Source organism: Mytilus trossulus, chromosome 7, assembly GCF_036588685.1.
Source record: "Mytilus trossulus isolate FHL-02 chromosome 7, PNRI_Mtr1.1.1.hap1, whole genome shotgun sequence".
In the NCBI taxonomy this organism is placed as follows: Eukaryota; Metazoa; Mollusca; class Bivalvia; order Mytilida; family Mytilidae; genus Mytilus; species Mytilus trossulus.
In genome coordinates this window covers 18,128,402-18,198,596 of record NC_086379.1, presented here as the reverse complement: position 1 = coordinate 18,198,596, position 70,195 = coordinate 18,128,402, and the positions used below count along the sequence as shown (strand labels likewise).

Genomic DNA, 70,195 nt, shown 5'->3' with positions numbered 1-70,195 from the left:
TACATACAGCGAAAGTAGGTATTTTTGTGTATTTTATTTAAATTTTTCAGGAAACAGGTACCATACTATAGGATGCCCGTGTTGATTATGCAGTTACAGTTCTATCAAGCATCATCGACAATTTTTGTTGACATCACTCATATCATTCTTTGCTTTAAGGCTCTGAAGAAATTTTCCACCATCTTACAATTTTGATTCTGTTTTTCAGCGATATTAATTTGTGGATTTCATCGGAACAATTTTCGTTCGGATCTGTAATTAAACATAACCATGTTAGATCATGTCTTCTGCATAAATTTCTTGTAACATTTAGCTTGCAATCAAACTATTGTTTGATATTTCTTCTTTCGGTACTTAGTTGTGAGTTCGTTTAACTTTCGAACTAGTAAAAAATTTGATAGGGACAAATTTGTATACATTGGTGGAGCTATGTGTATTGTGTTTATACTTTCGGAACGATACTACCACCTCGCATCGAATTCATGCAGATTTGTAGACCTCCTGGTGCATATGGGGATATATTTTTGTATTTGTTCCTCTTTTACCAGTAATTGGAATTATCTTTTTTTATTGATAATGTCATTGACCACTGGTCTTTCAAAAATGAGTCTTTTTTGGTCAGTTTTTGGTTTTTTTTGTTTTATTTATGTAAAGTATGATACTTTGATGGGGCTTTAAGTTTGTATTTGACTAAATCATATAATCTTCTGCTCATGAAATGTTAAAAACAGAAGTGTTATGGGTAGTTCAGTTTTGTCGTGCATTTTTCATTAAAGAAATTTCAAATTTGAAGCTTTGTGACCATTTTGAAAAAATAACGTGAAAATTTGGTACTGTTTATATCTGTATATTATATTTTTTCAGCAACTTACTTATCTAAAGAAACTTTAAACCACAAAATGAAAAATACACATGCTTAATTATTTTTATTAAATTTGAGATTCTTTCCTTGACATGTTGAAAAATTCAATAAATGGTCAACTAATGAATTAAAAAATCTAGATTATAGCTTGATGAAAGATATGAAAAGAGTTGTTTGTCATACTCTAAGACCGCTAAAAAATCAAGAATCAATACATTCTGATGAATAGAAGTGGTAAAGTTATAATTTTGTATCAATTTGTATGGATATTTCTGCCTTTTTTGCAAGAGTTATCTCCCTTTTCAATGCAAATCTACATAGGAATTCTAAATGGTGATTTTTTTAGTCTTCCTCAAGTTAGATTTAATGGGACTTTTTTCTGTGTATATTTGCTGTATAATGCTAAAGATTCAAACTTAAAAATCTTCTGTTGCAATTACTTTTGGGTTAGGGTCAAATTTATGCTAGATTGACTGGACTATTATGCCATGATGATTTTTTTTATTATTGCAATTAATATGCATGATCATATGATTAAACAATTAGGACGTGATCATCCTCTGATTATTGCTCTTGTTTATCCTGATCATATGATTAAACAGATCATTTGATTATTTTTCTAACTATTTGCTTTTTAATTGAATACATATTTTTGATTATTTCCCTCATTATTCATGATTATTTGATCACATATATATGATTATTGGCCTTAATATGTGTACTAATGTAAGGTTTGATTGTAGCCCTTGATATTCATGATAGAGTAGATAATGTAAAATCACACTTTGATCATGTAAATCATTGATTATTTTTCTTATTATTCAAGATCATGTTTTTATATAGGTTGATCATTAAATAGTTAAATAGTTTGATTACTGCAATGGAATTGCAATACATATATATATAAAGCCTGTAACTAATAATCTTAACCTAAGAGCCATATAGACAAACCTTAGAACATAAACATAAGAAACAATACATATACCTTCAAAATAAGAACCATAGATTATATAGTAAGCATATATCTAAGAACCATAGAAAATACATATAGACTGTACTTAAACACAATAGACAACATAATAAGCTTATATCTAAGACATAATAAATTTAGACTGATCCTAAGAACAATAGACAAAACATATCACGCATATCCTTAATCTAAGAACAATAGATAATACATATAAACTAAACGTAAGAACCATATACTGTACATAAAGCCTTTATTTAAGGAGCATATACAATAAATATAAAATGTATGTAAGAACCATAGACAATACATATAGACTGCAACAAAGAACCACAGACAATAAATAAACACTGAACCTTAGAACCATAGACAAAAAATATATAGACAGAACCTAAGAACCAAAGCCAATACATAAAGCCTATATCTAAGAACCATAGACAATGCATGTAAACTGTACTTAAGAACCATAGACAATGCATATAGCCTATATCTAAATGCCATAGACAATACATATAGACTGAACCATATAACCATAGACAATACATACAGACTATACCTAAGAATCATAGACAATAATACATATAGCCTATATCTAAGAACCATAGACTATACATACATACTATACCTAAGAACCATAGACAATACGTACAGACTATAGAATAAGAATAAGAATAAGAGAATAAGAATACTTTATTAATCCAATTATGGACCCTTGCGGGTTTTAAATTTCATACAATGATTACAATGATTTGTTATAACAATGAAATAATAAAATGAAATACATGACAATAGAACTCTGAACAGTTATTGCATGCACATGGAATAGAAAGTAAAATGGGAGACAATCAATCAATTTCTGTAAGGATTATTCCCCTTTAAACAGATATGGTGTTTTGAGTTGCATACAAATGATATGCAGCCCCAACTGATTAGATATAAGGGTATTTTTCTCCCATGTACACACAGCAACCAATTACTAGATATTTATGTATATAATTATATTTTTTGACAATTGCAGGAATATGATAAGCACCTTAGAGTTTTACTGCAGTTTGTTTATAAGCATTTACATATTAATAGAAGAAATATGCATACACATAGAGAAATGTGCACTTAAATTCAATTTTTGAATTTAAAATATATATATATAGATAAACTAAAAGAGATTTAGCCATTAACAGAATTTGTGGATCTCAATTGAAAACTCTGGTTAAGAAAAATGCATAACTTTTTCAGTATATGTTGATCTTCAGTGGTCATTAACCATAAAAATTTTGATTTGCAGTCCAAGTTATTGAAATTTTGACAGTGTTCATGAGCTTGTGCAAACAGTGATTCTCTACATTGATTATACAATGGACAGTTAATTAAAAAATGAAACTCATCTTCAATATCATTATGAGAACAAAAATTACAAGTCCTCTGTGACCTTTCTATAGGTTTGTTCTTATGTCGCTCTTTTTCTACTCTTAATTGGTGAGCACTTATGCGAAATTTACATAAAATTTGTCTTGATTGAAAACTTTGAATATCAAGATATTTTTCCATTTGGAAATTACTTTTATGAGAAAAATATGTATCTAGCTTTCCATTAACATTATCTTTATCATTGAACCATGCTTTTAAAAATAATGTCTTTAACTTTTTCATAATAAGTTGTTTTAATCTATTAATTGAATAATCAATACAATATGTTTCTTTCAATTCAAGCTTTTGTAAAATAAATTTAACAGAGGAATACCATGTCATAGTGTTATTTTCATGCATATCTTTGTTACATAAAAACGCTTCTTTCAATAAATTTGAGTTACAATGATGTAATCTATGCAGATAGCTTATCATAGATATAACAATATTAAAATATATAGGAAATCTACCTAATTCTGATTGTACAGCAACATTTGTACTTTTATTATTTAAGCCTAGAATATGCTTACAGAACTTTAAGTTCATTTTATCAGCAACATTATTCTGGTATATTTTTTCAAGCACATTTGTAGCATCTTTTTTACAGGAAGCAGAGTTGGTTTTAAACATTCCCCATATCTCTGAGCCATACAAAATAATAGGTTTAATGGTATGGTCAAACAGATGTAAATTTGTTTTAATACTAGCATCTGAGCCAGATAAACATCTATTAAGTTTATATGAAGCTTTTAAAGATTTATTAAATAAGTCTTCTTTTGCATAATTAAATAGGCCACTTGACTGGAATATAACTCCAAGGTATTTATATTTGAAAACAGTTTCAATTAATTCATTTTTAAAATAAAATGGTTCTTTTATGTGGCGTCCACTTTTATTAAAGATTAAGACTTTAGTTTTTTTTAAGTTTACATTAAGGCACCAGGTATCACAGTATGCTTCCAATGCCTTCAAGCGCTTTTGAAGTCCATCTGCAGAATCAGAAAATACAATGACATCATCTGCATACATAAGACAGTCTATGCGACTAGTGCTGAGTTTTACACTATCAGGACAATTTAGTAAACAGTTAGGTAGATCATTTATGAATAGATTAAAAAGGGCAGGGCTTAAAACATCCCCTTGTCTAACCCCAATATAAGAGTTAAAACATGGACCTAGTTTGTTATCAACTTTTACTCTTAACTTATTAAGTGTATACATGTGTTTAATTAACTGGTAAAATTTTCCCCCAATGTCTGACTTGAGCATTTTGATAAGAATACCTGGGTGTATCACAGTATCAAAAGCTCTTTTAAAGTCAATAAAACAAGCATAAAATTTACTTCCCTTACAGTTAGTATATTTATCAATTAAGCATTTGAGGATAAACATGTGATCTGTTGTCCTTGATTTATTTCTGAAGCCAGCTTGGCAATCAGTCAAAATATTTCTCTCATCTAAATGTTTAGAAAGTCTTGTATTTAACACAACATTAAATAACTTTCCAATACAAGAATTTATAGCTATACCTCTGTAATTTTCAGGGTTATTTATATCTCCTGATTTATGTATAGGTATACAGTATCCTTCACACCATAGCTTTGGATATGTACTATGAGCAAATATTAAATTAAAAAGTTTATTAATGCAGCCTATAAGGGCTGTTTGTCCAGCTTTAAGCATGTCGTTTAGTATCAGGTCCAGACCACATGCCTTTCCAGGTTTTAAGTTGGTAATTGCTTTAAATATTTCTTGATTAGTCACTTTATAGTCTAATACATTTGACATGTTCTCTTTTTCTAAATCAACAAGCATGTTATTTAATAGGTTTATTTTTGATTTATTGGTATCAGATAGAGAATTTAAATCTTGGAAGTATTTTGTCCATGTGGAGTTATTTATAGAAGTTTCTGGGGTGTCCCTAGTTTCTTCTGTTTCCCCCTTTAGTTTATTTACAAGGTTCCAGTATTCCTTTGGATTCTTAGTTAGCAGATTATCAAGCTGTTTGACAATTTTTGATTTAAACTCCTTTCTTTTATATTTTTTTAACTTTTTGAATTCTCTATAATGTTTAAAATAGTTATTTCTAATATTAATATTATATGGATTTTCAGACATATGCTTAGCCTTAATGTTTAATTCTCTCCTTTTATTGTAAAGATCTTGATCATACCATTTTTTCTTATTAATAGTTTTCTTTTTATATTTATTAGATTTGAATTTGAGTGACATTTTTGCTGCTTTAATAATAATATTCTGCAGGTCAGTAGCAGCAGAGTTTATGTTTGATTTATCTTGATAATTGTTAGTTAGAAAAGCATTAATATCAAGTTTACAAGATGGGTGACATAGAGCATCCTGAAATTTTTCCTTTGAGCAGTCGGTCCATTTAAATTTACCTGGAAAATTTATCTAAGAACCATAGACTATACATTTAGACTCTACCTAAGAACCATATAAAATACATGTAGACTCTACCTAAGAACCATAAACAATACATATCGACAATATCTAAGAACCATTGTCAATACATATAGCCTCTATCTAAAAACCATAGACAATTCATATAGCCTATATCCATGATATCATATGTATTGTCTATGGTTCTTAGGTATAGTATGTATGTATTGTCTATGGTTCTTAGGTATAGTATGTATGTATTGTCTATGGTTCTTACATATTTTCTATTTGCACGGGTAGTAAGGTCGTCATATCGAGGAACGTTTAGTACAGTGATTTTGTCATAATTTGGATAAGTTTGACATGGTTAATTTATGTTTCTTCCTTAAACTATTGCCTCAGTTCTAGTCACACGAGCAGATAAAAAGCAAATAAGATGCTTGAATATGTATTGGAGGTCAAACGATCTATATTGGAATTGTTGTTTCTCGAAATTAACGCAGAATAAGCAAGATATCGGAATTGCTATGGTTTGGTTAAGCGATTGACATGGTTCGGTTAAGAGTCGAGAAATTCGTCATGGTTTTGGTCAAGATTGTCATGGTTTAGATCGAAATAAATATATATTTGTTCCACTTTAATACTGAAAATTTGACTGATATCGCCTGTTATTTGAACGAAATTACACTATATATTAACTGCCTGAGAAGAAAAAAATGCCTGTTTAACCAAATTTAGTGGGTGTAATCGTCAAGGCGTAAATTAAACATGTGATGTTACTTTTCGTAAGTTTTCTACAATATGAATTTAAAAGTCACTGCTCTTTCGATATAATTTTACAAAAAAAAAGACAAAGCGTTGCTTCTGTTTCACATATAGCCTGATCTTTTCTCCATATGTCCATGCTTGACTCTGCCGAGGATATCATGAGCAGCATCACTAGTCAAATAGCTAAGGGCTACTCAAAAATGGCAGCCAGTCAAAAAGTAATTCTTTTTTTTCATTTTCTTTTCTAGAAAACTATACATTTGTTGGTTTTTCTTTATTTTAAATTTTAAACCTGTTTAAGATGAATAAAAGGGGATGTGGGGTTATAGGTCCATGATACAGTAACCCAACTACAAAACTAACCAAAAGATATTAAGAGGACATCATAAGTCTTAAACCATTTACGAAACCCAATATTTACGCGTGACATGGTGAAATTTCAATAAAAGGTACTTTCAAAGTTCGAATTTAAAATATGAAAGATCACAAAATCTTTGTAATATTGTATAAATGCAACGTTTTCATTTAATATTGTATAATTGCATCATTCATTTTTTTACATATATAAAACCGTAACTTTTCTCGTTTGAATTGTTTTACATTGTCTTATCGGGCCTTTTATAGCTGACTATGTGGTATGGGCTTTGCTCATTGTTGAAGGTCGTACGGTGACCTATAGTTCTTAATGTTTGTGTCATTTTGGTCTTTTGGGGATAGTTGTCTTATCACATCTTCTTTTTGATCACGCGTATAGTATCATTAAATTTTTTCAAATATTTACTTTTTGTGTAATATAGTTTCTATACTATCCGAAAAAAACTCCTGCTATCTAATTTTAAGTATGAAGAGGTTTATCATTAAATGTGATTGAAAAAAAGATTGAAAATCAAAGAAACACGTGTTATATTGTCTGCTACATGTACATTTAAACTGTTAATTTTGACCGTGCTAGACAAGAAATCATCGTTTGTAATAGGACAGAACGCATTATAAGATGGACGAAGATGAAACAGATGGTAAGTTTGTTGATATATATCACAAGTACACTTAATTTGAACTTCTTAGAACATTCAATGATACTTTTATGCTATCTATATTTGCCGTTTATTATTTTTGCTTATTTGATTTTCAATTTACTAGGTAATGTCAAATGTAAGATGACGCAGGAAATACATAAATGAGACAGCAAACCAACAACACAAACATATGAATTCTTCAACAATAGGATAAATTAAATAGGCCAACTTTTGTATCTGCCTGTTTCTATAAAATGGGTAAATAAATTGGACAGAGACAACCAGAGATCCGAAACCATCAAACTGTTCTCAGTAAAGCGTAAAACAGTAAGGTATGGCATATGACAACTTGTCACGTCACTAGGTTCTGAACATTTTTGTGAGTCGCAACTTCGGTAAATATGTTTTTGAAATTAAATGTGTAAAACCCTTCGTTTCACAATAGTTAGCACTTATGAATGCCTGTTTGGTGTCTGTGATGAAAACTTATATTTTCATGATTTCGTAGTTTATAACTTCTTTTCAATTTGTGTAACTAAATATGTTAAACATAAAATCAACGCAGTCAAATTCAGAATTGTTTTTTTTTTTGTTTTGTTATTTATTTACATGATAAGGCTCAACATTTTACACAGATGCATTGAAATGGACTCAAACAATATATCAGAAGCAATTGCATATATTGCTCCCTTATACGGGTCATTTGAAGTTGTTGGTGATACTGATTAATTTCTAGCATTCGTAAAGTTTAAATGATATATTGTCTCATTTTCAAGATAATGACATTCTTAGAAATCATAACATGCTCTTTTATGGTACTGAAGAATCCTTGGGAACCATGTGCAAATCCATCATATGGGTTCACGATTGCACTTTTACGTTTACAGTAGATCTTCGGGGTTGGTCAAACATTGCATGGCTGTTGAAATAAATAAACGTAGTATTGTTTAATTAGTTCTTTAGGATTCAAGTTTATAATATGACTACGGCAATTAAAGATTTAAAAATTAAGAAACAAATATTGAAAAATTGTATCCTCTCAATATTGATTCATATAATGCTTTGCAATAAAACTACAGTGTAAAATATATATCGTTATTTATTGCTAGACATAATTCAAAGATGCTCACAATATTGGCAGCAGAATTCCATCCTGAAATTTAAAAGAAGCTATCTTAGAGTCTTGACTTTTTATCATTTGCTATTTGTTTGAAACTAGGTCCCACTAAATATCAGTACTTTATTTGTGTTTTTAGTGATTTTGTTACTTGATTTTCTTGCATAATTAAACCCAATCTGGTGCGTTTTACATGTGTGGCATGGTTGAGGCGAACAAGAGGTTGGGGAGCCCGCAAACATGTTTTAAATAAGGCCGTTAGTTTTCTCGTTTGAATTGTTTTACATTGTCTTATCGGGGCCTTTTATAGCTGACTATGCGGTATGGGCTTTGCTCATTGTTGAAGGCCGTACGGTTACCTATAGTTGTTAATGTTTGTGTCATTTTGGTCTTTTGTGGATAGTTGTCTCATTGCTATTTATTTTGGACAGAAACTAGGCTGATGGTTTCCTAATTGAAATTCCTATACATTGAATTTTGTCGCAGCCTTTTATATCTTGCTGAGAAATTGTTGAATGTTGAAGGCCTCTTGATGACAAATAGCTGCTAACATCTACGTCATTTGATCTCAGATGGATAGTTATATCACTGGCAATCATATTCCATCTACTTATAACATATTACTACATTGTATACGCGTTCTTATGTCCTTTTGTGTTTCAAGTGCAACGATTTTTGTTAATTTTGATAGTAACTCTTCATTATACACGACACGAATTACATAACTGAACCATGTCGAACATGAACTTAACCATGACACGAATGAACCAAACCATGGCACAGCTATTTCAGTTATTTTGAATTTATTGCAAAAGTAGGTATTTTTCAGAATAATTGACCGCAGTGTTATATCACGAACATATATGTGATGTAACAGACTGTAAGAAAATAACTTTTGTTATGCACGATAAACCAATTAGCAAGTTTTAAATTTTGACATACGCAAGCTTTGTTCTGTGTTAAATCATTAACCATATGATACAAATTGTGATTTACTAACATGTTTACCTTATACAAAGGTACCAACCAGTTCGAATTAATGACCAGAAGTTCCGTTTACAAAATATCCCAATGTTTACATTTTTGTATTGATTGTCATCAAAAAGACTTAACACCGTCATGTCAAACTTGATATGACGACCTTACTACCCGTGATTTGGATTGTATATTTGTTTGATGTGTTTGATTTGATAATGGACTATTGGTTTTGAATTTCCTCAGAGTTCGGTATTTTTGTGATTTTACTTTATTTAAATATTATTTTTTTTTGTTATACGAAATATTTTCAAAGAAATTGCAGGTTTTTTCAAATGAAACAGTGTCAGCAACTTAATGGCATTTAAGATATTAATTTTAATGCAAATAATAGTCTAAAGTAATAATATTTTAAACCTTACTATCTTTATTGTCATTATTAAGTCAACTTTCTGTTTCTACCAATTTAACAGAACGAACGTGTCCGACTAATACAACGAAGTGTGCTGATGGCATTGCCTGTTATTCACCAACAGATCGCTGTAATGGTGAGGATTTATGCAAAACTGGTGATGATGAAGATATACTAATTTGCAAAGGTTAATTCCAATATTAATCAAAATTTCGATCGTTTGTTAAATCACTACTAACTGTCAAGATACAGGTTTAGAAACTATGGTTATTTGCCTATTAACTTATAAGCCAAATATCATTTTATTGATTAGACATTTTAGCAATCTTCAAGACATAATAAGCAAATTTAAAGAAAAAAATATGTTTTGAGTTGTTAAATGTTTAGGTTTAGTTTGGTTCACTTAATGGGAACGATTAAAGATAGACATGGTTAAACAATTGCGTTCACCCATCTTACAGAAAAAATAATCGTTTACTCGACATTTTTGTTCAAAATTCACATACACAAGTCAATCTTCACATCAAGATAACAAAAGGTGTTGGAACAATTTGTTAAGGTGTTGACAGGAAAAAGGAGGTTTCCGGACCTTTTGCTCTGCGACAAATCATTGAGCGTTGGAGAGTGCAAATGATATTTTACTTTGTTTCATCTGCGAATAAAAGTAGTATAAGCAGCTGTCAGTAAATCAGTGTAATCTGTATTTGTACTACTTTTCCATTTGATGTGGAATGTATAGATACCCTGCCTTGACGTTATAGTTTGCGCAAGAGGTTTTCTGCTTTGTATCGATATGATGAGTTATGCAATTTTCAACTATTTTGTATAATTTATTCTTCTAATGTACTGTTATATTTCTACTGTTCTAGGTTAGGAGAAGGAAGGTATGGCAACGGGAAAATAGATTAAACCCACTACATTCTAGTGTTGCCTGCTCTAAGTTAGAAGCATGCATTTAATTTGCTGTCGTGTTTTGCGGTGTATCGTTATTTTTTTCGTTTATAGTTTTGTACATTTGTACATACGTTAAACCGTCATTGAGATTTGTCATATCGTTATTTTTCAGCCTACTATGGGTCTTGCGAATGAAGGCCGTACGATGATCTATAGTTTTTAACTGATATATGATTAACATGATTAAGTATATAGTGGAGTCTTGTCCAATTAGCCAAAAAAAAGAACGTTCCTATTTCTAGAATACAAATCAAATAAAAAAAATTTAAGATTTTCAGTGCCTACCAGATCATGTCAAATGTGCTGATGGTTTACAGTGTATTAAAAAGAATAACCTCTGTAATGGAAATACAAATTGTAAAGATGGGTCTGACGAAAGTAAAGACACGTGTGCAGGTCTGTATATTCCCATTCGGCTAACATTGCTCGAATACTTTAATATTAAAGTTGTTTTGTGTATTTCACGGGATAAATATGCTACCTATTAAAGCTTCTTTGGAGGAGTTAAACGTTTGGTATCTTAATTCTATGCACCATTAACTTTTTGACATAAGCTTTTCATAATACTTGTGTTTTAAACTTCTTTGAAAGACATATGTTAATTGGATTACGGATATCTCACATATTTATGCATTCTGAGTTTTGATTTAAGGAGGCTCGAGGGTATAAAAATTTCAGAAAAAAATCAAACATTTGTTTTTCATTACAAATTTTATTTATTTCCTTTTGTAGTTGTTACTTTATCATATGGTACAAAAATCATTCAAAACAATCAATTCGTGTTGGCCTCAGATGACTTTTAAAATGTATACATCATTGAAAAAGTTCCAAATTATCTCCCTTTGGTGGAAAAATGCCATTTTTTGGCTTTAAAATTGAAATATCTTTTTAAATTCATCGGTGACCTATCTTTTTCAATATAATTTCCATATAAGCTGTACTTAAACTAAATTATTGTAAAATTTGAGCGTTTTCTGTAATAAATTTCTTTTTTTATTTCGATATTACCTTTATTTCATCTATTACTTCAACAGAAAAAAACACCTTTACAAAAATGTATGCCTCTTTCGAAGGCAGATTGTGAGCGCAAATGAACGGTGACCCCACTTTTTATTTTATTTTTCTATTAACTATAAGATAAAGTTCATTTAAAGAAAAATATAGAGAAATCCTATATAAATGATTTAGACCCGCGAACCACCTTAAGCTTATATAAATTCCTTAAGTTCTCAGTATGGTATACATAACCTTAGTACACATTTTTCTGTTTCAAATGGCTAAGAAGGTGGTATTCAATTTTGATATGCAAGGTAAGACTTATTTGACTTAGTTGTGGTGAAGAAATATTTAAGGATTCTTCCTTCTACATATTTCACGATTGCAAAGAAAAATTGTAATGTACAATTTTTCATATACTAAACATATAGTTACACTAAGCGGTCCCAGGTTAGGGGAGGGTTGGGATCCCGCTAACATGTTTAACGCCAGCACATTATGTATAAATGTATCTGTCCCAAGTCAGGAGCCTGTAAATCAGTGGTTGTCGTTTGTTTATCTGTTACATATTTGTTTTTCATTCATATTTTGTACATAAATAAGACCGTTAGTTTCCTCGTTTAATTTGTTATATATTGTCATGTAGGTGCCTTCTATAGCTGACTATACGGTATAGGCTTTGCTCATTGTTGTAGGCTGTACAGTGACTTGAAGTTGTTTATTTCTGATTCATTTTGGTCTCTTGTGAAGAGTTGTCTCATTGGCAATCATACCACATCTATTTTTTATATTTTATGAATGAAACTACATCTTGGTTGATATGAAACACTAATATAGAAAATGATTCGTAGCGAAATTTAATTAGAATAAACTTTAATACAAATATCAATGTCAACGAAATTGATTCCTTTAATTTATTATTGTCATCAAAAATTCAATAATATTGGATACATTATTTGCTAAGGCTTTAAACTAGCTGTCAGTAACGGCGGGTACTCTCAGATATGTACCTAAAGGAGAGCAAAGGCTTTAAACTAGCTGTCAGTAACGGCGGGTACTCTCAGATATGTACCTAAAGGAGAGCAAAGGATAACAAAGAACCATTTGAACTCACAAGAGGATAATTAACTGGGTCATGGTTTTTTTTCTGACTGTTTATGACGTCCTTACACTAAGTCAATTGAATGTTGGGTGTGTACTGATTGATAATTTTGTCTACAACACAAGATTATTAGTTGTTATTGGCTTCAAAATAGTTGACAGTAACAACGAGTACTTTCAGATCTGTAATTCCTTTCTCAATTTTATTAGTGTCTTTTTGTTGTTGGCATACACAAAGTATTCAGTCATGTCCACTCTGTTTTGTAATTTTTATTTCTATTTGTTTCCATTCGATGAAATAATATAAAAACGAAGATGTGGTAAAACATGTTAATAGAGGAATCCCAACCCTTCCCCTAATCTGGGACAGTGGTGTAACAGTACAACATAAGAACGAATTATAAAATCAGTTGAAAAAGGCGTAACTCATTAGATCAAAAAAAATACAAATAAGCCTTTATCAACCTATTTTTTTTATAGTTTGAACTTATGATGTATTGTTACACCACTTTCGCAGGTTAGGCCAGGATTGGGCGCCCGCTAAAATGTTTAACACCGCCACTGTATGTACTTTTGCCTGTCACAAGTCAGGAGCCTGCAATTCAGTGGTTGTCATTTGTTGTGTTATATATTTGGTTTTTGTTCACTATTTTGTACACAAATTAAAGCGTTAGTTTTCTCGATTAAATTCTTTTTCATTCGTCATTGTTGAACCTTTTATAGATGACTATGTGGCATCAGCTTTGTTCAATCTTGAAGACTGTACGATGACCTATATTTTCTGAGTAATTTGGTCTATTGTTAAGATTTCAATTTGAAATCACACCACACCTTCTTTTTTATATTGACAGCGTCATGGATAACAAAGATATAAAAGACAAGGAGACAAAGGCTCAGTGTTGTAGACCGTACCTAGACCTATAATGATTTACTTTTATAAATTGTGACTTGGATGGAGAATTGTCTCATTGGCGCTCATACCATATATTCCTATATCTATAGAACATAGAAAACTAAAGACTGAGGATTATAATTTAGTTAGAAGCCTGTTAATCAGTGGTTGTCCGTTGTTTTTGCGCATAATATATTTCTAAGCCCCATATTCAGTTTGGATTTTGCTCATTGTTAAACGCCGTACGGTGACCCATACTAGCTAACGTATATGCCATTTGGTCTTTGGTGAATAGTTGTCTCATTGGCATTAAATAACATCTTCTTAATTTTTTTTAAGATTTTCAGTGCGCACCAAATCGTGTAAAATGGGCAGATGGTTTACAATGTATTAGCACGCGTAGCCTTTGTAATGGAGTTTTAAGTTGTAATGATGATTCCGACGAAAGTAAAGATACATGTGCAGGTGTGTATATTCCCATTCGAGAATCGTTGTCAGCATGATTTTATATCATTTTACATAATCTTTTTTTTTCAATTGTTCTGTGTATTTCACGGGATACAAAAGCTACCTTTAAAATTAATGCTTCTTGGATTTTTAATCTTTGTTATCTTACTTCTATGTACCTGTCTTTTTGAGATTAGCTCTTTATGATACTTGTGTTTACAGGATTGTGACGTCAAATATTCCTAACTCGATTTTAATTTACTCTGAACCGAATTGTACATTGACCTCAAAATATCCCAAAGAACGTTGATAAATCGTGACCAACATTATAATGTCCTCCACATACGTTTTGACTGTATAGTCCAAAGTTAAAGTCATTTTGGATATATATAATTTGTATATGTGTCTAAATAAGGGCTACATAATTGTCGACGAGTGAGCACCGATATAATCATGATAATAAAGATATATAGAACACTGTGTTCACAAACTTGCTTTTACTTGGATTCATTGAATTATCAGTTGAGAAGTGTAGATGATGGATTTTTTTTAATTTATTATTAAGATTTCGACTGTGGTGAAGATAGAGTCAAATGCCAGGATGGTATCCAGTGCATAAATAAGAATGATCTATGTTCTGATTGGTCAGATTGAAATGATGGATCTGATGAATCTTCTGAAGTCTGTAATGGTAAGAAAACAATTAGATTAAGGCATTGCAGCACATGGAGCTAGAATTAATCGGGGAATTAGTCCTTTTATTCAAGAAAACACACTCACTTTTAGGAACACCACTGCTCCAGGTTTTGTAGAAAGTTGAGTGCTTACAAACCTGTGTCACCCTGCCTTATTCTTTAAGTGCCAGTTGAAAGTTGAAAGTGTTTTGATATAAAATAGAATGTAAGTTTTCTCAATTGTGTTGTTTTATAATTATTATTACGTTATATAGCTGACTATACATTATGAGTTTTTGTCCTTGTTGAAGGCCGTAAAATTGCCTATAATTGCTTACTCCCACTTCCTATTACCTTATGTGATGGATAAATGTGTTATGGCACTGACACCACATCTCTCTATTTTATTCTAATCAGCTAACATCTAAACAAAGAGATCTCAATCGTACATTTACAAATATCAACATATGAATATATACAAATAGTCCTCTGTGTAATTTAAGGTACACAAAGACACATATATTTCAACAACTTCTTCATATAGGTCTAGAGAAGTTGATAATTCAAATCAAGATAAAGTTTACGCAAGTATTCTATCATAATTGATATTTTATATTAACACATATTATTACATATCTGTGATTCGATTAAGAAACGCGAAATTGTTCAGTTCCATTGTAAACTGCATTGATCAAATGTCCAACCACATAATCGTCCACCTGCCAGAATATCATATACCCCGGAGACAACCGTTGCAATATTATGTTCGACTATTTATTCAAGGATTACTGTTTCAATTCATTACTGTTGTGGTCTGTTTCCTTTAGTTTAGGTTTGGCGTTTGTCTTGTATGATTTTGAACACCATCTTTTATCAATGCTACGCGACTTTGTGAAGCATTTGATACGAGTTATATTTATAATATATAACATAATTAGAGCTATACAATTGTCGATTGAAAGCACGATATAAAACAGGTAATATCCTTTCAATTACAGACGAAAACAGTGTGCTTTTGTATGCGACTGTCATACAACTGAGATATTTAGCCTGCTATAATACCAGTTTCATTCCACCATGTTCTTCACACGAAAATGCCTGTACCAAGTCAGGAATATGACAGTTGTTATCAATTCGTTTGATGTGTTTGGGCTGTCCATTTTGCCATTTGATTCGGGACTTTCCGTTTTGAAATTTCCTCGGAATTAAGATTTTTTTTGTGATTTTACTTTTTTTAAATCTCGTTCTGTTCAGTAAATAAGTATAGACGCAGCAGCAAATTTTTCATATCATTATTAGGAGGACGAATATGATCCGAAATAATGCATCAACGGTATTCAGTGTACATACACTGTATATGGATAGTTCGTAGTATTCACAATGTCGAGATAAATTTGTCAAAACAGCTTTATTCAGATTTGTTTTTTGTAAAATGATTATTTTCCATGTTGTTTTGTTTAAAGACAAATCCCTCTATTGTTTATGCGCATATACCAGCGCAACAGTACTATGCCGTCAGCGTTTTATGACGTCGTGGTTTCCACGAACTTGAAACGTTAATGAGAGTTATTCCTCTTTGAGCCGGTGGATAGAGTGACAAACGTTTTGATAAGTAGATTTTCCGAGAAGAAAATGAAAATTGTTTTTATATAATAGACATGTTCCGGAATTGGATATATAAATTAATTATGTCAATTAAGTGTGTCTGAAACAAACAACAAAACAGCAAATGATAAAATATATGAATAAAAAGAGAGTCAAAGAAATGTCAGAATAATTTTACTTATAACGGTCATTTTGTTTGAAGATGAGGAATTTACAGAAAATAATAAAACAAAAAATATTAATGAATATTACAATTGAAAAGATATTTCTTAAAATGTGCACCGATTAACACACGTATATTTAGCGAATACGGAACGAATAAGTAACGGTATCAGTCGAGCACTGAAACGGGTCCTGTCCAAGGTCAGGAGCTTGTAATTAAGTAGTTGTCGTTTGTTTAAGTGCTACGTTTGTTTTTCATGTATTTATTTTTTGTTCATAAATTAAGCCGTTATTTTCTCGTTTGAATTGTTTTCATTTGTCATTTCTGGACCTTTTATAGGTTTATATGCATTTTTTTTGCTCATTGTTGAAGACCGTACGGTGACCTATTATAAATAGTTCATGAGTCAATTTGTCATTTGTGGAAATTTGTATTATTTGCTATCATATCTTTATCTTTCAGAAAAATTGCGCAAAAAAACGACGTATACATTTTTTTTGTATCTTCATGTTATGTCAAATCATTTGAGTATACGGATGAAACTCTGAAATCAGCTACGTATAAGAATATATTAAACTGACCATGCGCAGATTTATTTTCATATCTACATAACACATTTTGAATTGTAGATCGATTTATCTAAACGTTTAAACTTAAACAAAGATCAGGGTGGCGTTCAATATCGTAGCGGCTACATAGGGCTACGTAGATTTATGACTATTGAACATGTAGCTAGTATAGCTGCTACATAGATATTGATTGCAGCTAGCCTAGCCACTCGTTCATAAGATCAAAATCTATGTAGAACTACGTATATAAATATCCGCTACGATATGAACGGAACCTGGTTCATAAAAAAAAGAATCTTTTTAAAACTACATTTGGAAGTGGTATTTTTAAGTCCGATTTTTCGAGTCATATTTGCAATATCGGCTCCTCGATCTTTATTGTTAGGGGTCTTAGATTTCTATTGATTGTAAGTTATTATCATCAAAATAAAAAGGAACAACATTCTTAACCGCGAAATTAGAATTCATGATATCGAAAGCAAAGGTCTGTCTTGTCTTTCAGATATACTTTGACTGAACTATGAAATGATATAACAAATGTATTCACTATTTTAAGAAGAATTTCTGTTCAACACATTAGCACTATAAATAAGTTGAATAGAAATGTTGTTCATAGAAGCATAATCCGTTCGTGTGTACATTTGTTCAACACATTGTTTTCCAATCACCGCATTTATATTACGTGTCTGTGAAACTGACTGAAAACTAAGTACTATCACGTGTAAATTAATATGCATTAATAGTAGTTGAAAACAAACAAACAACATAACAGCAAATAACGAGAACTGAGTTGTCCGTAATTTGTATAGGAATAACGCCAACACCGACGGAACGGCTTTCGACGTTATATTAGAATTGGCTCAAGGTATTCCCGCCATTTAAAATTGTTTACCCTTTTGTAGAAATATCTCTTTTTCCATTCCGGTGACCCCATCGTTTTATTTCATGATTTTATCTAGAAATAAACAACGCATATTCTGTTGAATACTCATCGAAAAATTATTGGTCAATTTTTTTTATACATCATTCTTTTATAGTTATTTCACAATAAATAAAGGCGGGAAAATTATTATAGCAACTTATCGCTATTATTTTCCCCTCAGAATTGGTAATGTTATTAAAATAGTTTGTATTAACAACTTGGTTAACAGAACAAACAAGTTTTATGGGAAACAAAATTTAAAAAAAAATATTACACTGCTATTGACTAGAGGTCCCGATTTCCAAATTCCATGAAAAAGACGGCGTTCTAAATCGAAAACGAGGTCGGTGATCCCATTTTTTTATTTGCCTATTTTGAAGCTTTTACTTAATCTAAAGTAAATATAAAATATAAAGAAGATATTATTGGTAGATCTGAATAGAAGGATTTGTCTTTAAGAATTATTAAAACAGTTCCACCGTAAAAAGATAGAGCAAAGTTTTTTTCATAATTTTGACTTGTTACCACAGGGGGTTGATTAAATTTAACCGTTTCATTAACAATATTGATACGTCGAAGTTATTTTGAATTTTTTTTTACATTTAATCTATGTTTATTCTCTTTTGATTATAGATTATATGTGTCCAGATCATCACATTAAATGCAGGGATAAAATACAGTGTATTTCTCAATCAGGATTGTGCAGTCAATATTACCGTTGCAATGATGGATCTGAAGGGGACGAAGAAACGTGTAAAGGTTATTAAGGCTATGTGCATCAGTTATAAAGTCTTTAAACAATAAAACTTTGAAAGATATTTGATTGATTTTATTTTTTGTGTTTAACACAACTTTTAAGCACCGCATTTAGACCATTTCGTAAACCTCAGTTTTTCTTGGTGAATGAAGCTGGAGTACCCGGAGAAAGCCACCGACCTTCGATAGAAAACTGACAATCCTAGTTAATAAAGATTGGAGTCGGGTGTACCTGCACGAGTGGGGTTCAACTCATAACATCAGTGTTGACTGGCCAGTGAATACAGTAATAACTACTTCGACCACTCTTCAACCGAGGCCCCCTAAAGATATTCAATTTAGGTTTACTAAAGACATCTATTTTATCTATTACCTCACCAGTCAAGCTGCTAATAGCATTAAATATTCAAACATTTCACAAATGTTTATTTAAGACTCAAATCATCTGCTTGATAATACAAACAAACACAAGACGTGTACTGTGTATACATATATAGATATTTACAAGGCGTTTATAGCTTACTCATCGGTTTTGCTTTTGCTCATTGTTAAAGGTCGTACGGTGACCTTTAGCTGATAATGTTTACATCATTTGATCTATGGCGGCGATTTGTCTCTTCAAAAATCTTTTTATTTTGATTGATTAAAAAGAACGTTTAACTACATGACAAGAATGCAATACAAATAGATAAAACAAAATTCAAGACAGACGAATACATATTAAATGAATAACATAGTTGTACATTTTGACATGTTAACCACAAAATAACAAACAGTTCTTAATAAAAATGAGTTGCAATGTAACACAGCATAATATAAACATTGATAAAGACGAACTGTGTGTTTTGTTTTAAAAAGTATAGTGGCTTGATTTGTAGCAATCAAATTGAGAATGAAACATGTCAAAAAGACAACCCCTTAACCAACAAGCAGAACACATGCCATTTATTGGTCTTCAACGCAACAAGAAAAACCTACACCCAAAGGTGGTCTTCAGCTGGCACCTAAAACAAATTGTAGGCTCTGGAAAGTTTTGTTTGTTATATGTATATTGTATAGGCTCTGTCATTATGCTTTTGTTACATTTATATTGTGTAGGCGTGTAAGTGCATACACTAAATGTGCATACCACTCGTTTCGTGTTGTTTTTGTAAAATATTCAAAACACGATTGTTTGTTTTTTTAATATTTTTCATTTTCTGATATTACATGCAGGTGTGCAGGTCAAATTGTTACGACGGTTTCCGTCCACCAAAAACTTTGGGTGATCTCAGGTGTTCCGAATGTAGAACTTAATTGTGAGAACCATGCCGTTTACTATATGAGACTAACCACTTCCCGGTGTATGAGGGTACATTGTCTACCATTTGATTTTCCTATATTTATCTAGAACATTCTGAAACTAAAATCTCTGTCATATCATTATGACATTTTTGTTGTAATATAAAGGAAACGAGTACTTGAGAATACCGGCAAGATAATGAGACTGTTTGGTGACGATATAATATTTTATATAAAAAAGACAAAACATCTTTATATTTCATTGGCGCTGAGTAATCTTCAACAGTGTATTTGAATAAAATGTTAAACGAATCAACTTATTACTTTACAAACTGTTCTATTTTAGAAAATGTAATTTAAATTTTTTTGAAATTAAGTAAGTAAAATATTATCAAAGAAAGAATTTATAACTCCTTTTTTTTGTCTCTAAACCTAGATTAATCAAGAAAGTATCTACACATTATAGGACGCGTAACAGTTGATAAGTTATCAGGTATGCATTTGATACGGAGCATTAATCATGTTGATTATGAATATGATTTAGACTTCATGTATAAAAATCTATAGAGCAGAGCATTCTGATATTTTTTCTCAAATTTCTAATATGATGTTAAGCTCATTGTCCACAAAAAAGCCAAAGTACCGTGTTTATCTCTTTATTATTGCTGTGGTTTAACACAGTATACAAATGTTCTAAGATATCTGCAGCGATCCTATCAACAATTAAATTTGAATAACACATTAAAAAAAATGCACAAGGTTTTATGTATGCAGTGGTAACAGTTTGTTTAAAGGCTGTCATTTATTTTTGTAAGCTTGTCAGAATGGTAACTTTGGTACAATGAACAATGGGAAGGTACTGATAATAACATAATGATATATTCTTCTCGTTTAGAAACGTTTACAATCATTAAATAAAAGTAATTGTCTAATAAATGGATAGTTAGCCTTTCAAACTTGAGATAACAGTATTTAAAATGTCAGAAATTTAAATAAAGGTATATAATTAATTAATGATTGTTATTAATTTATAAAGAGATAAGTATGTCCAACCAAGATAATTGGCGGTTTTTAAAATGTCTGACATTACTTAAAATTCGAATTCGTTTCCCTTTAACGTCGTGATCTATATGAAAACTCGTTTCTCGTATGTAAGATTAAAAGCTTCATATCATTATGTGAGTATATAATTTTACATTTCTAACTCTTATAATTTTTCACTCCGGACGATAAGTAAATACAAATTTCGTAGAAGGAATTAAATATACATTATTCTTTACTGCCCTTAATTCAGTTTTGATAAACAGTACTTTGTAAATGTATTTATATGTAGGTGGTCGAGTGGTCTAGCGTCGGATATATTCGAAGGCGATTTGTTGCCACCATATTGCAATAGCATGAATTCGAATCCTGACCAGGGAAGAACAAAAAAAGGTGTTTCGGCAAATTGACAGTCTGTGTACACTATGTATTACAATTAGTTTGCAAAACACAGAATGGTTTTTACCTTTTCAGTGTCGATGTAGCTTGCAATATGTTTACGATACAGATTCAACAAATGCATGAATGTTCACCAAAGTGACTCCCCCCACCCCCCCCCCCCCCTAAGTCGTCATTTAGCTTTACCTGAGAACGCCAAAGCTGATCTATAAAACCTTACCATCACTACCATAAACCACAACAGATTATATTACTAGGGTTTGTCTAGGCCGACAGTTTTGCTTGAGCAAGGTTTTGTATAACAACAAGTTAAGGACAGTTTCTCCAGAGGATATTATTGATAACACATAGATTGAGTCACTAATTGTCCCTACTATCATTTACACAGTTGTAAGTAATGTATTCCTCTTCCAAAACATCAGTACTGAAAACATTTACTATCGTATTGATTCATCAAAATAATCATAACGGGCAAGATTATTATTTCAGCTTGACTAACAAATGTCATGATGAGATTCATTTGCCATATACTTATTCGAAATATATAACATTTATTCATGATTTTTTTTCTCATTTATTTGTTTGCGATGTTGTGCCCTTTTAAACTTGTTACATATTATATGTTATAGTGTACTGTTAACGAAGTAAAAACTAGAAAGAGTTTTAAACATGAAACCTCTGATGCTGGACTCTTATTCTGTGTTGGTATTACTAGCTCATGGTGTTGTGTATTACAATTATAATAATGTTAACATACTTTTTAAATATCTAACGACTTTTGAAATATTTCTATTTAATTGAAGCATTCATTGAAAAAGGTTAATTTAGAAATGTTCTGACGTCTAATCAAATGTCTAACGTTTAATTTGGAGATAAGTTTGCTTTGGTTAGCTCCCTTTAGTTTAAATAACGTATTGTATGCACGACTTTCACCTCTACAAACTTGTATAAAATGTTGCGCCATGTGAACTAATTTTATGTACACGTTTTATGAAAACTTAAATTATGTTGTGATATTAAATCATTAAACTCCTAAAATGACGTGTATATTTATAAGCATATTTTAATGTTTGCATTCGAAAATTGTAGCTCCGAGATCAGCTTCGGATTAAACATCTCGTATGTTTGCAAATAAGTATATGTAGAATAATTTGGGTTTCGTTCCATCGAGATGGAATTATAGTATAAAATAAAATATACCGCTAGATTCGGCAAAAATTCATACCATTATTTGTTTTCATTCATGTTCTAGATAATCGAAACAGTAAATGCATACACGATCCTCGTAAACATATCGATCCTTTAATTATAATTTATTTATAGTGTAGTCCTGTGGTGTTGTGTTGTCATTTTGATGTTATATTTCACATGGCTATAAAAGAGGGAGGTTTGGCATGCCACAAAACCAGGTTCAACCCACCATTATTTCCTTTAAAAATGTCCTGTACCAAGTCAGGAATATGGCCATTGTTATATTATAGTTCGTTTCTGTGTGTGTAACATTTTAACGTTGCGTCGTTTGTTTTCTCTTATTTTTTAGTGTTAATTCACATTGCGATAAGACGTGTCACGGTACTTGTCTATCCCAAATTCATGTATTTGGTTTTGATGTTATATTTGTTATTCTCGTGGGATTTTGTCTGATGCTTGGTCCGTTTCTGTGTGTGTTAAACTTTAGTGTTGTGTCGTTGTTCTCCTCTTATATCTAATGTGTGTCCCTCAGTTTTAGTTTGTTACCCCGATTTTGTTTTTTGTCCATGGATTTATGAGTTTTGAACAGCGGTATACTACTGTTCCCTTTATTTGCCAATTCACCACTGTAATTAGATCATTGAATGTTGTTTTTATTGATATTAATATTGACTTTGTTATCAGTAATTTAAACGCAAACTAGAGATTATTGTTATATACATATACACATTCATGAATCTACAATCTGTCAATACCTATATCTATGCATTGCACAAGGTCATGCTTTTCTTTGACTGTGTATGACGTCTTTACACAAAATCCATTGAATGTTGGATGTGTACTGATTGTTAATTTTAGACCATTTCGTAAACCTCAGTTTTTCTTGGTGAATGAAGCTGGAGTACCCGGAGAAAGCCACCGACCTTCGATAGAAAACTGACAATCCTAGTTAATAAAGATTGGAGTCGGGTGTACCTGCACGAGTGGGGTTCAACTCATAACATCAGTGTTGACTGGCCAGTGATTACAGTAATAACTACTTCGACCACTCTTCAACCGAGGCCCCCTAAAGATATTCAATTTAGGTTTACTAAAGACATCTATTTTATCTATTACCTCACCAGTCAAGCTGCTAATAGCATTAAATATTCAAACATTTCACAAATGTTTATTTAAGACTCAAATCATCTGCTTGATAATACAAACAAACACAAGACGTGTACTGTGTATACATATATAGATATTTACGAGGCGTTTATAGCTTACTCATCGGTTTTGCTTTTGCTCATTGTTAAAGGTCGTACGGTGACCTTTAGCTGATAATGTCTACATCATTTGATCTATGGCGGCGATTTGTCTCTTCAAAAATCTTCTTATTTTGATTGATTAAAAAGAACGTTAAACTACATGACAAGAATGCAATACAAATAGATAAAACAAAATTCAAAACAGACGAATACATATTAAATGAATAACATAGTTGTACATTTTGACATGTTAAGCACAAAATAACAAACAGTTCTTAATAAAAATGAGTTGCAATGTAACACAGCATAATATAAACATTGATAAAAACGAACTGTGTGTTTTGTTTTAAAAAGTATAGTGGCTTGATTTGTAGCAATCAAATTGAGAATGAAACATGTCAAAAAGACAACCCCTTAACCAACAAGCAGAACACATGCCATTTATTGGTCTTCAACGCAACAAGAAAAACCTACACCCAAAGGTGGTCTTCAGCTGGCACCTAAAACAAATTGTAGGCTCTGGAAAGTTTTGTTTGTTATATGTATATTGTATAGGCTCTGTCATTATGCTTTTGTTACATTTATATTGTGTAGGCGTGTAAGTGCATACACTAAATGTGCATACCACTCGTTTCGTGTTGTTTTTGTAAAATATTCAAAACACGATTGTTTGTTTTTTTAATATTTTTCATTTTCTGATATTACATGCAGGTGTGCAGGTCAAATTGTTACGACGGTTTCCGTCCACCAAAAACTTTGGGTGATCTCAGGTGTTCCGAATGTAGAACTTAATTGTGAGAACCATGCCGTTTACTATATGAGACTAACCACTTCCCGGTGTATGAGGGTACATTGTCTACCATTTGATTTTCCTATATTTATCTAGAACATTCTGAAACAAAAATCTCTGTCATATCATTATGACATTTTTGTTGTAATATAAAGGAAACGAGTACTTGAGAATACCGGCAAGATAATGAGACTGTTTGGTGACGATATAATATTTTATATAAAAAAGACAAAACATCTTTATATTTCATTGGCGCTGAGTAATCTTCAACAGTGTATTTGAATAAAATGTTAAACGAATCAACTTATTACTTTACAAACTGTTCTATTTTAGAAAATGTAATTTAAATTTTTTTGAAATTAAGTAAGTAAAATATTATCAAAGAAAGAATTTATAACTCCTTTTTTTTGTCTCTAAACCTAGATTAATCAAGAAAGTATCTACACATTATAGGACGCGTAACAGTTGATAAGTTATCAGGTATGCATTTGATACGGAGCATTAATCATGTTGATTATGAATATGATTTAGACTTCATGTATAAAAATCTATAGAGCAGAGCATTCTGATATTTTTTCTCAAATTTCTAATATGATGTTAAGCTCATTGTCCACAAAAAAGCCAAAGTACCGTGTTTATCTCTTTATTATTGCTGTGGTTTAACACAGTATACAAATGTTCTAAGATATCTGCAGCGATCCTATCAACAATTAAATTTGAATAACACATTAAAAAAAATGCACAAGGTTTTATGTATGCAGTGGTAACAGTTTGTTTAAAGGCTGTCATTTATTTTTGTAAGCTTGTCAGAATGGTAACTTTGGTACAATGAACAATGGGAAGGTACTGATAATAACATAATGATATATTCTTCTCGTTTAGAAACGTTTACAATCATTAAATAAAAGTAATTGTCTAATAAATGGATAGTTAGCCTTTCAAACTTGAGATAACAGTATTTAAAATGTCAGAAATTTAAATAAAGGTATATAATTAATTAATGATGGTTATTAATTTATAAAGAGATAAGTATGTCCAACCAAGATAATTGGCGGTTTTTAAAATGTCTGACATTACTTAAAATTCGAATTCGTTTCCCTTTAACGTCGTGATCTATATGAAAACTCGTTTCTCGTATGTAAGATTAAAAGCTTCATATCATTATGTGAGTATATAATTTTACATTTCTAACTCTTATAATTTTTCACTCCGGACGATAAGTAAATACAAATTTCGTAGAAGGAATTAAATATACATTATTCTTTACTGTCCTTAATTCAGTTTTGATAAACAGTACTTTGTAAATGTATTTATATGTAGGTGGTCGAGTGGTCTAGCGTCGGATATATTCGAAGGCGATTTGTTGCCACCATATTGCAATAGCATGAATTCGAATCCTGACCAGGGAAGAACAAAAAAAGGTGTTTCGGCAAATTGACAGTCTGTGTACACTATGTATTACAATTAGTTTGCAAAACACAGAATGGTTTTTACCTTTTCAGTGTCGATGTAGCTTGCAATATGTTTACGATACAGATTCAACAAATGCATGAATGTTCACCAAAGTGACTCCCCCCACCCCCCCCTAAGTCGTCATTTAGCTTTACCTGAGAACGCCAAAGCTGATCTATAAAACCTTACCATCACTACCATAAACCACAACAGATTATATTACTAGGGTTTGTCTAGGCCGACAGTTTTGCTTGAGCAAGGTTTTGTATAACAACAAGTTAAGGACAGTTTCTCCAGAGGATATTATTGATAACACATAGATTGAGTCACTAATTGTCCCTACTATCATTTACACAGTTGTAAGTAATGTATTCCTCTTCCAAAACATCAGTACTGAAAACATTTACTATCGTATTGATTCATCATAATAATCATAACGGGCAAGATTATTATTTCAGCTTGACTAACAAATGTCATGATGAGATTCATTTGCCATATACTTATTCGAAATATATAACATTTATTCATGATTTTTTTTCTCATTTATTTGTTTGCGATGTTGTGCCCTTTTAAACTTGTTACATATTATATGTTATAGTGTACTGTTAACGAAGTAAAAACTAGAAAGAGTTTTAAACATGAAACCTCTGATGCTGGACTCTTATTCTGTGTTGGTATTACTAGCTCATGGTGTTGTGTATTACAATTATAATAATGTTAACATACTTTTTAAATATCTAACGACTTTTGAAATATTTCTATTTAATTGAAGCATTCATTGAAAAAGGTTAATTTAGAAATGTTCTGACGTCTAATCAAATGTCTAACGTTTAATTTGGAGATAAGTTTGCTTTGGTTAGCTCCCTTTAGTTTAAATAACGTATTGTATGCACGACTTTCACCTCTACAAACTTGTATAAAATGTTGCGCCATGTGAACTAATTTTATGTACATGTACACGTTTTATGAAAACTTAAATTATGTTGTGATATTAAATCATTAAACTCCTAAAATGACGTATATATTTATAAGCATATTTTAATGTTTGCATTCGAAAATTGTAGCTCCGAGATCAGCTTCGGATTAAACATCTCGTATATTTGCAAATAAGTATATGTAGAATAATTTGGGTTTCTTTCCATCGAGATGGAATTATAGTATAAAATAAAATATACCGCTAGATTCGGCAAAAATTCATACCATTATTTGTTTTCATTCATGTTCTAGATAATCGAAACAGTAATTGCATACACGATCCTCGTAAACATATCGATCCTTTAATTATAATTTATTTATAGTGTAGTCCTGTGGTGTTGTGTTGTCATTTTGATGTTATATTTCACATGGCTATAAAAGAGGGAGGTTTGGCATGCCACAAAACCAGGTTCAACCCACCATTATTTCCTTTAAAAATGTCATGTACCAAGTCAGGAATATGGCCATTGTTATGTTATAGTTCGTTTCTGTGTGTGTAACATTTTAACGTTGCGTCGTTTGTTTTCTTTTATTTTTGAGTTTTAATTCACATTGCGATAAGACGTGTCACGGTACTTGTCTATCCCAAATTAATGTATTTGGTTTTGATGTTATATTTGTTATTCTCGTGGGATTTTGTCTGATGCTTGGTCCGTTTCTGTGTGTGTTAAACTTTAGTGTTGTGTCGTTGTTCTCCTCTTATATTTAATGTGTGTCCCTCAGCTTTAGTTTGTTACCCAGATTGTGTTTTTTGTCCATGGATTTATGAGTTTTGAACAGCGGTATACTACTGTTGCCTTTATTTGCCAATTCACCACTGTAATTAGATCATTGAATATTGTTTTTATTGATATTAATATTGACTTTGTTATCAGTAATTTAAAACGCAAACTAGAGATTATTGTTATATACATATACACATTCATGAATCTACAATCTGTCAATACCTACATCTATGCATTGCACAAGGTCATGCTTTTCTTTGACTGTGTATGACGTCTTTACACAAAATCCATTGAATGTTGGATGTGTACTGATTGTTAATTTTAGACTTAGATTTTCATTTGACAACATAATTTTGACTAATAAAGAACAGAATTTTAACGAACCGCACGTTGATTAAATAAAAAAAAATAATCAGCAGGTCTAAGAAATGTTTAATCGTGTCAAATTTGTGTCAAATTTGGTACAGAAACTAAATTATATTTGCCAAGAATATAAAAAAAAAATGTATTTTAATGGTTTGTGCAATTAAAGTGAATACTTTTAATCTCAATGTGTTTGTTATTATTTTTTTTATCATGACTGATGCTGCAAGAACTCTTTTTTTATAAAAGTAAAAGTAATAAAAAAATAGAATTTCAACTTTTGACAAAGGCGAGGCGTACATGTTTTCGTGCGAACCATGTGCTATTTCGTTTCATTAAACTTTGTAAACATGATAAATTTTGATTGCTTGATACGAGAAAGATAATCAACTCTATCTCATGGCAAATGCTCTTTTACTCTTCGCGTATACCCTTGATCTTATGTACGTTTTATTAGATACGTACGGTTGTTATGTACATGTCGTCATAGTGTTCTACTTTTTAATTAAATCCAATAGACAGTTATAACAGAACTTTCAGTATGATTAATTTTATAATACATATATAAAAGGGTGATAGAGCAGATTGTTGTCGCCTCAGTTGAAAATGTTTTCTCGGGGTAATAATCTGCTTTTTCACCTTTGCAGGTACGCGTTATAGATGCTATAGTTCTGTTATATATAGTTTCCTATAAAATTATATTTTACAGGGTAATGATGTATTCCCGATTCCTGATTTTGTTGTTAGTAACTGCAATAACAGGTAAAGTATACTTGTTTCAATGGACATCACACCTGTGTTAGTGGCTGCTTTTAAATCATTTATGTATACCAAATATTCGACTTACGTGGCAATCAATATGTAGCACAATAATTCTCGCAGTTGTTGAAAGCTAGTAGAAAGCCAAAAGCAACTACATGTGCTAAGACTTAAGTACACATCCCAAAATATAGTAAAATTTAGTGCGTTTTAAGTGATAAACATCTGGTAGGTGGATGCTGCTTCACTGTGGCACTCGTAGTGCTATTGGTTTTTTTTCCAAAAGCTAATGATAATATAAAAAAAAGATGTGGTATAATTGCCAATGAGACAACTATCCACAAAAGACCAAAATGACACAGACATTAAGAACTATAGGTCACCGTACGGCCTTCAACAGTGAGCAAGGCCCATACCGCATAATCGGCTATAAAAGGCCCTGATAAGACAATGTAAAACAATTCAAACGAGAAAACTAACCGCCTTATTTATGTAAAAAAAAATGAACGAAAAACAAACGACAACCACTGAATTACAGGCTCCTGACTTGGGACAGGTACATACGTAAATAATGTGGCGGGGTTAAACATGTTAACGGGATCCCAACCTGGGACAGTGGTATAACAGTAAAACATAAGAACAAATTATAAAAATCAGTTGAAAAAGGCTTAACTCATCAGATGGACAAAAATACAAGTGGACGTGGCCGGGTACTTATACATCCCGACACAAACAGACACAATGACCAGATCTGAGAGTACTCGCAGTTATCTGACAGTTAGTTCAAAGCCACTAACAACTTATAAAAAAAATCATGTATCTAAGACTAAACTATCAATCCGTACACATCCAACATCCAATTGATTTAGTGTAAAGACGTCATAAACAGCCAGAGAAAAACATCACATTGTGCAATGCCAAGTGACAGGTATCGACAGTATCGATACGTTTACTTTTGGTTTCAACAATTAAAACATATTCGATAGTGAAAAAAATATCTAACCAACTGAAAATGGCGTCCATAACTTTTTTAAAGTTATTATTTTAACTTTACTACACAGTACTCTTTATGTAATAGTTATTTTGTCTATTGCAAATCTATATTAGTGTACTTATGATAGAAAACGAACACTGTGGAATAGTGTATCTATTTGGAGATATATATATATACTCCATAGGATGACGTACATCGGTAAATTAAAGTATGTTAAACTACGAAATATGTTACAATTGTTGATTTTGAACAGGTGATTTGTCGTTTATTAATCCCGATGGAGAATGTCAAGAATGTTCAGACGGTTCTGGCTGTGTTTATATATGGCAATTCTGTAATGGTTATAATACTTGTAACAATGGGGAAGATGAACACGAGGATTTATGTAGAGGTACCAATTTAAAGGTTTAGCTGTAACTTGTAACTGTTAAATATCTAGATATTAATTTATTTGTTCATTGGTTATGGTTTTGTTTATTAATGCAAATTTACTTAAGTTTCAAAGCAAAGCATCCCTATTTGTTTTCTTAATTTTTAAATATATTTTGCTAAAAAGCTTGTTACTTTGTTAAGAATCCATTGAAACACTTTTACATGTACATACACTAAAATTATTATAAAAAAGCAGTCCTCAACTGTTTCACAAAGTTACTACTAAAAGCAATTATTTTATAGTGTAATGTTAATTGGTCGTTAAGGTTACAATTAAGTAGAATGTTAGTGCAGCAATGCATGATTTACGTTTGAGAAAGAGTTAGACAGATTTAGATCGTTGGCGGCAAAGTTATTAGTGGCCGGCTCGAAGATTATAGAGGTGATCGTAAGGGACTCTCTCTGCGCATGATCCGTAAGGGTAACAATTAGAGTACACCCCATATGAAGGAATAATGTATTCGACCACGGGTATATAAGAGAATGAGAAACGGCACTTGATGCTGTCGGTTGGCTGTCGATGAGCTGTCATCATTCATCAGAGCGCGCGCCTTCGTCGAATATATTAAGTGCCAGAAGAGCTTCAATATTTAGAGATAACTTTGTACTCGGTACAAAGTGAACGTTCAAGTTGATCGGAATGACAAGGCAGACTGTCCCACTCCGATGACAGGTTGCACCAGCCCGCACTATCTGCTAGTGACAGACTGTCCCACTAGGAGGACAAGTTGTTCCAATTGGCACTGTCTAGTAGTGACAGACTGTCCCATTTGGAGGACAGGCTGTACAAACCACATTGTCTAAGAGTGACATACAGCCCCATTAGGAGGACAGGCTGTATATTGTATAATACTTGTATATATTAGAGTTCATGGTTACTTTATATCGACAAAGAGTCAATGTGTATATTTTAGTTCATTGTGCATAACGTAGATAGTTAAAGTTTCAGTATTGCCGTATTGTTTGTGGACAACTTGGATCCAAGTATTAACTAGTTATCAAAGGTACCAGGACTATATTTTAAATACACCAGACGCGCGTTTCATCTTCATAAGACTCATCAGTGACGCTCAGATCAAAATAGTTATAAAGCCAAACAAGTACAAAGTTGTAGAGCATGGAGAACCAAAATTTCCAGAAAGTTGTGCTAAATTCGTCTAAGGTAATCTTTTCCTGGGATAAGAAAATTCTCAGTTTTTCGAATAAAAAAGTTTTTTAACAGGAAATTTATAAAAATAACCATATAATTGATATTCATGTCAACACAGAAGTGCTGACTACTGGGCCGGTGATACACTAGAACGGACGTTCGAGATATCAATGCCTGGTTACACGTTACAATATTATATTAACATTTCATGTAATCATTCCAACTTATATGTAGAATCTCTGGATTTAACCTGAATGTGGTTTTTATCAATATGCTGTACCTTATAAATAAGTTAGCAATATAAATACTAGCGAGCTTGAATTACAGACATTAAATATTTCTATTCAACAATACGTAAATATTTTGTCCTATGTTTGTTATCATTTGATATTCAATTATAAAAAAAAACATGCGAATTATCTTTCAGTCAGCAGCTTTAATATCATTAACGGTACCAACTATACTACACTATATGGACTTCCCGAAAAAATATAACCAGGGAATAAGGACTACACACAAAATCAAACACATTCTACAACATAACATTATGAGTTAGAAATTTACAGAAAAAAAATCTTTATGATTTAACACTTTAGATTAAATTTACGTTTAATATCATAGAAAAGTTGTTTCAACTTAAACATGTGAATGAACAAGGGAAATCCATGAAAAAACCCAATGTTAACATAATATATAAAACGCTATTCAGATAAGTGAAAGGTTTAGCTATCTATGAAACCAGGTTTTATCCATCATTTTTACTTGTACAAAATGCGTGTACCAAGTCAATAATTTGACAGTTGTTGTTCCTTCTTTTGATTTGTTTGAATATTTGAATATGTTGTTTGATTAGGGACTTTTTGTTTTGAATTTTATGCGATTTTACTTTGTATTGCTGTTATTCTTTCAATCACACGAAATGGTTAATCAGATTTTGTGTTTAATCTTTACTATATTATGGATTTATGAGTTTTGAACAGCGGTATACTACTGTTGCCTTTATTTATGTTTGAAGATAAGAGATTTAAATTTCGACAATTACCTTAATATATTTAAAGAGTTTTAACCAATTTTGAAGGTTTGCAGTAACTTTCTATTACAACCATGACCTTATGTTAATCTTGGTAATAAAGCAACATGTATTCATTAACAGTTCGCAAAATACGAGGATCCAGGCTTTTGCCGAGGTACAGTAACAGTGGACTGCTTAATGTTTTTCTTGAAAATAAGTTTTAATTTTCTGAATAATTTTAGAATTATTGATGCTGAAATTTAAATATTAAAACTATATCATTTTAGTAAAAAAAAAAATTTCGTAGAACAATATGTTCGAATTTAATTTAAGGCGTCCAAAAAAAGCAATTGTATTTGAAGCAAGGATGTTTCCATGGTGTGACAGAGTTTTAATGATTCTCGTCGTACATATCTAAAGAGTTTTATGTATGACTCGCTCCCCAATAAATATTATATCAAGAAATATTATTTATGACTGGTTTTATCTGAAACTAATGTAACACACATTGAATATTGAGTCGTGCGTTTGTACATGCAAGTTGCAGTACCGTCAGCTTGAAGCCACGCATTAAGAAATCCAAATCAAGAACGACGTATAACTTCAACATCCTTTATTACATGACCACATTTTTTTTGTTTTCTGATTGGCTAGAAGTTTTATTTTTCTGAATAATTTTAGAATTATTGATACTGAAATTTAAATGTTAAAAATATATCATTTTAGTAATAAATCATTTTTCGTTTAACAATATGTTCGAATTCAATTTAAGGCGTCCAGAAAAGCAGTTGTATTTTAACCAATGATGTTTCCATGGTGTAACAGAGGCTGACAATAACATAAAACAATCAGTTAAAGTACAACTGTGTTATCAATTTCATTGTTGTCGTGTACGTACTGATAATTGGATTTTATTTCTATTTTATGAATTTATCTAGATTATAACTGTACTGAATATGAAAGAAAATGTGCCGACGGATTACAATGCATACATGAAATCCGTTTGTGTAACGGACAGGCTGATTGTAGAGATAGATCAGATGAAGATCCAGACTTGTGTAAAGGTGACTGACTTGTTTACTCAATATACAATTTGTCTTGCGAAGTAGAATGTGCATTTTTTTTTTTTTTCATGTTTTACATCCAAGTAATGGAATTTATTCTAAAATAATTTACCTGTACAAGATTAATTTATACTTGACCGTCTTTTGATATAATTAAACAAACCAGAGATATGCATCTTGAACGTTACATTTCTGAAATTTGGTAAACTTCCAACTAAGACTCAGCACTAATTTACTTCACCGTTGCCATTGTTAATTAAATCGTACTGCATTCGTACCGTCCAAACAAAAGTAAGGAATTATTTGTTTATAGTATTATTGAAACAAAAACCATACATGATACACATTTTTGCGACGATTACCAAAAAAATATATTTCATTTTATAGTTGATTGCCTTAAGATCGAGCGAAATCGGGTATAAGTACTATTTATAAGCTAAATATCTTTTATCTCCTAAATAGGTTTCTTTTGAAAACATATGCATATGGTATTCACCAGTCAGACATGTTGAGTGTCTCAATTTACAAATGAGGATGTATCCATAACGATATTTGGATTTACATGTGCGTTGCCTGGCCGTTATAAATGTGACATCATCAAAAATTAGCGATCCTTCGCGAAAATATTAGCTTTTCGATAATGCTGCTGTCGGACGATCAAAACTAATAGTTAAAAATGCATCAATGTTAAGTAAATTAAGTGACGTTTTAAAGTGTTAAATGTAATAAACATAAGCTTTTGACTTGAATAAATATCAATAATATATTACAGCTAGGAAATGTGAAAGTGGCTATGTTAAATGTGCTGATGGCATAGAATGCATTTATGAATCAAATTTATGTGACAGAAACAAAGATTGCAAGGATTCATCTGACGAGGATGAAGATATGTGTCAAGGTAATATGCACAATATACATTTTGAATTGATGAGAGTATTACCTTTCTGTTTAAAAGACTGAAATTGGATTTATTACTGTATGGGGTTTTTTATAAAAAAAATAAAACATCATATAGCGTGGGTAGTTTAAAATCCTTTTTTAAATGTTATCGCCATTGCATTATTCGGAGCCGATCGCAAACATAATTTGTATTTAAAGAGAGACTTTGGTTATACATCAATAAATTTGCAATCGAACGGTACAAATAACTTTGCTTGGAATACAGACAATAACAACGTGGAATATATAAATCGATTAAATTGGTTCTTGATTACAATTTGAGTAACTACTACACCTACTTCACATATTGTTGAGATAACGATCGTGAAATGTACGAACGAAAATAAATCCCATACTGCCATATTGTCAGGTAAAAAGAAAAAAAAACTCTGATGGAAAACATACAGATTTTAACAGTAGGAAGGTATAAACAATATGGCTCCTTCTAAATCTTCATGATTATATGACAGATATATAAAAATTCAACAGAAAGATAGTCCTTCCTTGCTCTAGAACTTCCTTATTTATTTAGTTGCTACTTTTTCGAGAATTACTATTAATTTGTGTTTTGTTTACGAAACCCGAGACTGTTGTTCATTATTTCAATGTATGTGTGACAGTCTTGAATATGTTTCATTTCTAATAAAATTGTAAATGGTCGTGACATCATGAGAAATATATAGTCTGCTTGGTAAATCTTGAATGAACAAGATCCACAAATTCTTTTATACTTGTTGGTGTTTATTAAAGTACGATGGAACATGATATGTCGATATACTTTGTATCAAGCTGCACCTAAAGTAGACATCATTAATTCGATTTTTCGTGTTTAAATTTCAATGATTCTCATCGTACATATTTCAAAGGTTCCGTATAACTAGCTACTCGAAAAATCATATATTAAGAAATATTTTGTTATGACTGGGTAAATCTGAATCTCATGTTATAAACAATAAATATTGAGTTGTGCGTTTCTTTCATGCAAGTTTTCGCTTGAAGCCACACAGTAAGAAATATAAGTAAAAAACGACGTAGAATTTCAACAAGCTGTATTTAATAAGACTGGTTCATCAATAAAATTGAGAATGGAAATGGGGAATGTGCCAAAGAGACAACAACTAGACCATAGAACAGAAAACAGCAGAAGATCGCAAACAGGTCTTCAATGTCTGTTATCATTTTGGTTGTTTTGTATTTTGAATGAACAATATAATAACAGAAAATAAACACATTTATGATATATCCTGTCAATTGTTTACCAAGTATACTGTGGTACATTCTAGATATATTTGAAGAAAATGTTCTTCATCATAAATTGTATACTTGTAAAGCAAATGATATTCATAAAACACAAGAAGCCTCTAGACTTTTCCTTAATGCTCATAACAAAATATACTAAAATGCAAACAAACATATTATTGTATTTCTAAGATGAAAAGAAATAAACAACAAGATTCCCCCTCAGACGTCCTCTATACATTATGATCAACCAAAATTGTATTGTTGAAAAGTATTGAAAGGCTTAATGATTAATTGATAGTATAGTCGATCATATATTATAACAACACTGTAGAACTGCCAACCGACCTGTGTTTTTTTCATCGAGGACAAAACACCCATCAGCAGCAGTTGTGACGGTCAAGTGTTGTAAACTAATCGTGAACAAACACTTTGTCCGCGTTGTGAACGAGGCCTCCTTGTCAATGTTGTTTAAGTTTTTGTTTGTTTTCTATTATGTATTTTATGAGCTTTCTGTGATACCTACTTATTAACGGATGAATTCTACATTTATTAAACATTCATTATGCATAATAATTTCAATTATTCAGTATTTTCAATTGTATTCAACAATATGGTTGAAAGTGTTAACGTGTGTATGTAGATCTGGATTGACTTGACTGAAAGGATATATGCGAACTCTTTATGGTGAAACCGGGAATAATTTAATTACCAGGCTATTTCGATAATGTGTTGTATTGAAATGAAGTTATTCGTCAATTACAGCTAGAACTTGTAAGTTTGGCAAGACAAAATGTGCTGACAATCATCAGTGTATTTATATACACGAGGTTTGTACTGGGAATATAGACTGTGAAGATGAATCTGATGAAGCTGCAGTTATGTGTAAAGGTAGTTTTGTATACTTAACTTAAGTTGTGTCCAACAAATATCGAATTGATTCATTTATTTGTACAATGTAAATTACTGACAAGAACAACCTGGTCTCAATTTTGAAATTTAGTTTTAAATTCAAAACATTTATCAAATTACTAATTTTGATTTTCCGTTAGCATCGTGTTTTGTTTAAAACACTTTCCCACCAAACTTATTAATTTGATTAATTGGACATTGTTAATCCTGTAAAAAAATAATCTATTAAAAATCATTGTACCGTTTTCAATTTTGATTAAATTAACAACAAATCAACACAATATTTTGTCAAAAGCTTAGTGCTCTTAGTTTCTTTTTCCACAGATTTATCAAGGACGTCTTGATATGTTTAAAGGAAGAATATATCACTAGGATTTTAACATATTTATAAATGTGAATCATTGTCTTATTTCAAATACAAATCTTTATGTCTATTATATTAATGTGTTTGTGTTTAGAATACCAATGTCCATATCATAGCATAAAGTGTGCAAATGGAATAGAATGCGTTAAGATTGACAATTTATTGGATGGCTATGAAGATTGCCGGGATGGTAGCGATGAGGACCTTGAGAAATGGAAAGGTAAAAAGTACTTTTACTAAGATTTATCTGTTTTCATCCATACCAATTATTTGGTTTTCAAAACCGATGTTTTTGATCTGGTTTGCATGGTTAGTCAATTTATTTCACGTGTGAGTCTCTATACATTATGTATTTACTGTCATTCTTCATGTAACAATCCAACAACAACTAACTTCGTAAAATGTTATATAATTCGCAATTAAAGGCTAATTGAAAAAGATTTTACAAAAGTTGAAAATGTTTGCCTAATATGAGCTTCTTATTGCGAGGTCATCGTTTCATTCGTCATTACCAACCAGTATGGTATAAAATTGAGAATGAAAATGAGGAATGTGTCAAAGAGACAACAACCCGGTCATAGAGCAGACAACAGAAAAAGGTCACCAACAGGTCTTCAATGCAACGAGAAATTTCTGCACCCGAAGTCGTCTTTCAGCTGGCCCCTAATCAAATATATACTAGTTCAGTGATAATGAACGCCATACTAAACTCCAAATTGTACAAAAGAAACTAAAACTTAGAATATTACAAGACTATCAAAGGCTAGAGGCTCCATAAATAACATCAGACTTCTAGCAGTTCACTGACATGCCAGCTCCAGACTTCAATTAACTGATTGAAATATTATGTCTTCATCATATGAATATCAGGCACTGTACATTTAATCACCTACTATAAATCATCATACGACCTAGCTGCAACAATGTACAAAGCCCATACCACGTAGTCAATTATAATTATGAAAGGTTTCGAAGTTTTTCTTGACTCCCTTGTGTTGTATTCAGTTGTCTTTAGTGGAAAACTTGCTTTTGAACTGAGAAGAAGATGTGTCGCCTACATATTTGTAACATTTAATCTGTTTTCATTGTAGATTACAAGTGTCCTGCCGGTTTTGTAAAATGCAAAAATGGACTGCAGTGTGTTTCTGCTCATACAATGTGTGCTGGTGGCAATTTTAGTCCCGCTCCAAAATGTACAGACGGTTCCGATAACTATACAGATTATTGTTCTGGTAAACATTTTATCATTATATAAATTATTTTAGATGATTAGTATAACAAATTAAATGAAACAATGGATATTAATTATCAAAGATGATTAATATAACGAATTAAATGATACAATGGATATTAATTATCTAAGATGATTAAAAATACAAATCAAATGTTTCAAGCCGTAATAAACTATACTTGTAGTATGAACATAAATAAATGTCAAATGTAAAATCTAATTGTTAACATTTATTACTTAGTTCTCAGAAATCTCTTCGAGTAAAACAACAAAATGCTGATTCAAACAATGTTGTTATAAGAATTTAAACTAGAGGCTCTTAAGAGCCTGTGTCGCTCACCTTGGTATATGTGAATTAAACAAAGAAAGCAGACAGTTCATGACAAAATTGTGTTTAGGTGATTGTGATGTGTTTGTACATTGTACATCTTACTTTACTGAACATTCTTGCTGCTTACAATTATCTCTATCTATAATGAACTTGTCTGTGTAGTTTCAGTGGAAAATGTTAGTAAAAATTTCGAAATTTTATGAAAATTGTTAAAAATTGATTATAAAGGACAATAACTTCTTAGGGGGTCAATTGACCATTTTGGTCATTTGACTTATTTTTGAGTCTTAAATTGCTGAACATTATTGCTGTTTACAGTTTATCTCTATCTATAATAATATTCAAGATAATAACCAAAAACAGCAAAATTTCCTAAAAATTAACAATTTAGGGGCAGCAACCTAACAACGAGTTGTCCGATTCATCTAAAATTTTTAGGGCAGATAGATCTCGACCAGATAAACAATTTTACCCCAGTCAGATTTGCTCTAAATGCTTTGGTTTTTGAGTTATAAGCCAAAAACTGCATTTCACCCCTATGTTCTATTTTTAGCCATGGCGGCCATCTTGGCTGGTTGGCCGGGTAACAAAACACCAATTTTAAACTAGATACATCAATGATGATTGTGGCCAAGTTTGGAATAATTTGGCCCGGTAGTTTCAGAGGAGAAGATTTTTGTAAAAGATCATGGAGATTTAAGAGAAAAGGTTAAGAATTGACTATAAAGGGCAATAACTCCTAAAGGGGTCAACTGACCATTTTGGTCATGTTGACTTATTTGTAAATCTTACTTTGCTGAACATTATTGCTGTTTACAGTTTATCTCCATCTATAATAATATTCAAGATAATAACCAAAAACAGTAAAATTTCCTTAAAATTACTAATTTAGGAGCAGCAACCAAACAATGGGTTGTCTGATTCATCTAAAAATGTCAGGGCAGATAGATCTTCACCAGATAAACAATTTTACCCCATGTCAGAATTGCTCTACACGCTTTGGTTTTTGAGTTATAAGCCAAAAACTGCATTTTACCCCTATGTTCTATTTTTAGCCATGATGGCCATCTTGGTTGGTTGGCCGGGTAAGAAAACACAAATTTTAAACTAAATACATCAATGATGATTGTGGACAAGTTTGGTTTAATTTGGCCCAGTAGTTTCAAAGGAGAAGATTTTTGTAAAAGTTAACGACGACGGACGCAGGACGACGACGACGACGACGACGGACGACGGACGCCGGAAGCCAAGTAATGAGAAAAGCTCACTTGGCATTTTGGCCAGGTGAGCTAAAAACGGAACCCGTTGTAAAAACACATTAAGTATATGCTTGTCCGATAAATATTTAGTTAGATATTACACAAAATATAGCTGTGTTTCTATATTTAGGAAATAAACACATCTGTCGTCATTTCTGGTTAGATTATGATGTATTTGACTTGTTTATACTTTCGTATGTCGACTTAAACTGCATATCTAAGTAGACCTTCTAGATCTGTATACAATTTGAAATATATTGCAGCAATTTATTTGATTCCAACTTAATCTATCTATATTTTTCTTTTATTTAGGTATGTAATATTCTTATATTCCATTTTTGTCAAAATCTCATTCTGAAATTATTTCCAAAGTATGTAATACAAGTCGAAAATATCGAATTTGAAAAGAAGCATTATAATTCTTAACCATGTAATGGAAAAATTGTGCGATAACAAAAGCAGTTTTTGAGTAATTAAATTTTCAAATTGTGTTACCAATCAAGTCAATCACATTTCCCGAAATATCCCAAAATGTTTGGGGTACATGCATGTATACGAAATAGTTTTAAAAGAAACATCTACATCCTATATCAACGTTTTGTTAAGAAAAATGAGAAAAAATCCCAAATTCACAAAAATGACAGCCTTATAAACTTCACACAAATAAGTAACAAAATTGTGTGTCACTTTCTAATATCAAAATCAACCTATACTTTTTTTAGGTTAAATTATTTCAGTTTTATATTTTATTCAACATTTTTTTTTCACAGTCATAAAAACATAAATAATGTCCAGGAGAAAAACGTAGCTCTAGACATATTTGGGTTCTCGGAGGGGTACATCCTTAATTTGAACTCAACTTAATCTTTAATATTGTAAATGATGCACTAATTTCCGGGACTAAATGACATTGTAAATTTACAGTTTTGGCTCGTATACAACGCGCTTATTAAAGTTTGTGTGCAGGTGTGTGATAACTTTGTTTGAAAAAGTAAAAGAAATATTTTTGCCGAAATTGTGTAGTAATAGTAATCCAGTCGCATGCTAATGTACGTGTACCGAGTCAAATATGCCGACCAAGGTTGTCTTTTGACACGACTTAACTTAAAACTTAAGCTTAAACACATCAAACAAATAGATAACAACTGTCAACAATATTCTAGACTTGCTACAGGCATTTTAAAAATTAGAAAATGGTGAATTAAACATGGTTGTTTAGCTAGCTTAACAAAATCAACAGACATAATAGTTACACTTGTTGTCAAAAATACAGCAGCCAAATTGTAAATTTGCGCAGAACAGTTTGTGAAAAACAAATAGCAGAAATGCAAAATCAAGGCATAGAATACCTTAGCCGTATTTGGCACAACTTTTTGGAATGTTCGATCCTTTTTACTTGTTTGGCTTTATGCAGATTTTGAGCGACACTGATGAGTCTTATGTAGACGGCACGCGCGTCTGGCGTACTACATTATAATCCTGGTACCTTTGATAACTATTTACACCACTGGGTTGATGCCACTGCAGGTGGACGTTTCGTCCCCGAAGGTATCACCAGCCCAGTAGTCAACACTTCGGTGTTGACATGAATATCAATAGTGAGATCATTTTTATAAATTTTCTGTTTACAAAACTTAGATATTTTTGAAAAACTAAGGATTATCTTATCCCAGGCATAGATTACCTTAGCCGTATTTGGCACAACTTTTTTAAATTTTGAATCATTAATGCTCTTCCACTTATTTACTTGTTTGGCTTTATAAAGAATTTGATATGAACGTCACTGATGAGTCTTATGAAGACGAAACGCGTGTCAAGCGTACTAAATTATAATCCTGGTACCTTTGATAACTATTATCATGTTTTTTGGTTAAAACCTTAACAACATATATGATATGTATTTATTGAAAAGATGATGTGTAGCAAAATTGTATGGTATATCACATATGCAATATATGAGGCCAATCTTTCTAAACATTTATTTTATTGAATCGGTCAGTAATTTTAAACAAATTATTTCCTGTAGACTTAATCCAATTTTAACAATCATATATTAGATTTTATTTTTTTAAGAGTCTAGCATTAGTATGGTACATGTTTGATGTTTTCTAAATACGACTATCAGTTGCAGGATTATTTCAGATTTGTTTAATTGATTTTTGTTTCAAATGATTAATAAGTGATAGCGTAATGCACTCGTTGTTTTACCTTTGTAGACTTCAAATGTCCCTCGTTTTTTACGAAATGTCCCAATGGGCATGAATGTGTACATCAGTCAATGATTTGCTCTGGGGAACAGATGTGTAGCGGAAAGTCAGAAGATGAACAACAGTTTTGTAAAAGTAATTGAATTAAGCAATTTTATAAAGTGTGATAAATATTTTATATCGTTAAAAAGAACGGAGAGAAAAGCAAAACATACTTATATAGATAGATATAGTTCTGATTATCAAGATACACTTTGTTTTCTTTAACTGAAGATAGATAAACAGGTTTAATAAATTACAATACAAAGTGAAAATATATGCATGTATGTTGCCTTTCTCGTGATGTTATTATCAAAAAAGTTTGTTTTGTCGGATTAATGGTAAAAGAACACATCATGCACTGATACAGTAAGCATTGAACACGTAAACGGATATGGTTACTTCATCAACATACGCATTCTCAATTTGTTTTCTAATCTGACGTGTTTGTTTGTTTATCCTATTAACTATACATTTGAAGATAATTAATGACTAGATATAAATAAGTTGCTCAATTGCAGCACATACTTGTGGGGGCATGATGTCGAAATGTGACAATGGATACCAATGCGTGTTCGATGACCAGAAATGTGACGGCTTTGCAGACTGTTCGGATGGTTCGGACGAAGATCCAGATTTATGTTTAAAGAGTATGTTTGTTTTCCTCAATTCAACTAGGAATATTTATTGATATAATATTAACTAAATATGTGATATCAAAACAGATTGAAAGGATTAACCTATGGAAATGTTCAATGAAGAAACAATACGACCGTAAGCCTGACACATTTGAACACTTATCAACCATTTCACAGCTAAACAGTCTTAGCACTCACACCACATCTTACTTTATCTATTTACATATCTTGACAAGCAATATAATTTCAATATAAAGCGATGTGTTGTTTGTTATTTGGCCAATCTTTATATACGTTCTTTAGTGTCTCGACAACTTTTTTTTAAGATCGTATTTGTCCAGTTGGAATGGTGAAATGTGATGATAATGTTCAGTGTATTTATGAACTGCAGTTTTGCAACAGGCATCCTCAATGCACCGATAAATCTGATGAAATCCCAAAAACTTGTACAACAGGTAATCAAATATCGTATATTTCTTCAATATAGTGTTTTAAAAAATAACATGTTTTAGTAAAACCATAATGTTTAACTTGAATGAAAATTATACATGTTATCTAAGTCTGGTATACATGATAATTTTGTTTTGTCTGTCTATATCGTGTAATAATCTTGAATCTAGCATTTTCATTAAATACTTATGTTAAGCGTGTTAAGTACAAGGAAAACTATAGAAAAAAAGATGGAATATGATTGCCAACGAGACAACTCGCAAAAGAGACCAAAATGACAGATAAAACGTGGCCTTCGGCTAGTATCTGCTCTTTGGTTGGGTTGTTGTATATTCCCCATTTCCATTCTCAATGTTATGACCAAACAATTTTCTATTTTTTTAACAGACAGAACATGTCCTACGGGAATGTCAAGATGTTCTAATACTGATACAATGTGTATTTATGATAATTGGTTCTGTAACAACCAACAAGACTGCTTAAACAGAGATGACGAGAATCCAACTATTTGCTTAAATCGTAAGTAGATAAAAAAAAAAAATCCGTATGAACATAAAGATGTAATCTTGCGTTATAATATTGTTTGTCTGACAACTTAAAGCTGTAATAGATGTTATAAGGTACACCAATACTGTCTGACATGATCAAAATAACTGTTTGTGTGCAAACAGGTAGTGGGTATCTCTGTCGTATTTCTGTAACTTTAAAATATAGTGTTGTCATTTTAGCGTCATTTTTTATCATTGTCATATAGGCGAGAGTTTCGGATAGCCATAAAAAGTTATCAAAGATACCAGGCTTATAAATTAATACGCCAGAAAGGCATTTCGTCTGCATAAGACTCTAAGATCAAAACAGTTAAAGAAGCCAAAATAAGTGCAAAGTTGAAGAGCATTGAGGACACCATACTCCAAAACGTTGTGCCACATACGGCTTAGGTTATCTAGAAAATCAGGTTCAAACGACATTATTTTTTTAATATTTTGAACCGAGTCAAGAATATGGCAGATGTTATCAATCAGTTCGCGTAACAAACAGTTGGCGTTGGTTTGTGTTGACAAACAGTTGGCGTTGGTTTGTGTTGCATTTCAGTCTTTCTCTTGTTCCATGTTTTTTTCACCGATAGTTAATGTGTCTCATTCGGTTTTTATTTGTGAACCCAATTCGTTGTCTCTCAATCAATTCAGACTTTTGAAAAGCAGTATACTACTGTTGCCCTTTTTATGCCTTTGACTCAATCGTTACAAACAGAAATGCTCGATTTAACAACATGGACAAACACAGAAACTGAATGTGACAATGTAAGACAATTTATAAGAAGTTTTTACTAAATATATGAAATATATAAATATATAAATGCCATCAGCATTATCGATTTCTATTTGAATGATTCCTTTTAATTTTAATTGCACAATCATGAAAAGTACTTTAACTAAGTCTCATGTTCAAGCTACAAGATACGCTTAATTTGAGTACGTAGTTTAATATATACGTTATATATATATATATATAAATGTATAGAAATCAATTATGATAAGTGATTTATTTATTCTTACAAATAACGTTGTTGAGCATTTTTTGCTAATGTTTGTGGTATGCTGGATGGTGGCGTGTGCGTACAGTGTGTCAAACTGTTTAATATATAAGAATCTTTAAATTGTCTCATGATATGATATGTGTCTAAGAAATTATTGCTTCTATATCTTTTTTTTACAGGGAAAAAGGGAACCATTGGATTGCCTTGGCTGTCATAGTAATTTGATAGAATAGTAAGGAAAACAAATCAGCTTGTATTTTATGACATAAAATAAACGTATTATTAATTCATATTGCATTTATTCTTTAAAAGTATACTTTACACATGGTATATTGCCAATTTTGTGTATTTAAATTTTAAATTGACATTTCAGCATTATATAATAAATAAATTTTGAAATAACCCATACCATTTTTACATTCTTATAAGTTGTTTTTTTATACCACTAGAGTATGCCTGGGCGTGAAAATCCACTGCGTATAGGCAATTCATTTTTGCTAGCCATAAAACCATGTTAAATCCATCATTTTCCACATATCAAAAAGCATGTACCAAGTCAGGAATATGACAGTTGTTATTCATTCGTTTGATGTGTTTCAGATTTTAATTTTGCCATTTTCTTATGGATTTTCCGTTTACAATTTTTTCTAAGAGTAATTTTTTTTTTCAATTTTCGTTTCATGGCGAGGAACACCAATATAAAACATGTTAAATTTTCGGACTTTTGTCGTAGGGAGCCTTGGTTTGTTTTCTATCAAATATATGATTACAAGAATATTAAAAAAAATGTTTGTTTTTCTTATGTTATTTGCTATTTTTATATTCAATACCGATCATCATTTATATAATTCAATGAAGTACAAAATCAGTTTGAAAAAATGATTATTCTAATCACAGTATAAACTTTGACGTAAATATGTCAACATCATTTGTACATCGAAAAGTCGACAGAAATACAATTTTTGTTACAAATTAGTTCTTAAGTCTTTTGAACAAAACCTAATACAAGCCAGACATGTCAGATGCTAATGTATATCTTTACGGAGCACCTGAGATCACCGAAATTCTTTTGGCTGGGTTCGTGTTACTATGTATTTAGTTTCTATCTTGCTGTTAATCTTTTCCTATTCCTTCATAGCGTCGTTTGTATATATCTTTTCTCTGAGTTTGAGTTTCCTTATGATGTCTTTCACTCCTTCCTTGAATACATTAGATGTAAGAATATAATTGGGATTAAGCATCTACCTAATCAAGCTAATGGAATATACGTTGTCTTCAGTTTTACATGTCTTACGTAAATACGGATATCGTCTCGTTTTGTTGTTGCCTTTTTTTTCAAGAAAGGAAACACCCAATAAATGTCCTAGAAAAGAATATACTGCATTACAAAATTATCGGGTCTGTAATTGTATTGCTATTGTTTATATAGAGAAGAAGGTGTGGTATTATAAACAAACTCTCCATCCATGTTACAATGTTAAAGAGTACAGGTCAAAGTATGTCACACCGAACATCAAGCCGAAAAAGACTAATAAAACAATTCCAACAGAAAAACCAACAGTCTTAACAATATAAACAAGAAATGTATGTATCAATGTCACAGTCTATGGACGAAGCGTATCGATAAACACGTTGTAACTATGACAGAATGGGATGACACTGTCATACACGTGGGAGGTTACGCGCCATACAACAAGGTGTAATCCACCATTTCCAAAACTTGAAAATGCTAGTTCTGAGTCAGAAATATGACAGTTGTTATCCATTCGTTAAGTGTGTTTAATCATTTGATTTTACCCTTTAATCAGGGACTTTCTGTTTTAAATTTTCCTCGGAGTTTAGTATTTTTGTGATTTTACTTCTAACTAGTATTGTATGTAAATAAGCAGTTCTAAGACCATTGCTTAAATTCAAATTGTTTTTGGTAACATCTTACAAATTTCTCAATTAGTTTTGGAAGCAAAACTAATCAGATAGAGGTTTAATAAACAATGGCGTAATCAAATAGCTAAGTATTGAATTGATTGTTCACATATTATATAACATTTAGCAAATTTCATAATGAACGCACCGAAATAATACATATCCGCAATGCACGCATGGAAGACTTTCATTGGATAACAATGAAACTAACTTGTGACAAAGATGAATCATACTGTCCTCGCTCAGATTGATTCGACAAAATCTGTACTTTTGAATCTCCTTTTTATTTTTACAAATTAGACCGTTGGTTTTAGCAATGTTTTTGTTCCCATATAGCGAGGTGTTCGCTGTGAGCCAAGGCTCCGTGTTTAAGGACCTACTTTGATCTATAATGGTTAACTTTAAACAAAGTATTACTTTGATGGAAAGTTGTCTCATTTGAACTCATGCACCATCTTCTTATATCTATAAATCTTTAAAATTTCCCCTTATAAATAACTGCTTTCCAGTCCTCCAACTGAACGATCTAAATTTATGAATATAGAAAAGATATATACACATTTCTAACGTCAAAAGACATTTACATCTTTTTTATTTGTGTTCTAAACATATTTTTAGTACTCATGGAAGAAATGAATTTATAACAAGCGATACGGATTGTTTTTTGCACTAGGAAATGTTCGCATATTCACAGTGTAGATACTATTCTGTACGCTATCCGGAAGTCGCGATTTTCGAAGAGAGAACTTTTTTGGATCACATTTTAAATTTGTTGGATATACTGTTTTAAACAGTAGGATGTTCATCTGTACATTGCTTAATGATTTATTCAGCTGACATCGATATTCACAAATGGTTTATAATTAAATTTAGCACATTCATCATTCGTATTTTTGCCTTAATCAAGAGATTTTCAAGTGCATCACTAAGGAAAATCAGTCGGTGAACCTAAAATAATCTTTTTGCACCCTTGCTGTACAATTTAACGTAAAAACCAGACTTAAGGTGGTATGGGTGTCTTCCTCTATCTTGGATTGTAAAAAACAGAGAACTAAAGGTCCATATTTTCTATCAAGTTAGCAAAATGTGATGCAGGAAAGCAGATTTTTAATGTTATTTTCATTTTAAAGAACCAATTTATAAGAATATAACTTACAAATATTAATATTTTGCAAATGTTGATTAGTTTTGGTTGTTTTAAAAAAAAAATGGCATTTTAAAGGGAGGTAACTCTAAAACAGTGCATTGACTGAAGGATTCTACATGAAAATTTCCTATTTGTATTTTAGCCGGAAAAAACGTACGGTGACCCTATCTTTTCTTTTGATATTCTCAAAGCATTGTTAAAATCTAGCTTTTCCTAAAGTATTTAACAATTCTATCATTTTGTTTCAAATCACAAAATGGTGTTTTTTCCTGTACAATTTGTCATTTTTTCACGTCCTGTAGCTTGAAAAAATGCACGGTGACCTATCATTTTTATTATATTTTTCAACATATATCAATGAATACTAAGTTTTGGCAAAGTATGAACAAATTCTATCATTTCTATTTTAGACTCCCATACCACCTTAATTAACTAAATAAAGTATATTTTAAGTGGTGGTAAAATTTTCAGCCAGATCTTTGAAGCCAGAAATAAAAAATTTCACTTGTTTGAATTTTACACTATACGATCAGACTCGCGTGTATATTTTGAAACTGTATGATCAGTCTTTATTTCACTGTATTCGAGTGGTGATTTCAAGTTATTAACGATACATTAGAAGATGATATTTTTCTAAATAACGCAATAGTCCATCAGCTGGTAGGGCAAAATTTCAATTCTGTGTTACACCCCAGGGTACCGCAATTTGTTGGTATAAATTTAAAGAGTAACATATGAAGAATATTTTAAGAGGTGTTAGACTTTTGAAAAAGTGTCCAAAAGGGGTTAAAAGGGGACTTATTTAAGGGTATATCAAAAAATTATTTTACACATATTTACAGAAAAATATAAAAAATAACCAATTATTCAGTACTCTTCTTTTTATTAAATGGAACAAATCATATCTTATTATAACGCAGGCTACTTTTTAATTAATTTTCAAATCGTAAAGGACCAAGAAAAGAGGGGGAGGGTAATTTCCAAAAATTCATGATTTTGAATGAAAAGAAGCATAGAACGTACTACTTTTCTTGATACAATGGTATATTTTTTAACATTGAAACATAGAGCATAAAGTAACTAAAGACTGTTAAAAAAACCATTTAAAGGTAAGAATCAAAAACATAGAATCAACGACAGACGCAAACATAGGCAATCCGAAATGCACGATTCTGTCACAAATTTATACATCACATTCATGAAATAACTCACATATTAAAACACACAAAACTGTCAGGGTTTCTAGATTTTCTATTTTGTTAATTTTTTTAACAACCGAATCACTACATTTTGAGGTCACGCTGAAGGTCAATCCATAGAATCAACATCAGCTTGGTCATCTGCATCATTATCATCATTTTCATCATATTCGTTGTCATCGTTAGCAATATCAACGATTTGATAATCCTTATATCTACAAGCTTTCGAGCATTTACATACAGCTATGGATAAACCTTGTTGAACACATGAACATCTTTTGTTGGAACAACCAGCTTTACAAGAACAGCACATCAGTTTTTTTAAAGCATCTAACGCTGGTGGTTGGTCTAGCCAATTGATACTGATGAAATCGTTCTAAACAATCCAACCATAGTTGTTTGGCAACAGACCAGTTGTGTTTAAGAGCAGATTACCAAATCTTCGTCTGAAAGTTGGCTTGTTTAATGTGCTTTAACATTGCATCTTTTGTTGGGGGTAGTATAAAATAACAACGAATCTTTTTTTTTGTTGCATTTCAAAACATTATGATCTTTATTCATCGATATTTTTTATTTCGTAGTCATATATACAACACGAAAACCTCTCGAGTGTTTTGACAACTCTTCGTCAACCTCTTCAAAGGTTTCACCACGATGGAATAGACCTTCTGATGACTTCACATAACGTGTCAAAAAGCCGAATGCTTTGCTTTTTTTTCCTTTACAAGACAAAACACTTACTGAATCACAACCTGTTTTTCGTGAAATCCTGGCAGTTTTTTACAAACATTCTCACCTAATTTTGCACACATTGATTGCACATTTAATAATCTGCATTTGGAAGATGTACCTGTCAGACTAACAATGTTAGAATTGATATGCAACTGTGAAAATAGTATGCCAATACTTCCACATCAGTGTCAGAAGGTTTTATGACAATGGAGTCGTAACTTTTGTCAGCTGCATGTTTTCGCATTAAGAAGCATTTTGTTATCGGCTTTTTTGTGTTTGATTATAAGCTAAAACCATTCTACGCTTTTTCATTTTCAACATATATTTTGTGGCACATACTTCCATGTGATAAAAATAAATCAATACATTCAAGTGTAAATCTATAGGATTGTTTACTCTATTCTGAACCAACGAATTCAACTAGAGCAACTTTGTTTCCCCCAACTAACAAACATTTTTTTCCATTCCCAAGAACACAATTGTGATGGTCTAGAACTTATCGTACGGATTTTTAAAATAACAATTGACAAATCGAAAAAAGTGCTTGGTATCCTAGTAATGGATTGAATAACTTCCTTGTCATCAAATATCCACATGCTTTCAAAACGAATGACCCTTTTCTAAAAGACCATCCAGAACAGGATGTTTACCATCAAATTGTGTAAGAGACATTGGAAGATGACCTAATTCAAACTTGAGAACCTATCGCATAACCAACTATCTTGTCTGGGCTATGACAAGCAGGCAACATTTCTTTTCATCTGCTCTCCATGTTTTGTTGTTCTTATCAGCCATTAACTGCTTGATTTTTATTTCCTTTTAAAAAATGTAAGCAATGATTTTATTTTGATTGTCTTGAAGATATCGGTTGGCTTTTGAATAAGCCGTTTGATAATGAAAATTTCTGAAGCATATTTTCCCTTTTCATACGCGTTTAAAAGGTCGCACATTAATTCCGAAGACGCAACAGAACCCCGAGAACAAGCCATATAACTGCTCAGATGTTTCCAATGGATTTGGCCAGCTTTGAAATGTATGAAACATTTTCATAACATCAGTTTTGTCTCGCTTCATTCAAGTTTTTCTAAGTTGTTTTTTTTGCGAATGTTTCAGTGTTAACTATTCCTCCCAAATCTCGACATTTGAAGGATATTGAAATTCTTTCCACTGCTGGTGGACGTTTCGTCCCCGAGGGTATCACCAGTCCAGTGATCAATGTTCTGTGTTGACATGAATATCAATAATGTGGTCATTTTTATAAATTTCCTGTTATAAAACATTGAATTGTCCGAAAAACTAAGTATTTTCTTATACCAGACATAGATTACCTTAGCCGTATTTGGCACAACTTTTTAGAATTTTTGATTCTCAATGCTCTTCAACTTTGAACTTGTTTGGCTTTACAAATATTTTGATATGAGCGTCACTGATGAGTCTTATGTAGACGAAACGTGCGTTATAATAAATTATAATATTGGTACCTTTGATAACTATTTCATGTGCATTTAACAACCAACGTTTAACAGAATCTTTATTTAAACTGAAACCAACAAAGCCATTTTTTTGTATCTCTTAGAAACCTAAGAACGTAAAAAAGTATGGACAATTCCCATAACTGATTATTTGACGTTCGTTCAAAGCGATGTTTGTCGATTGAATGACTTAACAATCTGAAGTCAATCACTACATAGCTAAAATACAAAATGTTATCAAGTACACTTTTATTGAGTTCAATAGAGTGCACCTTTCCTGAACGCAAAAAAAAAACCCACCTTAATTTGTATTTTTTATAAATATTTCGTTACACATTCACTTTAAAAAATAATATGTCTCACAAAAACATCATAAATCGACAATTAAATGTTTGTTTTCATTTACAAATTGATAGTGCTAATGTGTGAATACATTGTACATGTCGTATACTGAATCAAAGACGGTAATTTGATGATTTCCGGTATTTCATGAGTCTTTGCACGTACATATATTTTATCAAATATTTCATATTTTAGACGATATATAAATACTGCAAATGATTTAAACATTGTGTAATGATTAATTCTAAAGTTTAATTAACTAAAATGGGTAATTGTATAACAAATTTCTTTATGAAAGGAGAAAGTATGCCTTAATTTTAACCTAAACAATCGGATTGTTTGTAATGTAAAAAAAAAACATTTTAAAAACAAAAAATCTTCAAAGTTACATTAAATATGATAGTTTTGTATCTGTTTTAGTTGTTTTAACCTATACTTTAATTTTTTTTGATCGCTTTATATTTAAAATTTTAATTGAAAATTACTTAATCGTGATTGCTAAATGAGAGGACCATTAAAAGGGAATTTTTAAAACCACTTTTGGACACTTTTTTTTAGTCTAACACCTTGTATTTTATCAATAAGATAATGAAGTTAAATTCTATCAACAAAAATCGCGGTATCCTGGGGTGTAACACAAACTTCTTAACTAGAGCGCTTTTGAGAACTAGCTGATGGACTACAAATGTATTTCAATAAATTCACATCCTGAAAACTTATCAAACATGTTTTAGCTTGATAGGGTGTACTCGACTAACTACATTAAGTATACGGATGTTTGAATGTTGCTAGAATAAGAGGAAGGTTTGTTGTTTATATAAGTTTCAGAAATGTCCTCCGTTATACTTAAAATTGTAGAAACACACAGATTTAATTGTTATATAAAGATGAATGTATTTACAAACATTCGAGGCCGTACGGTAGCCTATAATTGATCACAGTTCCTTCACTTTGTATCGGATGTAGATCTGTCTCTTTCACACTCAATTGTACACCACTTGGTAAAGCGGTGGTTTATAGTGATAATGAAGTCCGTCTTTCCGTTCGTCCGTTGGACCGGTACAACATGTTTCGCCGGTTTTGTAAGCGCATCTCCTCATAAACCACTTAATATACATTGGGGTTTCCAGACAGTTTTAAAGGGAGAGGGGGTCCAATCCAGGAGAAAAGAGGATTCCAAATATATGTTCCCATACATATGCATTGATAGTTAAAAAAAGGGTTTTCTTGAATCCGTCACTGGTATAACTATTAATTATTTTTTCTCGGAATCCGTATCATAAACGATAATATAAAAAAGAAGATGCGGTATGATGGCCAATGAGACCAAAATGACACAGACATTAACAAATATAGGTCACCGTACGGCCTTCAACAATGAGCAAAGCAAATACCACAAAGTCAGCTATAAAGGCCCCAAAATGACAATGTAAAACAATTCAAACAAGAAAATTAACGGCCTTATTTATATAAAAAAAGGAATGTATTTCGAATTTATTAAAAATCTTTTATGGGGTTTCTTTATATAAGATTTGGGCTTGAACATTGCATATACCTATCAGGTATTTCCAACCGTGACCTATAAAACCAATTGTTAAAGTTTTCTAAAATTGCTCCATTTTTAATCAATTAGTGCATATATTGGACCTTCTATTTCGAATCTTTGGTAAAAATATTTTTGATGTTTCTATACCTAAAATACGGACTTTGTCATAGCCTTATATTGGGCGTACCTATTTTATATCCACAACTTCCTTCAGACACTTGTCATTTCTTAATAAATCTTTTTCAGAGTCTTTATCATTTAATTCAATTGTCCACCTCTTATTTTGATTTTTCGAAAATGCAGCAGTTTTCTATTTCCAAGATGAGGACTTTTCCACTACTTTATTGGGTGGTACCCATTACTTTATACCGAGAAATCTGCCTTGCTTCGAACAAATGGTAACATTCGTCTGAAATTCCCCCCAATGCAACTCGTTGATATAAGACAATATCGCTCGTTGATATAAGAAAAGTTTTTATCGAATCGCTTCTTCCATAGACTTCCACTCAATTGCTATTGTTACCTTTTCTGAAATCGGACTCTGTGATATAAGTGTTAATGTGCGTATCGCTATTTTTATCTTTTTTGACATTGTCTAGAGGTATACGGGGAGAGTTAAGATCTCACAAAACATGTTTAAAACCGCCGGAAGTCAGGAGCCTCTGGCATTTAATAGTTTTGTATGTTTATTAACTTTAGTTTATTTTTATGTTGTTTTTGGAGTTAAGTGTGACGTCAATTTTACTGAACTAGTACACAATTTTATTAAGGTGCCAGCTGAGGACCATCGTCGGGTGCGGGATTTTCTCGCTGCTTTTGAGACCCATTTTGTGGTCTGCGGCTGTTGTCTGGTCTTTATTCGGTTTGTTACCGTATAGGGGGTTATTTTCGCGGGGTGTACATTTTCGCTTATTTTCGCGGATAGAACAAAATCGCCAAAATAAATTTCGCCAATTTAAAAGTGTACATGCAAAGGTAAATTGTTTTGTTTCATTCAATTCAGTGGTTCTCTAAAAGATAAAATTTGTATATATTTCCCATAGGGGCCTATGTTAAACTAAGTCTCCCGCTGGCTGCCATATTGGATGATGGATCGGCTACTAAGTAACAAAATTTGGTCAGCACCTCATAAAGAACATTCATGTCATGTTTGGTTTCATTCCATTCAGTTGTTCTCTAGAAGAAGTTATTTGTACACATTTCCCGTAGGGTGCTATGATAAACTAAGTCCCCCGCTGGCGGCCATCTTGGATGATGGATCGGCTAAACAGTAACAACACTTGGTCAGAATCTCATAAGGGACATTCATACCATGTTTGGTTTTATTTCATTTAGTGGTTCTCTAGAAAAAGTTTAATATGTAAAAAGTTAACGACGACGGACGACGGACGCCAAGTGATGAGAAAAGCTCAATTGGCACTTTGGGACAGGTGAGCTAAAAAAAAATGAGTTTAATTTATATAAAAAAACTTGTAACTATCCTCAGACAATCATAAGAAGCCTCTTGTGTAGTCCTTACTTTGTGAACAACTTGTCAAAATTGAGGACCACTTTGTGAAAGCCTCTAAGGACTAGAATATACCGTAATACCATCCAAAGACATGTCTTACTCCTGAGATATTTTTGTGAAACTTGCCCAAGAGAACTAAGGATAACATGACACCAGTTGATTGTGAAGATGCAGCATCATATCTTATAGTATGACTTTTGAGACAATCATATAAGTGAAATTTGTCTAATTCTATGTATGCGTTGGAATTATTAGTTACCATTCATAATAGATATTTTCATGAGTCAGTATTTTTTAGATACACGAGTTTCAATAGTATATTATGTCATTGTATTTGAAGAAAACAATTTTCTATAAAATTTAATATTTTGATCATACATTTAATATTATTCATGAGAATGACACTGATATATGTTTAATACGACTAGATGATTGTTCCTTTAAAAAAATCTGTTAAATTCAGTCTTTTGTTTTCCTCATTATTTCATTATATTCATTTTTAACTTATTCCTAATTGAAATATAGATCATCAACACGAACAATTGTACCTACATTTTTCTTCTTTAAATTTTATCAAAATTCCCAGTCTATTAATAGTTATAAATGCAGTCATTATAAAGTGTTAATAATTACGTTTGTTTTTGTTATGGATAAGTATATAAATTTTTTTCGTTAAATTTGATGAAAATTCCCAGTCTATTGATAGATATACAGGAAAATCCATCTGTGTGTGTAATTTTTGTATTAATAGACTAGGAATTTTCATCAAATTTAAAGAAAAAAAAAATGTATTCACTCATCCATAATAAAACAAACGTAATTAGTAACACTTTAATATAATGACCTTATCTCCACTGTAACTAATTGAATTAATGTCATAATACCAATATAAATGACACCATAGAAATAAGCCTCACATCGGGAGGCTGCCTCTTAGGAGGCTACCTTTTACCATTAGGGTTAAAGCGGCGTAGGCTGTGGTAGTGGTAGCGGCGGATATGCATCATTGCTCTGCAGATATGGTTGATTAACTATGTATGTGTTTCTTTGGTGTCGTTATACCTATAAATGACGTCTTAGAAGTTTTTTTAATTTATGTATGATATAGCACTTCAGCTACTTCTCATTTAGAACTGGCTACATGGTAAATAATACAGGTATATATTATACATCTAAATATTTGTACAAACAGGTATAACTAATGTAAGGGATACTGGCAGCATATCCAGACTGAGTACCTGACTAAAAGGGATACTGGCAGCATATCCAGACTGAGTACCTGACTAAAAGGGATACTGGCAGCATATCCAGACAGAGTACCTGACTAAAAGGGGTACTGGCAGCATATCCAGACTGAGTACCTGACTAAAAGGGATACTGGCAGCATATCCAGACTGAGTACCTGACTAAAAGGGATACTGGCAGCATATCCAGACTGAGTACCTGACTAAAAGGGATACTGGCAGCATATCCAGACTGAGTACCTGACTAAAAGGGATACTGGCAGCATATCCAGACAGAGTACCTGACTAAAAGGGATACTGGCAGCATATCCAGACTGAGTACCTGACTAAAAGGGATACTGGCAGCATATCCAGACAGAGTACCTGACTAAAAGGGATACTGGCAGCATATCCAGACTGAGTACCTGACTAAAAGGGATACTGGCAGCATATCCAGACAGAGTACCTGACTAAAAGGGATACTTGGACAGGACAGGCCTTTTATACACAAAAAGTTAATTCAGGTAAACAAGTGAAATAACTTTATTTCTTTTGTCACATTGCACCACTGGTACAAGGATTACAATATGGCTATCTTTACATATGGCATGGTAAACTGATTATTTACATCATCAGCAGTCTCTTCGCTGACTGTACAAGACTTCTCTTCTTCATCTCTCTCCCCCCTTCAGTAGTATTACATATAATACCTCATATGACATAAAATATTTAGCGAAATTCCTAGGATATCCAATCCCATAATTCCACTCTAAAAATAAAGGATTATATACACGTATCCAATGAATCTAGACGTTATAGGGTCTATAGCAAAAACATTTACTGGCAAATGCGCATCGTCACCAGAATTTCTCTTCCTGTCTCTCTTCATAATAACAAATTAACAATTAACAGTATACACATATGTGTCAAATCTTCCGCCAATTACTACAACTTTTGATTCTCATTATTTTTGTCTCCGTTTTCCCCTTACCAGGTTAATGGGTTTCTGCCCTTGTATGGTATTAGCCGGTCAATGTGGTAAACTTTTGTTGGTTGCCGTGGGGCCCTTTTCACCATATATATCAGATCATAAATTTTCTTCAAAACTATACAGGGTCCTTTCCATCTAGGAAATAACTTTGAACGAACGCTTTCCGGGTCGGGTTGTGTAGCCATACAGGTTATGCTAAAATTAATTCTCTCTTCTTGCCACTTAGGTCATAATATTTTTTCTGATATTCCTGACTTCCTTTAAGGTGTTTGTTTGCAAGGGCATGGGATTTGATCAGGGAACTTTGGAGTATTTCTACATATTCATGGGGTTTAACCTTCATTTTCTATTTCTGGCTCTGGGAAAACATTGAAACATTGAAACATTTTATTTCACTAAAGGCCTCACATGAGGCATAATAGTACAACAATATAACAAACATATTTACAAATGCATGAATAAATGGGAAGGTAAATATCATTTGTAAATTGAAATCAGCAAAGACTCATCGAAACAACATCTCGTAAACAAATTTAATAATACTTTTGGATATTTGGATGTTATTTTGGCTCTAAATAATGACGACTTCAGTTTGTATACTAAAGAAATTTATCCTGTTGAACTTACTTTAAATAAAGCTAATACTAACAATGACCACTGCCCTTTTCTCGATCTTGATATCTATATCACTAACGAAAAGCTTAATACTAAAATTTATGATATAAGAGATGATTTTTCATTTCCTATTGTTAATTATCCATTTTTAGATGGTGACGTTCCCTTGTCACCATCTTACGGTGTTTATATATCTCAACTTGTACGATTCGCTCGTGTATGTAACAATGTTTTAGATTTTAACGAGAGAAATTTATGTATTACTGAAAAACTATTACACCAGGGTTTTCGATATCACAAACTAGTCAAAACATTTACTAAATTTTATCATCGGTATAAGGACATCATTCGTAAATATAGCTCAACATGCAGACTTCTTATACGTTCAGGTATTTCACATCCAATTTTTTATGGAAATATTTTTCATAAAGCACAAAAATGTCAGTATTCACCCCAGAAACTAACAAAACCTTTAAATAGACTTGTCAAGAAGGGATATAGTTACGATACTGTTGTCAGGTCATTAAAGATTGCTTATTTTGGCGTTAATATTGATTCTCTTATAGGGTCTTTGCATCGGAACTAAACACATTTATTCAAAAAAACAGTTGTTGGCATGACACGGGTTATGTTCTTCTCATATATGTTATGTAGGTATGATACTAAACCCCTAACGGGAAGGATTGTGCCTGATATTCATATGATGAAATCATAATCTTTCAATCAGTTTAACTGAAGTCTGGAGCTGGCATGTCAGTTAACTGCTAGTAGTCTGTTGTTATTTATGTATTATTGTCATTTTGTTTATTTTCTTTGGTTACATCTTCTGACATCAGACTCGGACTTCTCTTGAATTGAATTTTAAATGTGCGTATTGTTATGCATTTACTTTTCTACATTGGCTAGAGGTATAGGGGGAGGGTTGAGATCTCATAAACATGTTTAGCCCCGCCGCATTTTTTCGCCTGTCCCAAGTCAGGAGCCTCTGGCCTTTGTTTGTCTTGTATTTTTTAAATTTTTGTTTCTTCGTGTACAATTTGGAAATTAGTATGGCGTTCATTATCACTGAACTAGTATATATTTTTTAAGGAGCCAGCTGAAGGACGCCTCCGGGTGCGGGAATTATTCGCTACATTGAAGACCTGTTGGTGACCTTCTGCTGTTGTTTTTTATATGGTCGGGTTGTTGTCTCTTTGACACATTCCCCATTTCCATTTTCAATTTTATTACAATTTTACAGAACTTGGCTAAACCAACAAGAACAAATTTATCTTTGCTGTTCATTAAATTAGAGAAGCTCATAGTATTTTTAATTTTACAAATATCTGCAGGCAAAAATTTCAGCCTTTCAGCATTAAAGAAAGTACAATTATATATATAATGAAATTCATCTCCTAGCACATTGCTGTTACATAAATAACATATTCTTTCTGATCTATCAATGCTATAAAATCTACCACATTCAATAGGTAACCTATGACTACTGCATCTATATTTATTCAAATTAATTCTAAGATCAAAAGGCAATGTAGTTAAATAATCTTCAAAACCAAACTCTATAATTCAAACATTTTGAGGTATTAAATATCTGATCCTTCCATTCATTTACAAACAAATTGTGGTAATAGTGTTTCACATTTTTTAGACAACTGACAATTTGTATCTGTATATTGATTATTCCAGGCATTAATAAAACCACATTCAGATATAATATATTTTACAAAATTTAACCACTTAGAGTGGTAAACATTACCAGAATCAAGTTTATATAGCATTTCATACAAGGTTTGAGAAATTTTCTCTTTTTTGCCAGTAACAATACGTTTCCAAAAACCAACCATTATTGCCTTAATATTAACAGACATTGGTACTCTAACTAGTTCACCATATACAATGCAATTAAGTTTACATTTTTTAACTTTCATTATATATTTTCAAAATTCTAAGTGCAGTGATTCAATAACATCATTTTTCTCATACCCCCAAACTTCTGCATCGTACATTAATATAGGGGCAACCATAGCATCAAAAAGTTGTAATAATACATCTATAGGTAAATACAATTTTCTTGCCTTACGTAATACATAAAACATTGCTTTTCTGGCTTGTTGAACCAGTCTAGATTTATTAACATGAAAAGTACCTTTTCTAGAAAATACAATACCTAAATATTGAAATTCATCAATAACAGATAAACGGTCATTATTATATGTAAAATGAACATTATCAGCCTGTCGGCTTTAGCAAATATAACAACATTGGTTTTTTTTCAGTATTAACTTTGAGATTCCATGTTTCACAATATAAACATTGCATTCAATGCTGATTGCAACTCAACTGCAGATTCTGCAAAAATGACTGTGTCATCCGCATAAAACAACAGATACAATTTAAAATACACTTCAATATCATCATTGTCAAACAATAAATGAGACATTATACAAACATCATTCAGACCACTATAAGCATGTGACATAAACTCAGTCAAATCATTAAGAAAAATAGAAAATAATAGGGGCGAAAGGTTTTCACCCTGCCTCACACCAATATTAGATGCAAAAACATCTGAACAATTAGATCCATCTCTTACACAAGATTTTGCATTTTTATACAAGTTTTGTAATACAATCAGCAATTTACCATCTATACCATTGCGTAACAATTTTTGCCATAATAATATTCTGTTAACAGAGTCAAAAGCTTTACGAAAATCAACAAAAGCACAATACAATTTTTTTCTTCTAAATAAATACAAATCAATGAGACATTTCAAATTAAAGATATGATCAACAGTGCCATACCTCTTTCTGAAGCCTGCCTGTTCTTCGCATAATAATCCTAAACTTTCCAAATAATTGATTGTTTATTCAAAATACATGTAAACAATTTTACATGACAGCTCAATATTGTAATACCTCTATAGTTGTCAGCATTTGCAGGATTACCTTTCTTTTTAAATATAGGGCAGATAAAACCCTTTCACCATGAGTCCGGTATAATACCACTTTCAAATACAATATTAAATATTTTCAAAAATACAGGCATAAGTTTACAAGCTGCATAAAGACTTAGACTGGAATAGTTATCTCCCTTCCTAACATGTTTTATTTGGTGTTAAACCGGTGATTGCATGTTTTGATGACAGGTATGCCATCAGAAACTGGGGTTAAAACTCATCGCAACAGTCTTGATTGTCTTGGCAATACGTTTTAACTATGGATACTTATTTGCGAATAAATCTTTCAACAGAGTCATTTGCTTGTGGCCTCATACTGGTCGCTCTTGGTTCTTTTTTCTTTTTGTAACAAGTTGCATACTTCTTTTAAAAGTGTTGAATCAAATTTCGACCTTCGTCTGAGTATAGTTGGAGAGGTGTTTCAAATCTGCTTATACATTCATTGGTCAGGGCCTAAACCACTGTTTTTGCTTCTTGGTCTGGGTCTGGGAGAGGATATACTTCTGTCCACTTAGTGAACAGATCTGATAGAACTAGTACAAATCTATTGGTGTTTTTAGACAATGGGAGAGGACCAAGTATATCGATTGAGACTCGCTCCATGGGTTCACCTGTGAGGATTTTTTTCATAGGTACCTTTCTTGCATGGCTGTAGTTGCTTTTGGGCCGTACAGTTGTCACAGCCTGTTATGTATTCGACAATGGTTTTTTTTTTATTTAGGGCCGATAAAAAGTCATCTGAATTCTAACTAAGGTGTTATCTATGCATAAATGACTTCCCGTTTGGATATCATGGAAATATCGGATAGCTTCCTGTCTTTTTAATGTTGGAACGATAAATTGCAGAATTTTTTCTGTCTCATTTTCGATCCATTCCCTGTAAAGAAGACCTTGGTGTGTATTTCATGTCGATCCCATTGTCTTCATAAGGTTTTCATAACTGCGGGTTGATTGGAGATTTCGTTCCACTATGGGCGCTTTTTGTCTTCTATTCTCATTAAAATTTCAGATATCTCATGGTCATCTAATTGTGATTGCTGTCTTTTTGCTGTCTTCTTCAATATTTTGCACCTCAGGATGTGTCTGTTGGTTTAAACGGGATGTACAAGGCATTCTGAATAGGGCATCTGCATAAAATTTCAAAATGCTCTTAAAGTCCTTTAATTCTCTACATTTTTCTCCAACCGTTTCACATCTTTGCGATAATCATGGATGAAAGTAACAAACGGTAACGTAAAGTAATCCATGATTATCACAAAGATGTGAAACCGGTTGGAGAAAAATTTAGAGAATTAAAGGACTTTAAGAGCATTTTGAATTTTTTTTATTTATATTTCTACTAGTGTGGACATAGATTTCAATTTTTAGTATATATATACATATATACAACTCGTCTAAGCATAAACCCAGCAATGTTAGATCAGAAAATTTGCTTACGCAAAAAATGTGTTTGTTCTTTACTCGACGGGATTCGAACCCATGCTACTGAGATATCGTGACACCAAATACTTTTCCACGTCAGATTTAGTCTAGCGTTATATATATATATATACTAGTATATTTAAGGGAATTTGTAAAATAAGGGATTTTGTAAAATCACAGAAATTTTAGGGAGTTTTTAAAATTACTGAACTGATAAAAGAGGGACGAAAGATACCAAAGGGACAGTCAAACTCAAAAATCGAAAACAACCTGATAAGGGATTTATAGATTCCCTGATGTGGACAAGTAATTTCAGATTATCCCGGCCTAAAATAATTCAGATCTTTTTTACAGATTCGCTGATTGTTTGCAGGGAATTTGTAAAAATTAATTCATACTTATTGATTGAAATTTCTGTGGAAAAAAGCCTACAGCAGTAACACTCAATCTATAAAATTGAGATTGGAAATGGGGAATGTGTCAAAGAGACAATTACCTGACCATAGTGCTGACAACAGCGAAGGCCACCTGTGGGTCTTCAATGCAGCGAAAAACTCGCGCACCTAGAGGCGTTCTTTCAGTTGGTCCCTAAACAAATATATGTCTGACTTGGGACAGCACACAAAAGGGGATACACATGCTTTTTTGAGATAGCAATCCCCCTATATCTCTAGAGAGTGTAGAAAAAACAAACGTAAACAATACGTACAGTAAAACTCAGTTTCAGAGAAGTACGAGTCCGATGTCAGATCATGAAACGAAAGAAATTAGACAAAATGACAATAATACATATACAAAAACAGACTATTAGCAGTTACTGACATGCCAGCTCCAGACCACTACCTACTGAACCACAAACTGACATGTGTCTTGTATGTGAAGCAACTGATTTGAATGCAACTTCATGTTCTTCTTGTAACACAACTGTACATGCTTTATGTGAAAAATCTATCATAACAGAAAACTTTCAGTCAAAAGTAATTTGCTTTCTGTGTGATACAGAAACGGTCATTGAAAACGAACGTGCAAACGCTTCCAAGTCAATGGTAAAACAAGCCAGTCGTATGTTGAGTCGGTCTAATAGATTTTTAGGCAAAAGCTGCCTTATGCGAGCACTCTAGAAATATGCTGAAATATGTGTCATTGTTATTATCTAGCTCAATGTTATGTTATTTATAACTAATTGGACAGTTTTTTCATACATTTAATTCTTGATTACAAAAAATATGATCAGAAAAACCTTAAATGATCCAAAAGTTTTGAAGTTGCACATAGGAAGTAGTGCACGTTAGGAATCTTAATGTAGTTTATTATCCCCTGAGATATTGGATAAGCCGTCGAAAAACAAATGTATTAAATGTTTAATCGCCGAAAATCTCTAAAGACAAGTAGTTAAGATTTCCCAAATGGCAAAAGTCGTAGAAATATTGTTTGTCGTCAATACGTAGTCAACTACGTCACTAGTCTTAAAATAAGTTCCACTGTTTATGCTGTTGGTGGCAATTTTAAATTATAAGACGAAATTTTTGTATCTTTTCAATTTGGAGGCAGAAGTTCAAATTAGCGGTTGTCCGAGGTCTGCGACCTTCTACTTTTGCAGTCTGACTTTTGACTTGGTTACTAGCTACGCTCGACATGCCCGACTTGAGAGGAAATTAAAAAAATAACTTTTCGCGGCAAACCTTTACAGTACCAAAGTCTCCAAAAAAACGACATTAAAACTTGTTTTTAGCATTATTATTCATGACATTGATGTTTATTTTGTTCAACCGCTAGCTTTATGCAGAAAAATAATATGTAAATTCGAGTAAAATCGTATTGGACAAAATCAACATTGAAAACAAAATGGCTGACATGAGAAGAAAATTACAATATCGGATGCGATTCCGATTGTCCATGGAAAGACAGAGAATGGCTATCGTCTTGCTAAAAGAATGGTATTATGTAAGGAACCCGTTTGAACCCACTGATTCCTTGTTCTTGAGTCCATCAGCTGTTTCAATTGAAAATTTTATATCTTTTAGACAAGGCTTTTTTAAAATGTGGCTATTCTGGAAAGAATAGATGTGAACAAAATAGGTGTGATTGTAGAAAAGCAGGACAAATATGGAATAGTAGATGCATTTCAAAATCATAAGTCTATTTTTATATTAAGAAAAACATATTTACAATAGCAAATTAAACTTGTAAACAGTGATTTTACAAAATCCCTAGCTCTATTTTCAGTGAATTTGTAAAATTCCTCACAATGTCAGGGATTTTACAAAACCACTGAAACAGTTTGTGATTTTGCAAAATCACTAATAGGTCAAGTGATTTTACAAAATTTCTGATTTTACAAACTCCCTGTAACATATATATGTTGTGAGAGGGTAAAACATGCTGCACAGAAGAACAAGTGATCAGTATGCTGGAGTTTTTTTATCGACAACATATTTGTTGAATTTTGTGGAAGACCTTTCAACAAATTATCGGCATTCCTTTGGGAACGAACTGTGCACCTCTCCTTACCGACCTATTCTTATTTTCATATGAATCGGAGTTCCTTCAGACACTTGTCAGAAACAAGAAGATCAAAGAAGCCAGCTTATTAAATTTCATTTTCAGATATATTGATGATGGTCTTTCCATAAATAATCCAAACTTTTTGATTTGGTTCTATTATCATTTCACCCACAACTAGAAATTGAAGAAACAACAGACACGGCTTCCTCCTCCTCATTTCTAGACTTATATCTCGAATTTGACATGCACAGTCATCTGAGTACCAGTATCTATTACAAACGAGACGATTTTAATTTTGAAATTATCAATTTCCCCCACCTTAGTAGCAATATACCAACTTCACCTGCATATGGGATAAACATTTCCCAACTTATTCGATATTCAAGAGCTTACAGCCACACTCAGACTTTGTAAAACGTCACCAGTGTCTGAGCAGAAAGTTGATGAACCAGGGGGTGTAAAAAATGTCTCGTTCTTTTCCTTTGAAATTTCATCGGAAGGTACTTAGACCTTGTTGATAAATATTCCGTATCAACTTTACAAATAATACATGATGGTCTTGATGTAAAGATTGACGTTGTTTGTCATCTTAACAACGTGTTATTATGTTCTTTTATTTGTCTTTGTTATTATTATTACTTTTATTGTTTGGATTGTGTTCAGTAATAACCACTTGACGTGGCTCGGTACTTATACATCCCGTATTTGTGTTTGTATTATCTTTCATTTTTGCTGGTGTGTTTTGTATATGCGATTTGATGTGTTTCTTTGGTTCTTATAACGTGACTCTGTACTTTAAAAGATCCCGTCATTATGTTATTCCTCTATTAAATGTCATTATGTTATAGTTCGATTTTAAATTAGAAAACACGTTGAACGACAAACGACAAAATTATTTTAATCGAGTAGTGGTATTAACCATTTTTGGATTCTTAGAAATTCTGTAAATATTTAATCTCGGTCTTTTTCTGAAATTGAATCGAGCATACTTGTGATTATTCAACCCTGTATGTATACCAACATTTTCCATGTGAAATTATAAATTTGTGTTGTGTAATCATTGAACGACAAAATGTCTTCCTATGTGAAATTTAAATTTTCTGACGTAAGACACGCGAAGCAATAAATGTGGTTTTACTTTGATAGATGCTTATGTGGTTTTTTTTAGGTAAAATTGTTTGTTTTAAGATGGTAACACAGTGATAACTGCTAGCGCTGTACCCATATTTTGATTATTGTATTTATTATGTCTGATTTGTTCACGCATCGTTGTAACTATAACGGAATTTGGTGAGACTGTTGTAAAAGTGAGAGGTTTAGCGCTATAAAACCATGTTCAATGTACCATTTTCTACATTTGAAAATGCCTGTACCAAGTAAGGTATATGACAGTTGTTGTCCATTCGTTTGATGTGTTTTGTCATTTGATTTTGCCATGTGATTAGGGACTTTCCGATTGAACTTTCCTCGAAACTCAGTATTTTTGTGATTTTGCCTTTTGTGTACAAGCTATCATTTTGTACAAATTATAATTTGCTTTTTGACTTTGTAAAAATTGTATTTTGTACATAAAGTGCCTGTACAAATTACAATTCATACTAAATTCGACTAACATTCACTTGTAACTTGTACAATAATATATAGAATGGATTTTGTTATAAAAAAAAAACATTGATACACACTATAGAATTTTTATTCAATGACCACATAATAAACCTTATTTACAAAATACATGTACAAAAAAAATAGCTTGCACACAACATATACATGTCTCAATGTACTTGAATAAGTAATTATTAATGTATTAATTGCCTTCACACCTGAATATTCATTTCCTAATTTTAAAACACTGTCACTATCTATATATATTTTTCCACATTTAGTGTAAGGCTCATGAATTAGGTACATGATGATCAGAAAAAATAAACGTTTTCAAACATTAAATAAAATAAAAGTTATACCAGAAATTTACTAAAAGCAAATCATTGTCAAAAGTAGAACATAATTTATTATTCGAAACCGCTTGTGGTGGATTGGTGTTGATTTCAGAAATTAGAGGAGACTTTAGCGAACAAAAAGCTTCGAATTTTGAAACAAAATCATGAGAAAAGGCTGTACGTCGTTCATTGTCTGACAAAAGAAATATTTGCTTGGTAAGTTTATTTTACTTGCTTTTAATCAACATCTTATCTATTATATCGTTCTTTGAGCAAAACGTAGACAGTAAAACACAATCATTTCTACTATCCTACATAATAAAGCCTATTCTGTAACTGGAATATACGTTCATTCTCACGATATAAAAATCATAAAATCAAATATTAGTAGTTCGGGAAGAAGGAATCATTCGTTCAACAAATTCGATAAGTACTTTGTTGTGTCATAACGACCAGACTAATATTGTACTATAAATAACAATGTGGTTAAAACTTTTTTTATTTATCTATTTTTTTTCATATTTTATTGAAATCTTCTACATTTGTTAAACATCAAGTACCGGTACATTATCATGGGCTCGCTAACAGTAAATAACATAATTATACAGCTGTTAGTATTTGTTAGTAAATACACATACAACATTGCATACTTAAAAAATACATAATATTTCAGAAGCATCAATTATAAAGAGGATTACTAATAAATTGTCAAATATAATTATATAATATAACTACATGTATAAATGCACAGGTTATCAAAAATATATTTGTTTATATTGGTGATACATTTTAAAGATCTATTATAAGGGTGATTAAGAGGGTAAAATCAAAATATTTACCAAAGTATTTTTTATGTGATCAATACTTTGAAAAGCGCAATACGTTTTGTCAGATGTTCTTTTAATAATATGAAAATTGTATATTCTAACACAGTAACATGACAATAATGGTCAACAAATCGTCTTCTACTTAAAGAAAAACGCCAATACAATTTATAAAAGGCTTAATCGCCTGCATAAATGAAACGACGATTAATAAGAAATTCCGAAAAAACAATTACATGTTGGTAGTGCTAGAGCTGTTTGGGTCCCGATTAAAATGAGTAATTCGATTTAAACGGATATCCAATTATTTGAATTAACTATTTGATTCGATTAAAAAATGTCATTTTTTGTAAACAAGCGCTCGTACAACAAAATGTCATTATATCTTCTTAAGCTTGTTATTCATATACCTATTCTAACCAACACTATTGTAGCAATCAAGTAGAGTACTTGTTATGGATGATTACATTTCCGGTCATAAATAAACACTACATTTTTGTAATTGAAATATTTCGATTAACACGAGAGTTTAAATGCTGCAATTGTTATATTGATAAATGGATCGTATTCCTCAAATTTGCCTTGAATTATCGAAATAATCCAATGAGGTCTGCATTGTATACATTATATGCTGAAGAAAAAACTGAACAAATTGTCAGTGGATAGATAATAAATATTAAAGATACACATACATCGATATTTAAATCATGTGAACAAAAATATGTGTGTCAATTTGAAATGCCGACTCACAGTATCAAATTGCTATATTCAGTGAATCAATCAATCCGGGTCAAAACGCTTATTTTAAATCTAGTATATATGGGACTAATGAACGGACAGGATGCACAGACCAGAAAATATCCTCCTACTTTTATTGGTTGGGAATAAACCTAAAAAAATAAATTGCATGATATCTTCCATACATGTGAGTTTTAAAAGTTTATGTAAATAGTTAACGCCAAATGTTTCATATGAACAATATGTGAACAATGACATTAAAGTACACACAACGACGCTTTCTAGAATCCTTGCATCATGTTATCATTAGGAACAAGAAGTTAAATAACAATTGCTTTGTAATATTTCTTATCTTGAAGATGCATCCTCATAAATTGCCTTATATAAAATTCTATAGCTACGAAAAGATGAAATAGTATTATCTTATAAATTCACCAAGCAACTGAATTTCTACCTCAGACAACTGTAATGATTTGAAGATAAAAAGCAAACATTTCTAAAATGGTATTATTCGTCATCATATGGCTATATGTCTTTTGTTCTACTTGGTGGGATTGCAATTGAAAAATCAAACGTATATCCAGAAAGCACATCTAACGCTTTATCATCATAATGAACTCTCAAATTCAAATATTTGATAGACCAACGATGTGTATCATTTTTGTTTTGTTTAAGCCAAATACTTAATTGCCAGAATAGAACTATTTGTCTACACATTTTTCCTATTGTTTAAAACTATTTAACCAATACAGCAAAAAAGTTGGTACCGTAAATATTATTATCAACATACCGTACAGCGGGTTATGTTAACGGAGTGGTTTTTTTGCTTATTTTGAAAAAAAAATAATAAATACGAAAATGAATTATGCGAAAATTTATGCAAAAGTTTGGTACTTTCTAATAGTAAGTTCGTTTTTTAAACGATCTATTGTTTCCGGTCGACAGGTCAATAAAGGTATATTAGTTATATGTTAATTATATAGTTTTAGTTAGTTATATATAGTTGTTTTAGTTATATAGTTAGTAATATAGTTATTAGTTATATTATTAGTTATTAGTTATATAGTTATTAGTTATTTAGTTATTATTTATATAGTTATTAGTTATATAGTTATTAGTTATATGTTAGTTTTAACAAGATGAATGCTAAAGAGCGTTGTACATAATTGTATTTTTACCCGTTTCTCAAATAGTGTCAAATAAAGTAAAAGTGTACGGTACTCTGTATTTTACCTCATTAATTAGTTTCAAATTATTTAAGAGTTGTAGGTTACTCTTCAAAATTTTATAACGTGATAAGTACTTGACAGGTCAAATCAATTTCGTATCTAATCAAACGTAATATTTACAAGAAGTTTGTACACCTATGGAAATTTTCAAAGTTACCGGTATTCTATTGAATAACTGAATCGGGATAAAATTATAATCAATAAATAAGACGTCAATGTATCATATTGTCCGTAGTATGAGTGACGCCTTGGATGATTATCTTGTTTAACTGGGGGGGGGGGGGGGGGGGGGAATCTACTTTTTAACTGCAATTATTTCCATATCCGCAAAAATATTTAATTTGAAAAAAAGAATCCACCAAATAAGAAACCTTCAATTTTTACTTGGTTGCCCCTTAATCGCGAAATTTTACATCCGCCAAAAGAGCGCTATAAGGCAATTTCTTTCATTGGCGTAAACAATAATAGTATTTAGAAAAATGTTAATTACAAAAAAGGAGACTTCCTTACCCTGAGTCAGATTTGTTAAATATGTCATTTAAAGAAATCACAATATCGCTTACAATTTTGAACTTATTATTTGTTATGTTTTCAGTGTTTATGTTTATGTGATTTCCTGCTATATTGCATCTCAAAAACGAATAATTTTCATTCTTATCTTCTTAAAAAATCACCTTATACTTCAATATCTTAAATAGTTCATGATTACCAATGATATGAGTCAGGTAAACACTAAGACTAAGAGATCTGGTTCTCGTTCTGATTGCAGATCTCAAATACGGATTGAAATCCATCTCCTAAAAATGTTTTCAAGCGTTTAAACTCACTTATCTGATATTCATGATACACGGCGTTCTCGT

The 70,195-nt window shown here is 31.6% G+C and overlaps 2 protein-coding genes across 2 annotated transcripts in view; one reads left to right on the top strand and one right to left on the bottom strand.

Moving 5' to 3' along the window:
• The first annotated feature begins 26,046 nt into the window (after positions 1–26,046).
• Positions 26,047–45,314, top strand: LOC134726873 (low-density lipoprotein receptor-related protein 2-like). Its single transcript, XM_063591277.1, has 13 exons — positions 26,047–26,117; positions 29,177–29,229; positions 30,474–30,611; positions 33,753–33,878; positions 34,651–34,776; positions 36,822–36,947; positions 37,427–37,552; positions 38,424–38,564; positions 42,370–42,495; positions 42,921–43,049; positions 43,364–43,492; positions 43,875–44,006; positions 45,204–45,314. Coding segments are annotated over exons 1-13 (1,392 nt in total). The 5' UTR covers positions 26,047–26,115; the 3' UTR covers positions 45,242–45,314.
• Positions 45,315–69,629: 24,315 nt separating this feature from the next.
• The window catches only part of LOC134724742 (uncharacterized), a 9,243-nt gene continuing 8,677 nt past the window's right edge, over positions 69,630–70,195 (bottom strand). Inside the window, exon 2 of the mRNA XM_063587947.1 lies at positions 69,630–70,195. This exon is cut by the window's right edge and continues 897 nt beyond it. Within this exon, the coding sequence (XP_063444017.1) occupies positions 70,074–70,195 (122 nt within the window). The 3' untranslated portion in view covers positions 69,630–70,073.

What these genes read in the sequence shown, in the direction of transcription:
- LOC134726873 (XM_063591277.1), top strand. An exon ending in ACACGAGGATTTATGTAGAG is followed by an intron (nt 30,612 to 33,752) that starts GTACCAATTTAA and finishes GAATTTATCTAG; the next exon opens with ATTATAACTGTACTGAATAT. An exon ending in AGCTGCAGTTATGTGTAAAG is followed by an intron (nt 36,948 to 37,426) that starts GTAGTTTTGTAT and finishes GTTTGTGTTTAG; the next exon opens with AATACCAATGTCCATATCAT.